This window comes from Juglans microcarpa x Juglans regia, chromosome 8D (assembly GCF_004785595.1).
Source record: "Juglans microcarpa x Juglans regia isolate MS1-56 chromosome 8D, Jm3101_v1.0, whole genome shotgun sequence".
NCBI classification, from domain to species: Eukaryota; Viridiplantae; Streptophyta; class Magnoliopsida; order Fagales; family Juglandaceae; genus Juglans; species Juglans microcarpa x Juglans regia.
This window is the reverse complement of record NC_054608.1, coordinates 19,903,244-19,975,332: the sequence shown is the minus strand read 5'-3', so window position 1 is coordinate 19,975,332 and position 72,089 is coordinate 19,903,244. Positions and strand designations below refer to the sequence as shown.

Below are 72,089 nucleotides of genomic sequence, written 5' to 3'. Positions count from 1 at the left end.
CACCTGTACTCCAAGCTGAGAAAAGATAGCAATCCATGCTATCCAGCTCTCTAACTTTTGACACTTTCAAAAAAGAATCCTTCATATAGGCTTTATCTTCCTAATCAGCTCTGAAGCTTCCCCATATAAGCCTTCCATTCTTGCATTGCATATCCTAACCCATAAGCACCAACTATTAAAACAAGGAAGGAGACCAAAAATAATTCCCAGTTCTGAATTGCTATTGGCTCTTTGAAACCAAAAGCACATCCTCTGGAACCACGAGTGCTTCTCCCAGAATCTCACCCTAACAACTGCAGAGAAATATTTCCATATCATTGTTGCAGGCTTCCCTGAACACATTACAAGTTCCAAGGTTTCCATAGAAGGATAGCACAACAGTCACACTTAGGGGCTAACAGAATGTGCGAACTTTGAATAATTGCATCAAATGGCAAACTATTATCCCTATCCATACTAAAACCAAAATCTGCTTAGGCAAAAGATTACACCAAATCCATCTATGCCAAGGCAAAATTTTTCCCATCTTCATCTTATGAGGTTCCAGGCTGTCTTGAGTGAAAAAGAACCTTTCCTATTGGCTGCACAAATTAAAATATCTGGAGCACTTCTCAGATCAATCAAAGTATGACAAGTCTGAGAAGACAACTCAAAGCACAACGAGCTTTGTTAGGCTCCGAGATTCCAGACATTTGAGATAAACATCTCAGCAACAGTTAACTCAGCATTTTGAACCTCAGCTTGCTCTGCCAGAATACCTTTGGTAGACTATTTGTCATACCAGAAGTTCACGTTCCCTTCCCTAACAAGCCAAGTAGTGCCACCAGCAACTTCTTTAATCAATGACAAGACCGGTTTCCATAAGCTGGAATCTTTCCAAGAGGCTGAAATAAGAGAAGGATACACGACTCCCAAATATTTCTTTTGGAAGAACTCAGACCACAAAGATGATCCATGCAAGAATTCCAAGCAAGCTTCATGTGCAAATATTTATTTACTTCCATTCCAAGCCCACTATATCATTCTCTAGTTCTTGGTGACAACTATGTATACATCAAAAGTAATTGAAAAGGACACGCCCAGAAATGTGAATCAGGGCAAGTCACATTAATGGAGAATGTCAATGGAATATACAGTAATCAAAAGGTAAAGTCCTAGATAAATTATCCATCTCTGGCAAAGCCCTGAAGCTGTTTTATGGAGAATCATTTACATTCTCTCTTATTCTATTCTTATAATTGTCACCATCTAGGACACATCCATACATACCTCAGATGTTACATTCTTATATGATTTCATTACTGGCTGGTAGACAACTCACAAGCTAACAATTTTATGAATTTTATGGCTGACAGACCATAAAGTATTAGTCTCAAAGGTATTAGCCACAATGACAAACCTTTTTCACCTGAAGGAGCAGTTTGGTGACAATAGCATATAAAAACAACACAAAAAAGAGAAGGGAAGTATTCCACTTAGGTACAAAAGGGGGAAAAATACAAGAATCGAGAGCTAGATTTTGAAATAATTCAACAAAGCAAGAAAACTTTTAATAAGGAACTCATGGAGAGCAGGGTGGGGGTGGAGAAGAGAGAAAACGGGTTCATGAACGACCATTCTGTTGTTTGAGACTATCTAAACCAGGAGTTCAGTTCTGCATTCATGGAAATTAGCAAAAATGTTTCATGATCGGAGCTTGTAACGGCTCCCAAAATGTTACAAATGATATTCACAGATGGCCATGAACTAAAGAAGGTTAATGATGCATTCAAAGGTTTAACAAATAGAAGATCATCATTGGTGAAGGAAAGAGCAAAACATTATTCAAGGTTCATGAGGCATCAGCAGATCAGGCTCCTTGATTTTTGCAACAATAAAAATGGAGCACATGAAATATCTCTCATGTATATTACAATTCTGATTGGAAAAACAGCCTAATGACCAGCTACTTTGCTTTCTGCATGTTTTACAGGCCTAGTATGGCTTTTGTCTACTTCTGATATGTATGAGAGGGGCACATAACAGTTGTGGCATGATGTTAAGGTTATTATAAGGATATAGTATTCTTGGATGCTATCAATGCCATGACAGAAATTAGTTAGGTGAATTAGACAAACTGAAACTGCATTACAAGCAAGACTGAGGGATGGATCCATTATCTAACTCGTCCAAAATCACAATATAATTCAAAACAAGGAAACAACATAATTGTGAAGCATCAACCAAAACCTGGCTTCAGCACTGAATCCAACAAACAAGAAATGATGACTCAGCATATGCTGTTTTACAAACAGTGGCACCAACTACAAGCACCTTTAAACTACAAGCATTCAACTTCAATTTCTGAGACGGGGGGTTAATACGATTAGTTGTTAAATTTGATTCATCCTTGGCAAAGCAATCACCAAACAAGATATCAAATCTAATAGCTCTTGCTACCTTCTCGACTCCAATCTTAATCACCCTTAGTTTAATCAATCACATTGATCATAAATCATTGGTTCAATTGCAAACGATGCATGCCTATATGATTTCATGTTATCACAAATCCCACCCCGGAAAAAATTTATATAGAATAGTATTAAGCCGTCCACGATACTTCAATTGTGCAGATCAAGTCTGTAAGGTTGAGAGATAGGGAGAGAGAATACATGAGGAAACCCCATTTGCTGTAGTAACACCTATCAAACCACCAAAATGAACCGGGTCTAATGATCAAAGAGAATGGAAAAGCCCTTGACAAAATTTACAGTAAGATCCACACCAAGATCCAGTTCCTTTAATCAACCAATTGGCAGAGAAAGGTCTCAGGCCCAGTTAAAAACCATATGTTTATGTCAATGAGGTAATCAGAACCTGCAATAGATCTCTTAGGTATGCAGTCATGTTTAAATTACTTTATTAAGAAATGTAATCTGATAAAATATTTTATATGGATGGAATTTCTAGTTAAGCTGCTATCAAAAGCTTCAAAGGTGGAGCAATGGCTTGCTAGGTCAACTAAACTTAAATAGGGTAAGTCAACTAGGGTGAAGAATGAGCTCAGTACTGAAAGTTTTTTAATTTTGTTGATCTGATTGAATTTCAAAAGCCAAACCTCCAGCTCTGAAAGGCGTGGTTCACTCGACCTAGACAATTGCAACTATTTTCTGCATGGACTAACTTGGGACCATATTACCACTTCTTTAAATGTACTGGCGAATGTTTTACCAAATCACAACTGGTTTCTTGAAAAGCAAAACTTCAACAGTTAGATTCGTTACACATAAACTGATGATGTGAAACCTGTGCCTAAGATCCAACTTCCCTTCTTTAAGTTCTCACTGGCTTATATTTAGAGCAAAGAAGAGTTGATAAAAGTCAAAATACACCAACCATCCTGAATCCCGTCATTATCTTGCGAATACTAGATCTGGGTTCAGGTTAAAGGAGTTGGTTGTAGCACCTCATTCTATTGGTAGCATGTGCAGTTTGAATTACCCAGATATCATTAATCAAACAAATGAAAAAGCAGGTAGTTTCTAACAATCTTAATACATTTGAGGCGGCATTTGAAACATCCTCCCACTGAATTATTGAGGAAACAACACTGAAATTGCTTAACCTAGGAGATTTGAAATAATGATATGAAGTGACACATGGAGTAGAATGTAAAACGAAAAGGACGCGAATACCTGCGCATCGTACATAACAAGGCCGGCATAAACAAGCGTTAGGCCAAAAATTGAATCGGAGAGACCCCTGTGATCAAATAACATTGTAAAAATAGGGAAGACGCATCCACATATTGAATTGGGCAGTATAAAGTGAACTTGCAACACGTTAAAAACCGAGATAAAGAAACACGAATGCCGCGTACCTTTCCAAGCCAATTGTTGTTGCGGTAGCCACTACTGCCTATCCATAAGATGTGAAAAATATATCGACTTAAAAAGTAAATCCCCAATGGCTATACCCAGATGCATGAAAAACAAACAAACAAATAATTGGAGGATGAAAGGGAGAGGGAGTACAGAAGAATGAGTAGAAGGGAAGCCTCCAGCCTGAATGGTAGCCTTGAAGTCCAAGTCTTTGCCATAGAACAATACAGAAGTGAAGGGCTTGGAGAGCTGCCCAATCGCCCCAGAAACAACAGCCGCAACTAGAACCTACGGCAGGAATTCGGACCTTGTTATGGGGGAGTTGCCAAATTAAGTAACACCAATAAAAAGTGGGTGGGAAAGAAGAATTTCGGACCTTGTTATGGGGGAGTTGCCAAATTTGGTCGATTAATTCAGCTCCGAGACAAGTCGGCTTTAGAGAAGAGGATTTGGGCCGTCTTACTCTTGGGCGAAGAAGAAGAAGAAATGGTTGTTTCTTGTTAGAAGAAACAACATTATGGTTGCTTGCCGATGATAACGACGGATGAGATGAAGCCCAAGAAAATGCGGAAAAGCTCCAACAACACTGCAACAACATGGTAAACCACGCAGAATGGAATACAAAGAAATGAAGATATACAAGGGCACCTGCTTTTCTTTAGAAGGCGGTTGGTTTTTCACAGAGAATGGTACGCAGGACTACAGTCAATTGCGCCATCATCGTGTCAACCATTTCCACTGTCCACCCAATTCTATTGGAGCGAGCAGTAGTTGTAGTGGATGGCATAAACTTGGTGTCGTTTAATAGGGGATTGTTTGGATGTTAAATAGTTTCATCTCATTTTATTTTTTATTTTTTTATTTTTTTGAAAATCAACATAGTAGTCAATTTTATTGAACTGAAATATGGCATTCAGCCAATACAAGAGGTTCAATACATTCAGCAATATAATCAATATCTATTAACTCATGTTCTAATGTCACTGCAACTTGAGCAAGTCGATGTGCAACACCATTCAAGTTACTCTTAACATACTAAATTTTCCAATGAGCAGTACTCAGAAGCTTGAGGATATCTGAGATAATACACTACAGACTTCCAGTAGAAGAATCAAACCTCTGAACTGCATGAACAACTTGATAAGAATCTCTTTCAAAGATGACAGAATCAAGTCCTAACTCTTGACAAACTAACATAGCAGAGAGTAAGCCTCTTGCTTTTGCCAGCACAGGATCTATGCAATAAAAATTTGGTTGCATTAAACTTGCCGAAACGGAACCATTAGCATCCCTTATCATCACACCAACACCAATCTTGTTGAGAGCAATTCTTATAGCCACATCCCAATTAACTTTCACCCAATGTGATGGTGGTGGTTCTCAACGAGTAACAGACAAAGGATTCTGAATGACTGACCTTACTGGCTTTAATCTTGCATTGCAATATTCTTCAACAGCCTTAACTGCATTTCCATGAAGCATATTAGGAGATTGAAAAGGTCCATCATGGATTAATGTGCTTCTTCTAAACCAAAGCAAACGAGTTATGGTGGCAAATAGCACAAGATCTTGCATTGGTAATCTGTTAACCAGATATTAAAAAACATAGAAGAAACTAGTTGCTTGAAAGTTAGCCTTATGAATAGGCTTAGAGCACATAATCCTTATATCTTTTGCAGAGGGACAAGTCCATAAGATATGGGCTGGTGTTTCATCTTCCAACATGCAAATAGGACAACAAGAATCAATAATCACTTTTCTCTTACACAAATTAACTCGAGTGGGCAGTGAATCTGTGCATGCACTCCAAATGAACTGTTTAACAACATTAGTTGTTTGTAAAGCCCAATTTTTTTTCCATAGCATCCTATGTGCTCCATTAGTAGAAGATTCACCAATAATTCTTGCTTGGAGTTGCTTATGCAAGTGATAAGCACTTCTTAGTGAAAAATGGCAGACAAAGTTCCTTTCCATATCAACTTATCAACAGAAGGCATAATAGTGACATGTAATTTCAATATCTCCTTCACATCTTCCTCTTGAAAAACTATTTTGGATAAGATTCATATTCCACCACCTCGTGTTGGTATCAATAAGATCAGCAACCACAACATTCTCATGAAGTACAGACACAGGAGATAGAATTCTGCATGTGAAGTCTCTCTGCAACCATTGCCCTTCCATATTCTAACATGGGTACCATCACCCACTCTCCACATACTACCTTCCTCAATCAGAGGAATAGAATGAAACATACTTCTCCATAAATAAGAAGGCCTTGGTCCTAAAGCAGCATGTGAAAAATCTGTATTATGGAAGTATTTAGTTTTAAGAATCCTGCTAGGTAAAGAGTCAGGAAACATTTTCAACCTCCATATATGTTTTGCTAAAAGGGTTATATTGAAGCTATGTAGGTCTTTGAACCCCAAACCTCCACAAGATTTCCCTGCACACAAGGATTCCCAGCTTGACCTGTAAATTTTAGACTGATTTTCCTTATAACCCACTAGAATCTTGCAAAAGTTGAATGTAGTTTCTTACAAAGTACTCTTGGTAGTAGAAAAACACTCATACTATAGGTGGGCAGTGCCTACAATACTGCCTTAATAAGGATCTCATGTCCTGCTTTTGAAAGCCCTTGTTTTTTGTTTCCCCACAATAGAATGAAGACCCAAATACCTGTCCAGATTAGTAAAGGTCTGTAACCCAGCTACCTCCATAATGTGTTTATTTGTTGCTGCTCTTGTGTTTCTGCTGAAGAATAATGAAGCCTTGTCTTTGTTAAGCTTTTGGCTAGATGCAGCTTCATATACACTAAGAATATGATTCAAGTGGACCCACTCCTGCATATTAGCTTTACAAAATAAGAGGTTGTCATCTGCAAAGAACAAATGATTTAATTTGATCTCATTAGGTACACTAGTTAAGACCTTTTGTTGTTCTGCAACATACAATTGACAACTCAAGGCTTCAGCATAAAAAATAAAAAGATATGGGGATCAAGGACAGCCTTGCTTGAGGCCACTTCCTGGTTTGAAGCATCGGTGTTTCAATTTTTTTTCTCTCATTTCTCAAAGCCCCATAAAACATTATAACTTAAACCATTTCACTATTATTCACAAATTATTTTACTATTATTTACAAATTTTTCATCTTATCTCATTCTCCAAGCATCCCTAAGTCAAGACTACGTAGAAGTTGCACGTGTGTCGCATCAAAGTGATTTTGTAGGGTTTGCAGGGATTTTTATACTTTATTTTAGAACATTTGGCTAGTAGGGCCAGCACATTGTCTATTTTGAGATCTCATAAATGATATTTATCATTTTAGGGTGTGGAAGTTTTACGTATTTTTTTTTTAAAAATCTTGGTAAATTTGAGACTTACATAAAATATATATATATATATATATATAGATATTAAATGATGGACCTATTTTTTTCAAAGGAAAAATGCGATACTTGAACATTTTTTGTTTTTTTTTTATAGGAAGATAAAACTTTTCTTCATGAACAACCATAATTACATCAAAGTCTCAGACCAAATAATTTGTGAAACACACTCTATGAATAAACCCCACCAAATTACTAAGTCATCTAGATGTATGTCATACTTTGCCAAAGTGTGAGCTGCTTCATTAGCCATCTGTCCCTTATGTTAAATAGAACATTTCGGGAACATCTTCATCATATTCTTCACCTCATAAATATGCTTACCCCATAAAGATCTTGATTCACCTGCTTCAGTCAATTCATTTACTATAAGTAGTGAATCACTTTCAATAATAAGTTCATAAGTACCCATGGGAATACAGATTTGTAGCCCTCTCAATATAGCAAGAAGCTCAATTTTCATCAGGTCATTCACTCCATTTTCCTTCATACTTGCAGTCATGATCACTTCACAAGAAGTATTTCTTAAAATAACACCCATGCCTGCTATATTTAGAGTTTCAAAAACAGCCTCATCTACATTTAACTTCAATGCATTTTGAGGAGGAGCCTGCCAACAGCAAATTGAAAGCTTTCTGGTTTGTTTCTTAACTCTAGCTTCTTTGTAATCCTTAGCCAAAATCAAAACATGCTCAATTACTTGATCTTTTGTTAAGATTTTATTTTAAAAAATCTTTTGGTTTCTTCTATTCCACATGCTCCAAGCAATAAGAAAGAATTTATCAAGATCTTAATGTTTACTTAGACTCAACACCTTCAAAGCAATCTACATAACATCCAACTTAACATCATCTGCCATTAAGTCAGGAAAGAAGGTCTCTAAAATTTATTCTCTCTAAAATTTTAATTGTATCTTATCCTATGTTATCACAAAATTTTAAAAATTTAAAGAAAAAAAGTCTAGGCAAGAAGGTCTCTACTTCTCGACAGACACTAGGGGTGTACAAAAAGATTGAAAAATCGGTTGAACTGGATCAGATCCACCGATTTCATCCGGTTTGTAAGTGATTCGGTGCGGTACCAGTTCTTAAGAACCAAAATCGGTCCTAAACCGGTGCAGTACCCGTTTTCATATTTTGAAAACCGTTTAAACCGAACCGGACTGGTGTATATATTTATAATTTTTTTTATATTATATTATATATATTATATGCTAAATTTCAAATTAATATAACATGAAATTCTAATCTTATTATTTAAGTCTATTAATCTTATAACATAGAATTAATATAACATAAAATGTGATATAACATAAAATTAATCTTATAATTTTTAATATAATATATAATATAAAATTAATATAACATAAATTTTAATTTTAAATATAAACATTAATATTAAATTATTATTAATATAGACTTACTTTTGATATATATATATATATCAAGGATAAATACATTTTTGGCATAGTAAACTATAATATATATATATATATTCTTTTTGTAAATACATTTTTACACATTTGATCATATATACTTGTATAAAACATTTAGAACTTATATAAACTATAGTTAAATTTAATATTATACTAGTATATGTTAATTATTATTAAAATAATATACTTATACTATAATATAAATAGATTAATAGTTTAATATATGTAAATCTCATATTATTACTAACATAGATAATTTGTAAAATAAAAAAAAATAGACCTGACCGTACCGAAACTGGAAAAACTAAAAGTTTCAGTTTCGGTAGTAAACCGGTAGAATATCGACTCTTAAATCTTCAAAACCAGTTTATACTGGTTTGATTCTAAAAAATGTATAAAATCGGACTAAACTGAACCGGTTACACTCCTAATAGACACCATGTGGTGGCCATGACTCTTACGACCAACCATGACCACCACCTGGTCCAAGGGATTGATACTTGGTCACCACAAATGCGCAATCAATTTTTATATTTAATTTTTTTCTATTGTTACTTCATTTTTTAATTTTTCTTTTATTTTTAAATATTTATAAATATTTATTTGTTTGGTCGACATGTGATGTTGACAATATATTTTTAAAAATTTTCTTCAAGTTATTTTAAGGCAAACTTGCATTTCAAAGAGTTTGGTATGAAGTCCAATAGTAACCTTGTTACAATACCACGCCAATGCAATAAAAAAGAAAACAAAATGTGGAATAGAGCCATATTAATGATGTGGTCCAACTTGCTAGCATCGAAGATCAGGTACCAAGAAAGTGGTCTCCGTTAACACGGTTGATTTAATACCTTAGAATGTTAGCGAAGTTTTATTTTATTTTATTTTTTAAAGTAATACGTATCATTTCATTATGTATTCAACACATTACATAATTTTTCTTTTACAATTAAATGATCTATCTGATATGGTCCTTCTGTCCAACAACGTTCTTCTTCTACATATAAAGCCATTTTTACTAAAATATGTGCCACTTCATTCCCTTCTTGATGTATGAAAGCCAAAGACCATCTCTCACTCATTCTCAGCATTGTCTTTAAATTCTGAATCACTTGTCCCCATTCCAACTCATCCTCCATTTCAAAGTTTACTGCATCAATCACATTCTTCGCATCACCTTCCAATACGACATCCCAAAAGCCCAACTCTCTGCATAGCTCCATCGACCTCCAAAGTGCATAACACTCTGCCAGAAAAGGAGATACTACATACCTCCTAGAAGATCACATTGCAGTATAATGTCTCCCAAGTTATTTCTAACTATAATCTCCATCCTTGTCGTCTAATGTTCTATGTCCAGAGCAACATCAAAGTTGACCTTGCAAGTGTTTCCCACTTGCTTTTCCCATTTCTATTTACAGCTAGGTGAAAACTTTCCTATCTCCTTTTCACAATATATGTTATTTTCATCATGAAAGTCTTCCAATCCTATAATGGCTCCCTGCATTAGTTCCCCAGGACTCATGAACTTATTTTCAAAGATGACTTTATTCCTCACACTCCAAATTTTCTTCATAATAGCCACTGTCTTCTCCAGCTTGTCCTTCGTGAGACCATTAACCATCTTCATCCACAGTTGCTAAAAGTCTTTCCCATCAGATTGCCACTTCTCTATTGGACTCATCTTTTCAGCCCATAAATCTGATGCAGCTGGATAACACCATAGGGCATGTGGCACAGTTTCCTCCTCTCTTAGACATAGTGGACACAAAGAGTCATCTATTATTTTTGAGTTAATTACACTTTACCCCCTCGAATTTTCACTCAATTCACAATATACCTTTGAAACTACTACTAATTGCATTAAAGTGGACCCTCGAACTTTCAAAACTTCTCAATCCCCCCATTCTCTCTACCAGCAGCGTTAAATCTAACAGAAATTCACTGCAAATATGTAATTTCATCTAATTTATTATCATTGGCTATATAAAATATAAAGTAATATATGGTATCGATTAATAATAAATCATTAATCATTAACCATATATAAAATTATTGTATGCCTAAGTTGCAAGCAAGTATGAATAATTTATGTACACAATGAAATTATTTGATATTTATTAACCATATATAAATTAATAAAAAATTTATTTAGTGATTAATGATTTATTATTAATTAATAGCCTATATTATTTTATATTTTATATAGTCAATGATAATAAATTGGATTAAAATTACATCTTTGCATTGAATGTTATGCACATGAGCAGCACGTGCAGTGAATTTCCATTAGATTTAACACTGTTGGCAGATGGAAGGGGGTTGAGAAGTTTTAAAAGTTCGAGAGTCTACTTTAATGCAATTAGTAGTTTCGGAGGTACATTATGAATTGAGTGAAAGTTCGAATGGGCAAAGTGTAATTAACCCATTATTTTTCTATTGTATACATTAACTCTTGTTGGCAAGGTATTGCTAACATCTTTCCAAAAGAAATGTTTACACCCTCCAGACACATCAAGATCCCATATTTGCTTCCACTACTTTGATGTCTTACCTTCCTTAGAAGACTCACCCTTTCTCTCATTAAGCCTTTGTAGGTCACTGTAATAAGCACTCCTTACTAAAAAAGTTTCAGTTATGTTGAAGCCCCAAACCTGTTTATTAGCATTCCCCAATCGACTAATTGGGATAGACACTATTACATCTGCTTCATCATTATTAAAAATGCTTCTAACTAGTTGTTCCTTCCATCTTGTTCCTTCTTCATCAATCAGTTCATACTTTAGAATCAGCATTAAGAATTTTTATGGGTGATCGTACACAGAAAGTTGTGGGTGTTGGCAGCCATTTCTGTCCCTAAGTTTTTATCTATCTTCCATTCCCTACTCTCCACCTTGTTCCATTCAGCACTAACTCCCTCACTGACCAAATGCTCCTCCATATTAGAGAAGGGGCATTTCCAATCTTGGCCTCAATAAAGTGCAAATTCTTAAAATACTTCTCGTTGAAGGTCCTGGCCACTAATGAGTTTGGTTCCTTCAACAATCTCCAACCTTACTTTGCCACCCTCTATCCTTTTGATTATGTCTCCACCAGAACCTTGAAAACATAGTTTCCAAATCCCTACATAACTTCTTTGGGAGCATTAAAACACTCATTGAATATGTTGGAATAGCCTATAGCACTACCTTTATTAATACTTCCTTCCCTGCTCTAGAAAGAAAATTATTCTTCCAATTATGTATCATTTTTCATACCTTCTCTTTTATGCTGCTAAAAGTCTTATATTTTGCCTTCCCTACAATTGTAGGTAAGCCCAAATATGTCTATAGTTCTCACCTATTCCTGTCCCAGCTTCATTCACAATCAGATTCTTATTGGCCCTACTTGCATTAGAGCGGAATAGGATTGAGGTCTTTTGTTTATTAAGAGTCTGTCCTGAGGCCCTTTCATACTTCCTCAAAATTACTTGGACCTACTTCCACTCCTCATATTTTGCTTTATAGAAAATCACACAGTCATCTGCAAACATTAAGTGATTAATTCTTGTGCCTCCTCTAGCAACTGCAACTCCCCTTATATCACCCCTATTTTCTTCTACCTTAAACAACTGGTTCAATCCTTCTACACAAATTATACAAAGGTAAGAAGAAAGAGGATCTCCTTACCTCAATCCCCTTGAGGGAGTAATCATCTTTCCTAGCCTTCCATTTAGCAAAATAGAATACTTCACTGAACAATCTCACTCCATAATCAAACTGATTAGTTTCTATCCTAAGCCTACTCTTCTCAACATTGCTTCTAAAAATGGTCATTCAATTCTATTATAGGCCTTGGGCATATCTAACTTTATGGCCATACTACTACTACCACCCTTCTGTCTCCTCTTCATGTTATGTAGCAACTCATAGACAATTATAATATTATCAGATATAAGCCTTCCTGGGATGAAGGCACTCTGATTTGCAAAGATAATCTCATTTAAAGCCCCTTTAATTCTGTTTGCTAAAACTTTAGAAATCAGCTTGTATATTACATTACAAAGGCTGATAGGTTTAAATTCCTTAACAGAAACTAGAGATTTTACCTTAGGTATTAAGGCTAGGTACGTATGGTTGAGCCCAGCTTGCATTTTCCCTAGGGAAGCTGTTATTTTGTCTGGCTACAAAGAACACCATAGTATGAATGGGTGTATTGTTGTAAATTATAGTTGGGAAAACATTAGAGAGCTTTGTTACCTCATTCTCAGCATGATTATGAGAAGCTTGAGTTATTGACAAAGCAGTAACATAGTACATAGATTAGTACATAGATTGAAAGGACTAGAGGGTTCCTATAGTTGATGTGTTTCGCATCCCGATCAACAGGCTCAGAGGACCTGCAATACAAGAAACGTTAAGATTTGGTATATGTGTGACACCTTCGATGCCTAAGTCAGTCCTTTTATTTCTTTAGAGAATTTGACAATGCGTAAGTCTAAATTTCTTACTTGAGATTAGGCTTTTATATTCCCTCTTTAGGTGGCACCTTTGTTTCCTTTGTGCTAGGGGGTGTCCGCCCATTGTACTGGATACCATGTCATTGCATTTAATGTGGCGTGGCTTCCCTGGGTTGTATCCATTGTGACAGGTGGTGAAGTTTGGCCTTCGTTTGTGCACCATGTCAAGGATAGAGCCACCAGCCGAGATCTCTTGTTTGTATTTCATATCTGAGCATTTAATAAGGTGTGGCTTCCCTTTGGATTTTTCGGATAGAGGCATGCTAATGTGGATGTTGTCCCATCCTCCCACGCCGATCCTTTTTCGCGCTGATCTTAGGCCTTCTTTTCCTTAATCATTTGCTAGGCTAGTTATATTTTGACCTTTGGGCTTCCTTGTGGTGGACCGGGCCCAGCCCAGTAGGGGAAGAATATATCCCTTCAAGTTAGTCTGTGAATTCTTACCATACCCATGAGGTGAGAATTTTCCTTTTTACATTGCGACACTTCAGTGACTCGTAACGTGTAAAGGCTCGGTTTGTGTTCACTGTCTATACCATTACACTTTCCCAAGCCTAGGGTAACATGTGATGGCTCGGTCCCTATCTTTCATCGTGTAGCAGGGATCACAAGATTTGGTCCTGATGTTCCCTCTCCAATGACACTTGTCACCTTCTTACTCTGAGTCGTCCAATCGACATTGACCTCTATTTAAAACCCAAGTTCCAACCTTCATCTCTTCTTTTCTACCATGCCTTCCTCATTTTCCCTTTTCTTCAAAAATCCCCAACTTCTCTTTCTCCGTGCCTTTTCCTTCTTCATAAAGCCCTAACACTTCTTTCTCAGTTCCTTTTTTCTAGCGTCAATGGAGCCCAAAAACACCTCCCATTTCTCATCTCAGGGCTCACGCTCGTCACGCCCTGAGAGTCTTCCAGTAATCCTAGGGCTTCTGACCATCCCAGAGCTTAGGAAAACTTTTAGTATTTTGAAGGGTACCATTGGTTTGTAGCCAATTTCTTGTCAGATCCGAACATGGTGCCTGACTCCATTGTTTTGAAAGTCTCAGGGGCTCGTCGTGGGGCCATCAACTTGGAGGGGTTCGCTAAGAAGGTTGTACTGTACACCTCCATGTTTTTGAATGGTTTGCAGCTTCCTTTCTGTCGTCCAATTCGAGATGTCTTGGACTACCTCGCGTTGGCCCCGTTGCAACTTCATCCCAATGTGTGGAGGATACTAATGTCATGTTGCATCATTTGGCACATGGTCCTAGGTGCTAAGGGTGAAGACTATCCTGATTTGATGGCCAAGGAGTTCTTTTACACATGAGGTGTGGCACCATGAAGATAACCTCTACAGCTTCCATTCTCGTGGCAAGTATAGGGTTACCTGCTGGAACCCCACTTTTTCCATGTTAAGGACTGGTTCAAGAGATTCAAGAGTTCCCTGGTCAAGTCATGTGAGGATTCATTCCTGACGACAATGAGTTTTCTTTGAACTTTTTTTTTACCTGGAAAAGGCTTGCTTGGGGCCTATTCTTAGGTGAGGGTCACCAGGAGGAGGTTTAGACTGACGCCTTGTTGACCAGAGCCAATATTAACCAATTTTTGGTGATGTCGAACTGACCAAATTTTAATGGTTGCCACTTCTTGAGAGATCCATTCACTTCTTGGGGCCAGAAGAGGCCTTGTAGTCCACCGATGGTGAGGAAGGGGAAGAAACCTCGCACTGAGGGTGAGGTGGCTTATCAGTCGTTGGGAACCAACAACATCACTGAATCAAGCAGGAGGTGCCAGTTCTATTTGGGGGCCCTGGCCAATCATCCTTGGGGGTTGGGGAATCAACTTGACATGAACTGCTTATCCCAAATAGCATAGACGCCATCCTAGAGCAAGAAGAGTTTAACTTTTTAACAGCAACGAGTTTTGATCGTCCTTTGCGTGATCCTCACTTTACCACGTGGCCCTTATTGGTTCCATCCTCTACCCCGCCAGGTGATCAGCGGCCAACCAAAGCCCTTAGTTAGGATGACAAAGAGCTTGAGATGGTTTTTTTTTTCAGCCTACCTTGAACCTACTCCGAGGGGTTCTCGCGAACCCTTTGTGCCATCCAAGGATGCTATGGAGACCCTTACTTCTCTTGATGACGATGTCAAGGCACGCACGGCTGCCTCCGAGTCGACCATTGACTCGACTGTTGTCTTATCTTCAAGGAACGGAGACATGGGTGACCACTCTCCTTACTCTATTCCCTCAATGAGTCTACAACATCTGGTGGCATGACACTCACTCTCCCTTTTAACCCGAAGGGTTTGTCTCAAGATAACCCCTTGGTCATGGATCTCAATGAGGACAGAGTTTCTATACCTTCCTTACTTTTCAGGACCTCGCCCAAGCTAGAGGTTGCTTCATAGGTGGTTTTGGAGGAGCCCATGCCACCGACTTCCCGGTTGGTGGTGTGGATGCATCAAGCAAGTTGCTAACCGATGCGGAGGCTATGGAGATCCCATTTAGGCAAGTGATGGAATTGGTGGGGGGGAGGGTATCACTGAAACATCCGAGCAGCAGCAGGTGGCCGATGCGAGTGTCATGGGGACATCCAGGTAGGAGTAGGTGGCCGATGCAGGTGTCGCGAGGACATCCAGGCAAAAGCAGGTGGTTGAGACGTGTGTTGCGGGGTGTCACAGGGACATCCAGCCTGGGGCTGGTTGTAATGACCGGTTGGAAATTTAGTAGATGAATTTCTTTAGACCTTAGGAGCATCTTGATATTCTGGAAAGCTTTCACGAATTGAACAACCGCTTCAGTTTTAACCTGTCAGTATAGTTAGTTTTCTACCCATTTTGGTGGCAAGAGTGTCGTTGTATTTATTTGAGGTAGTTAAGGAGTATGAGATTAAGAAACAGTTTACACCATTAGTCTTAGATGAATACTTAGGGTTTTACGGTGCAATAATACGTTTTTAATTTTTTGGATCATAAGTGTTCCAAAATGCATTTTGGTTTAATTAAGGCACATAAGAGTCAAATTTTGTGAAACGAATTGCACCTCTAGACTCATAGGAATATTTAGGATTTTATGGTACAATAATAATTTTCGTAATTTTTTGGGTGAATAGTAATACCTAGGATAGCGCCACGTGGCACTCAATTCAAGCAATTGTCAAATCGCTATGTGGAAGGTCCAGATCCACATAGAATAACTAGGATTGCTTCTTGGATGGACACTTGGCATATTCCTAGCTATTTAGTCGAATAGTACTAGGACATTTGTCACTTAATGAGTTAAGTGTGATGGATTGGAAGCAAATCAAGCCATGTGATCATGCCACTTATGCAAACACTATTTCATCCAATCAAAAATTTTTTTACCAGCCAAAATAGGGTTTTAACCCTATTGAAACCCCAAACCATAGAATTTCAATTGAAACCCTAAAACTCTCATGATGGCTAAACCCTAAACCACAACTTCAACCCTTTGTGGCTGGGGTGATTAAGGCTTCGTTTGTTTTCGTAGACGAGATGAGAAGAGTTGAGATAAAAGTTAAAAGTTGAATAAAATATTATTAAAATATATTTTTTTAATATTATTTTTATTTTGAGATTTAAAAAAGTTGAATTGTTTATTTTATTTTGTGTGAAAATTTGAAAAAGTTGTAATGATTAGATGAGATAAAATGAGAAGGTAATGAAAATAAACGAGGCCTAAGTGTTTAATCACTTGGATTAATCACTTTTCCATGTTATTAATCACTCAATTTTTCACTCATGCACCCTTGACCACTCTATTACATCTTGGAAATCACATTGGACCAAGAAAATTTAGATTTGGGCTTGAACCCACTAAAACCCCAAAGTGAAACCTATGAAACCCCAAAATTGAGCCCATCGGTAAGGCTCACCTTTGGCCCACTAAAAGCCACCACCATCTGAGGCTTCTTTAAGGAAGTTTCTTCCCCTCCCAAGGCCTATAAAAGGGTTGAAACCGCCACTCACTTCAGCCCACAATAGTCATTTGATTGAAGACATAAAAGCTACAAGATCATAGACATTCACTCGACTAGGATTTTTCTGCTGCTAGTAGTTGTGCAGCCCTTTGTCCCCCCATCTTTTGCTTCCAACCTCTCATCCAGAAGTCATTCAGCCACCTATGTCAGCCCTACACTTTGTATAAGTCGTCCCTTGCCTCCCACACTTTAGATTTGCATTCACAATCCATTTTCTAGAGAGAACCCGAGAGAGAGTCTTTAAGTAGTTTTCCTAGTTGTTCTTTCTTGATTTCTTTGAAGCTTTTTTAAGTCAATTATCTCAAACTTTCCTCATATATTTTGTTTCCATTCTCATATAGTTTCCATTGATATATTTTGTGTAATTGTTCATGGAGGTTTGATTAGTAAAAACTTGGTTTGAGCATGGAAAGGTCATATTGGAGGACAATCTGGATGTTTGTGTGAAACTTTGATTTTTTATGAGAGTTTTGGTGAAATATTGGTTATATATTTTTATGGTAAAAATTTAGCATGTTAATATGAAACTTAGGTTTGGATTTGTTGCATGTTAATAGTATTTATAGAGAGTTTTACATGATTTTGGAAAGTTGAGAACTAGAAGGGTCAAAATAGTTTCAGTTTTGGGAAAGTTATAATTTTTTATTGTAGAAACATGATCCTATGGTCTTGATATTCACATAATTTGTTCTTAGGACTTTGATATATGTGCTAGGAAGTCATTTTTGTAGAATATTAGTTTTGATCTTGATGGAATAAATTTTTATGCATGAAAAGGTTTTGGTTATGACACAAACTTGAGGCTCACGAGTTTACTTTGTGCTTTTATGAATTTTTGCTATGTGATCCTAAGTTTATTGCTTAGATCAAGTTTAAAACTTGAATATGAAGTATATGATTTTATTTATTGAAGGTTTATTTCATGAAAATTTTGGATTTAATGATTTGATCTAAGTCAAGAATATGTAATACTCAGTTTTAGACTCAATAAGCATGTCAATGGTTTGATGATGCTTTTTTGTATTTTTTATTGTTTGTTCAAGCATGTTATTATTTATGTTTGATTTATAAACATGGAAAGAGTGTATATAGACTTTGGAGTCCTTGGAGTTGATTTGAAAATTGTTAGACCAAGAATATCAAGGACTTGTTCTATTTGACCAAAACTTAGTATTTTGGCATGTTTATTGACATAAGGAGTTTATGATTTTTATGGTATGTATATTTTTGTTGTCTTAGCATGATTTTAAAGTATAGGATGTGATTTTTAAGTATTGCATAAATTGGTTCAAGCATGAAAGTTGAAGTTTTAGTGAATTGCAACAAAAATCAAGAGTTTGCCCTTTGAGGTGAATCGGCTTAAGCATAGTTCTTATGGTTGTGTTGTGTTTTAAATTTTCCTGATTAGATATTTGATTTTAGGATAAAATATACATGAGGTAAGATTTGAAGTTAGGATGTAAAATCATTAATTTATGAGCAAAATGATCATTTCCCACAAGTAGATGGGTAAAATAGAAATTTTACCATAGGTTAATGAATTTTATATTTCAGTGAGAACTTTCTAACCCTTAGATATATCTCCTTTTAGTTCACATTAATTCACGCCGTCGCGCTTAATCACTATAAGTTAGTCTCTAAGTTACTTTTAGGATATTTATGTATGTATGGTGGTAAGAAACCATCATTTATGTTTATTATGCTGATTAGAAACGTCCTGTTATACCATGCTATAATTTATTTCTAAGTAAATGCTTATCTGTTATAGTTATTATTCCCTGCTATGATTTATTTCCAAGTACATATTTATCTATTACACATTATGTTATATTATGCTATGACTAATTTCTAGCGCATATCATGTATATGATATGTTATGCCATGCCATGCAAATTGTTACACATGTCACGTCATGTTATACCATGTCATCTATCATACGATCATTTATTTTGTGTCATGTCATGTCACACGCATAGAGTATGTCTCAAAAATAGTATTTTCAAGTCAATAGTCTTTTATTTTTATCACGACCACATGTGTTAGGATTGGGTATTATCTTAGTGGGACTTCATTGTTCATGATGGAGTGCTTAAATTGGTGCAAAATTCTTCGGGTTGATAAGGTAAAGATTAACAGGCTCCAAATGGGACCTAAATAGTAAAGTTAGGCACAAATGTTGATGGTGCCAACCACATTTTCATTTCAGTATATTGATGTACTCACAGTTGGCGTAAATGTCTGCGATGTGATGCGGTACCGACATGAGCACACCACTTTAAAGGACTTGTGTAGCATCCACAGCTCATGTTTAATTAACCATGTTTATTGTTAAACAAGATTCCAAGTTCATATTCAGTTCAAGTCAGTTCATGTTCAATTCACGTCAGTTCAGTCCATGTTAGTTTCCAAGTTAGGTCAGCACATGTCATGCTATTTGCCAAGTCATGTCACTCTCATTCATGTTCACATCAGCATTATTTACTATCTTGCATACATCTGTATACTGCTATTTAAGTTGGTTGTTAACTTGCTGAGATTTATAATCAAAACTCACTCAGTAGTCCCAAATTCCTCCCAAACATGTATGTTGCCAACTTTTCACTGCATTTGATTTTAAGCTTATGTTCTAAATGCACTTCTTGGAAAATCTGAAAGTTAACACCCAACTATTCATCAAATTATATGTAGTTATCATGCTAGTAAATTAGATTTAATTAACAAATGAGTATACTAACTTCTACATGATGGATAACACCAAACTACCATACATTCCTAAAATCGAGTACTCAATAATGATGTATCTAACTTATCTTTGACATATAACATTTGAAATCCTTAAAATCATGTATACCCTTCTCATCATGATGATATCATATTTCTAAATGCTTTCAAGACCTATTATAGGAAATTTAGTCAAAATATCACAATCAAACTCTTAATCTAGTAGAAGCCGAAACATGCTTGAGGATTAACTCAAGATATCAATTTAAGATCTAATATGGCATGTGATCTTTCTCTAAATATCAACTCTTAACTATCATTACAAGACCTTATCTAAGCTTATAACTTCATATCTAAGCATGTCATGATCATATTCTAAGATTAACACAAGCTTATTCCATCAAACATCAAATCTTAACCAAGTATGCTTTTGATCGGTTTATCAATACTAAAATCCGATCAAAACTCAGCTTTATAACTTGAATCAAGACTTAACATGTTGATTTATCCTCTAACAAAAATTCATAACAGAATCACTTACCAAATTCAAAGTTTTGGGTTCACTCACAACCAATTCTCTTGTAAGGGTGCTCAGTTTCTCGCCTACTTAATGTTTATGGAGGTTCTCTCACTAAAGCTCAAATAATCTTGAAAGTGGCATGAATGGAAGTGGGGAATGAAGAGTGCTATTTATAGGATTCATAAGGAGAAGAAAACCATACAAGAAGCAAAGTATAACACGGTTCATCCGAAAAATCACACATAAGTTCATCATGGTGTAATCGGCTAGGGAGTTATGATGATGCTCTCTTTTGTTTTCTTATGTGCAGTTAGGGAAATCTCTTGTCTACCTAAGGATGTAGGCTAACTGAGTGTGTGGAGCGTAGGGGTGTAAGTTTTCTTAAGTTTGAACAAATTCCCATGAGAATAGCTAAGTCATGATTTGATTCCCTTCAAGTTTCAAAACCATTGCCTAAAACCAATTGTTTCTCTTAGCTAGTTCAGGTCTAAGGGCTTAGTAGGTGCATAAGTGTTTTTTTCTTGTGGAAAGAAGAGATGAGGGTGAGAGACACTTCGCTTCTTGGTGAAAGAGGTGGAAGGGAGGTGAGTGAAGTGTTGGTGGCCGAGAAGAGCCATTTGGCTTCTTCCATCCTCTATTCAATTTTCCTTCCAAATCTTGTGGCCAAGTAAGGGGTTATGTGTCAAGTAATGACTAAATGCCTTGTAACTTCAATCTTTTCTTGGAGACAAAGGTGATGGTGTGTGAATAGAAGAGAGCTTGTAGGCATGTCCATGACGATGCTCGACTAGATGCTAGGTGATTTTGTTTCCTCTTTTGCATGTGTATAATGATGCATCTTAGGCCTTTATGCTAAGTTTGGTTCTCCCATCAATGACTCTATATTAGGGCTCATCTTTCATCAAATACTTCCATTCATATTGACTCAAACCGATGGCTTCATTTGAGAGACACCCGATTGCACTCAATGGCATTTTTTAGTGAAGTGCATGGGTTTGACATGTTGCTAGAGGTCATGACATGAGTTGGTCCTTCTTCCTTGATTAGGGTAACATGTGTTGAGTTCTAATTTGAGAGGGTGACGGCTTGGTGGCAGATGGAAGGAAGAGAAATCAAGTTTTGATGCCAAGTGTGCTACTCAGCTAAGAATGGTGTTAGGAAGGGTTTGAGTTGGTTTTGTCTTCTAGGCTAAAGGTTGTCAAATATAATTTAAGTTTTTGTGTCATGATAGTGTAAGAAACTTTTCAACCAAGTTCGAGTTGAGGGTGCCACTTGTTTCGGTCAAGCTATTCATTTCCATGCATAGGTGTTGTGAGTGTAAGAGTGAAGCTTAAGTTTGATCTCCAAGTTGGGCTCAATCTTTTGCCCCAAGTTTCCTCCTAAGTAGGCCTTGTTTTTGGGCCTTGTGTTGGGATTTCCTTAATGGGCCTTGGTCCATTTGGTTGGGCCTAGTTTTGGGCTTCAAATTGGGCCTCACCTTGGGCTCTTTTAGTCACTAAGTTGGGCCTCAACTTTGGACTTTGTTTTGGGCCTTACCTTGGGCTTTACTTTGGGCCCATTCTAGACTTTTTCCTCAAGAGTTTGATCCTTTTAACTTTTCCATGCCTAAGCCCATTTCATATCTAGCTATGATCCACAACATGTTGTGGGTTCATCTTCAAGCCCATTAAGATGACAAATCCTCTTCATGCCACTTTCCTATTGGTTCCTTGACATATATTTTCCATTAAATTTTTATTGCACCAATGATCTCCAAAACAAATCCTAACTAGAAAGATGGTGAAGGTCACTTGGCCAATTCATGGTTCTAGATGTCAAAAATCCAATAAAATTCATATCCTCACCTAACTATGTCTCTAAATCATCATGGCCAAAGTCTCATTATTCTCATAGTTTCTTGGTATGATTTGGCGGGGTGTTACATGAACAGGTGAGCATATTATAATGAGAAGGTAATAGTGCCCAGATAATAACAAACATATAACAATGAGCAAATAGATATATTTTTTTTTCTAATCGAGCAAATAGATATTGAATATATAGAAATGAACATTCATTGAATAGAATGGATACCAACAAATATAGAAATTATTATCAAACTTATTTTCATATTAAAATTATAATGAGTTGTGATCCAATAAAAATACGATACCAATAAATGCAACAATTATTAACATGCTCATTTCATCCCGACTTATACCAAAAACCAAATATGCATAAATGAGCCATGATCACAAAAAGAGAATGTCGAAGAATACAACATTATCAGCATACTAATTTTCATCTTCATCTAGCATTATCCCAAATTTTCAAATTTATTATTATTTATTGTTAACTGTAAATTGCACGCGTGGTTCCTCTCCAAGTGAGTTATGCACCCCGTATTGTCTCTTATGGCCACAAGGTATGCATCCACCAAGGACTACACCAACCATTGGATGCATTGAACTATTCAAAATCATATATGGTACCAATCTCAGGATTCAAACATCTTTGGTTAGGTATTTTAATCATAAAAATTGATCAACATTGTGTTCACAATTCCATTAGCTTGTTATAAGGACAAGTCTAAAACAATACCATTTGAACAAGTAATAATTAATTAAGCATACTAATTTAATCATTTCAATTAATTATATAAATAGTAGACAAATGTTGAAATGACAGCTAATAATTAATTAAGAATCAAATTAATAAAAATATTAATTAAACAATTAATTATGATTCCAAAATAATTATTAATAAATAAATGATTAATCATGGGTGCCAAGATAAAACTAATAATAGATGGTTAATCAAATAACAATTAATTGTTAGCATGATATAATAATAAAAAGTTAGTCGAGAAAATAGGTGCCAAAATAACAAATAAATAGTTAGGCCTCGTTTGGATATAGAAATGGTTTCATCTCATCTCATCCTTACAACTTTTTCAAATTTTCACACAAAATATAATAAACAATTCAATTTTTTCAAATCACAAAACAATAATAATATAAAAAATAATATTTTAACAATATTTTATTTAACTTTCAACTTTCATCTAAAACTATTTCATCTCATCTTACTATCCAAACGGGACCTTAGTCGTAGGTACAAAATAACAATTAATAAATGAACAAAGGCTTCATAAACAACAAATGCTTCATAAGTTTGTTTAAGAACTGACACAATTCCTTACTTATACCAGTATAAATTTTCTCTTTCTTCTCTTTCCCTCTCTTATTTTTCTCTCTTTTTCTTCATTTCTTTGTCATCATTTTTCTTCTCTCCCTTTCTTTGTCTTATATTTATTCTCAGACCTCTCTTTCTCCTTCTTTGTCTTATATTTCTTTTCCACCTCTCTTTCTCCCTTGACATTTCCCTCCCTTTCGTTACTTATCTTTCTTTCTTTTACGCAGATCTTCCTTTCTAACTTTTACTAAATTCCTTAGGTCCTTTCTACACAACAAGAGTGCATCCTTTTATAGGCAAGGCATCAACGTTTGTCTTGCTATATACTCATATTTAAAAGTAAAAATAAGAAAAAAAGAATTGACAAAAATCTCTCATGTCCAGTCCATATACCTCATAGCAAAAAGAGGCTCCTATTGCTCCCTGGGGCTTAGCACAGGCAAGTCTCAAGCAAGTACTTATTTTGAATATCCATTTTTCATTTTCATATCTCTCAAGAGTACACATTCTTTTATTCCTCAAATAACTAATATTAGGTACAAGTACCAAATAGATAAGCCTCATATAAGTTTTTTATAAAAAAGTGGGTCACACTAATAAAGAATGATTTTTTTACACTTTTTTCAAGATGAGGCCTACCTTTTTACAAGAATTTGCATAAGATTTGTCTATTCAAAACTTATACGAATCATTTCTCTTCTACAAATACATCTCATGCCTAGAACGAGTTGAAGGAGGAGGGGGATCAGGGGGAACATGAAGGAGCTACACATAAATCTAGTTACTTATTGTAGTTAAGGGATCGTCTTTCTCACATCAGAGGAATGTCATGCAAGAGTTGCCTTGCCATGTACTCATATTCATGATGCCGCACTATTGCACACCAAGCCTATTCTTGGCTTTATGCCTAAGTAAATACGTGAGCCACAATTTTTTTAATAAAACAAAAGTTAATATAAATTAATATAATTTTATAAGATAAATTTAAAAATAAGGTACGTCTTTCTCTTGGTATGAGGTTTGAAACCCAGCTTTGTTTCCCTTGAGCTTGCATGTTGCCGGCTCATCCATTGCTGATGATTTTTTCGAAAGTAGGTTCAAATGACTTAATTGCAATTGCTTTGTCATAAATAGATGTTGTGAGTTCCTCTCCTTCCCCCACTTCTCCTGAGGCTAGAATCGGGAGTTGACATCAAGAAGGGGGCAGTTGGAAGTAGTGACAAGTTAATCGAAAGTAGCGAGTCTTTGTTGCCAGTCTTTCTTCTCTGGGTTAAGTCTAAGTCTTTTTCTTCCCTTCGTCTTGCGAGTGAAAGGACACTGCCAACACTGCTATTATGCAACTTTGCAATCTGCTTTTCAGTGGCTGTAGGCTTAACAACCTGAAGTTCAGGCTTCCCAGCAGGCATTGTTAACCCAATCTCCTCTCCAAGAGCGCATCTACTACTCTAGTACTTACCAAAGGAAGGAAGAGAGGCAGGCCACTCTCTTATAACAGGAAAGCACATAGGCTTTTACTTTCAAGCACTAATCCTTTTGCAATTAAGTCTTCAACTTGTCTTTTCATTTCAGCACGCTGCAGAGAGGCATTTGGTATGCAGCCAAGTTTGGTAAGGCAGATCCAGGAACAAAATCTATCGCATGTTGTACACTTCTTAGTGGTGGCAAACCTTTGCGTAACTCTTAGTAGATTTAAGAGTAGCTCGCTTTTCCTTCCTCAGTTTAATAAGATAAGATAAGCTCTTTCCTCTGCTTACAGTTGAATGAAGAAGTAGCTTCTTTCTAGAAAGCCTTTCTCTCTCTAGATTTCTTTTTTTCTCTAATCTTAGTGTGAATCTTTTACCGGAAGTCGAGTTCTTGAACTTGAATTGGCACAATTAAACGAGACCAAATTAGGAATATAGAGACTTGACCAGTCTTTGTATCAATAGCCATGAGATGATCTTGGAAATGTGTTCAGTTCTTTAGCTCCCGTTCCTTTAAAAAGTATTCCCCGATGGAAGTCGCGCTTTCAAATAAATAGTCCATTGACCTCCGTACCTCTTTTGTTTGAACAAGCCTTGTTACTACATCTTGTTACTAAAGAAAGAATGCCATACTATCGAATTATAGGCAAGATGAAGCAAGCAAGGGAAGAGTTCCGACAAAGCAATTGATCCAGTTATGACCGATAAATAGAGTACGGGACATGACCCATTCTAACAGGGGACGTAGAACATATTTATTTACAGGAATCGCTAGACCAAGACGGCAATGGTTGTCTAAAGAAGCCTAAAAGGATTCGAGAGGGCCAATGAGGCCTGGGGTAGGTTCGGCCTACTTGTTTCCAGTTGCTGACATTGAGCGTGATTGGAATCGAGACTGGGAGTGGTGACTTCTATCAGCTTGAGCCCCCTTTCACAAGCCTTTGCTCTTGCATCTTCTATGACTCCCAAGCTCCTTTGTTGGAAATCCTCAGCTATTTGGTTATGCACTAGATTCTCTGTGCATGTACATATGCTCCCATCCAACACATCTAGCGGTTGACACCCTTGATGCAGTATTACCTTCATGAGGGTTTCCACTATTTCCTCAAGGCTTAAGAAATCGGGTTGCTCTGCCTTAGTAGAGAGAATGGTGACCAGAGTGAGGAGCTGGACATGCAGGGTTCTCTCCTATGCAGGCAGACTCTAGCTAGTAAATTCGATTTTCTTTGCTATTCAAGTTTACTAGTCCTCAATGTAACGAGATTCAACTGGATGGTCATGCTTCTTCGAGAACGGTTTTTCCCTCAATTTGAGATCAGCTGGTTCCGTGAGCCCAAAGATGCCGGTAGTCCTACGTGGTGCTGGGTTACACATTAAAGAATTCACTACAAGCACACTCGGATCCCCTCCTCTCTCTACGCTCTATCACTTACTCGCTTATTCACCAAAGAGGGATGGCTCATGGAGGATGTGCATAGATACTCGTGCTATAAATAAAATCACACTTAAGTATCGATTCCCTTACTAATGAGAACTATCGACTTCACTAGCAATCAGATAAGAAGCTATGATCAACCAACTGCTCGCTAAATCCAGGCAAATGGGAAGTGAACGGAACTCACTAGAATGCAAGATAAGTTGCTCATAGGCGGGCACCCCGTATGTGCCTAGTCTACAACTCTTGGGGAAGGATCTCAGCCTTAACCGAGCTACAACTAGAGCATGCGAGCTTGTTCCATTCTACACCCATTCAAGATTGGAGCCACTGAACATCAACCCATCCTGCCAAAGAAAAGAAAGTAAATCTTGTCGTCAGTTTAAAGCTTTCTGAGGAGAAATGGCGCTAACAAAGTAGTTCATTCAATGTTAGATCGTGACTTATGATTTTTAGATCTCAACTGCTAGTGTGAGACAAAATGAAAAAGGAGCCTTCTTTTTATTCAATTGATTGCGAATCAACAACTGTGACACTATACAAGCAAGGCAATCAACCGGATTGAGGAAGAGAACTCACTTTGTTGAGTTCGGTCTGGTTCGAGTTCTGAAGGATATAAAATATCTAGATTAAAGATTGTAGCATTTTTAGGGGTTTGATTCAAGCTCAGAGGAAGGCGAAGGGGAGGAGAAAGCCTCTATCCAATTTTGACCGCCTAGTTAAGACTTCCGGTAAAGAGGAGGAAGACATTAACATGGCATTGGACTCAACATTTCTCGAGTCCATGCCAAATAGTTTTTAGGGTTCTTTTCTTGGAGTACCCTTTAAAGATATAGGAGAGACACCCTTGGTGCCCGAAGATAGTGTTGAGGCGCACAAGATTGGAGGGGAAACGTCTTCCCAGTTCACCTGTGACATTTTTGTGGGTGATGTAGGTGGAGAGTCGGTTCCCCACATTTTATTCCTTTTACTATTTCTGGCGAGGAAACTCTCGACCTCCCAGTTGACCCTCAGGGTTTGTCTCATGAAGATCCTTCAAGTGTTGACCATACCTGGGGTCGAGTTTCTATACCTTCCCCACCTTTTAGTACTTGGCTATTGAGGGGATAGATTCTTTCACCAGTGGATCTAGAACGGACTACAGCCCAAGTTTTGTCATCAAGTGATGTCGAGCAACTCGAGGAAAGGGGGTATGCAGTTTTGGCTGGTGCAACCCTTTTGTCACAACCTCCTTCGACCTTTTCACCATGTCGATTTGGGAGCGTAGGTGGCTCAAGGTCTTCTTTTTTGGGCGAGGAGCCCAATTTTTTAAGTTTGCCTAGACCTCGTCCCTCACAGTCTACCCTATGAGCCAATGACACCAAGGATGAATCTGCTCGTGAAACTGCACACAAGCTTGAGAACTTCCTACCTCTATAAGTCTACTTATTCCTGCTAGTGCTTTTCCTCTCCTTCTCGCTTTATAACCTGCCAGTTTTTGTATACTAGGAGGTTGATTTGCATGCTACCTGGATTGTGGATCACCAGGCTCAATTAGAGGAGGAGGTCCAATCCTTACGTACTTTTGTAAACAAGTCCCGCCAAGTTGTTTTAGAGGTTAGGGCGGAGAGGAATGAGTTGGAGGAGGCCTACTCCCACTTAAGTCCTACTCCTATACACTGGAGGACGATGTCGTCGTGCTTTGGGATGACATGGTTGATCTCCAACAAGACTTGGAGAGATTTTAGGAGATTTTAAGGCCAGAATATTGGAAAAGAAGTGTGATACCAAGTGAGAACGGATCAATTGCCTAGAGAAGGAGTTAGAAGAGGCAAAGCAGCATTGCGATGAATAATCAAACATGGTGGCTCAAGCAGACGAATCTCGCCGGAAGCTTAGTATGGATTTTGACTGCCTTAAGGGTGAGATGGGTCGACTTAATGTTTAGTATGCTGCGGCCAACAAAGATCTCAAGGAGAACAACCAAAAGTATATACAACTCAGGGCTTCTCTAGGGAGAATGATTCAATGAGGGAAAATTTACGTCTAGTGATCAACGAGTTGCCGAATTGGAATTCGAGTTAATGTCTTCTCATGAAAAGGTTGCCTGCCTTCTTCCGCAACTTATGATGTTTAGGTGTGTTCACAATAGAGCTTGGTCCTTTAGTTATAAACTTGGTTTCAAAAGTCGAAGGATCATCTGTTGGGGCATCCTCATATGGACTTAAGGTGCCTGAACTTGAAGACCATCAGTCCAGACCATGCCTCCTTCCAATTTATTTATTTTTTGGGTAGGGATGTGATGTTCGATGCCTTTCTCATCCAACTTGGAACCTTTAGTTTCTTCCTTTTCCTTGTAATTGCTTTATTCTTTTTGAACAGTTTTGTTGACATCTTTCTACACTTGTAGTTGCATTATCTCCCCTAATCTAGACTTTGCTCGATTTTGTTTAGATTCTTTTTGATGCATCTGCTTGGATCATGTTAGTTGTGGTGAAAGGAACTAGTCTTACCTATATGAATGGATGAATGGATTCTTTATTTGATCATTGAGTGCTAGTGTGAGGGTACTCAGCTTTCATGCTAGGGGAGAGATGTGCTCAACCTCGACAATAGGCAAAGAGTGAGACACTCAAAGGAGTGTCATCATTCTTTAATCGCCAAATGCGAGTGCGAGGGCACTCGGCTTTGTCGGCGAGAAGTGATGCACTCAAGGGAGTTTCATTATCCTTTAATCACCAAATGTAAGTGCTAGGGCACTCGACTTTTGTGAGTTAACGTTTAGAAATGAGACAACTTCATGTCATAAGAAACTATATCTGGAAAGGAGATAATTTTATTCGCAGTTTAGAATTTACACAATAAATTTTTAACAAAATATTTCCTCAGGTGCTCAGCATTCCAGGGATAAGGTAGCTCATTTCCCTCTACATCCTTAAGGCGATATGATCATGGTCGATGGCTAGCTGTAACCACATATGATCCTTCCCATCGAGGACTGAGTTTCCCTTCTCCTTTAGTTGTTGCCCCCGCTTCCTTTAAGGTTAAGTCCCCAACTTTGAATGATCTAGGCTTAACCTTTATGTTAAAGTAGTGTTAAGCTTTCCTTTTATTAGTCGTCGTCTGTGTTTCAACTTCTTCCATTCTTTCCTTCAATAGGTCAAGATGTTATTTCAGCTTTTTATCATTAGATTCTTTGTCATAATGTCGGACTCTATGGTTTGGCATTCCATGTTGGTATTACTGCTTCACTTCCATAGGTCAAGGCAAAAAGGGTTTCTCCCATTCTGTGGTAATTATATACACCATAAGACCCCTAGCAGTTCTTCCACCCAAGTTCCTTTTTTGTCTACCAATGTCTTCTTCAAAGTTTCAAACAAGGTTTTGTTGGTTGCCTCAACTTGTCCGTTAGCTTGGAGGTGACCCGAATAGGTTTATTTAACCTTGATTCCTAACTCGGTGCAAAAATCACGATAGTGATTAGAATTGAACTATCACCCATTATTTGAAATTATGCTTCAAGGAATGCCAAATCGACATACGACGGCTTTTTATAACTATTTGGTGACTCCATTAGTCGTGATCGTCACCAAGGTTTCTACTTCCACCCATTTTATGAAATAATTTACGATAACAATGACAAACTTCACCCCACCTTTGCCTAGGGGCATGGGGCCAACAATGTTGACTCTCCATTATGCAAAGGGCCAAGGTGATGTGATCAACATTAGCTTTTCTGGCGGGTAATGAAGTACCGGTACATATAGTTGACATCTTGCAAATTTTATAACAAACTCTTTTGCATCCTTGAGAGCATGCGGCCAGTAATAACCAACTCTCATGAATTTCCCCGTGAGGGCTCTCCCGCCAGAGTGATTTCTTCACATGTACCTTTGTGTATTGCTGCCATCATGTATTGTGCTTTATCTAACAAGATGCATCTTAAGAGAGGCGTGGATAAGCCTCATTTATATAATACCCCATCTATAAGAGTGAAGTGTGTTGCTTTGCTCTTCACCTTTCTCACCTCCCACTTTTCATTGGGGAACTTTCCAGTAGTTAGGTATTTTATCACGTCAAGTGCCCATTCTGAAGCTCCCGATCTTACTTTACAGATTTCGACTTCAATGGCAGGGGTCTCTAATGTTTTGGTTGTTACTTCCCAGGGTAGGCTTTGTGACGCCCCCAAACCCTGCTTGGGATGGAATGGAGACTTGAAATGTCAGGACATGCAACACAAGGTTACATACTCTCATTTATGACAGTTAATATGCAATACATCCTAGTATGCAACTAGCAATATGCAATAATCGTAGCGAAAATAAGGGTGATAAAAATAATTAATGCCAGAATGAACTAAACACCCCAATGATTTATAAACTATAAATAGGTACTTCCTCACTTAGGAGGTCCACTTGAGTTCAACATAACGTGGGAGATAGAATCTCCATAAAACAAAATTTACATAATCAGACTAACTCTCACATCCGCTCTAGAGTATATAGAGCCATTGCTACAAAAGTTAAAATCAAGTCTAGCCTCCTCTCCAGATCAAGCTTCTCCTCAACCATCTGAAGCCAATGGTTTATCTTATTTGTCAAATGCTAGTCCTGACACAACTTCTATCATTTTAGGGAGAATGGTAGTAGGTCCACAAGAGTGAGATTTACTTGAGTCTTACCAAGTTAAACAATTAATTTGCACATAGATAAGATATGCATGATTAATAATAAACATGAGATGCATGTTATGCAGAAAAATCCATATTTGTCTCCATCTAGATTCCTCAACATTTCTCAAAAAAAATTTAATATACATTTTCTTTCAGAGAACATTTTTCACTTTCTCATTTCAAAAACTTAACATTTCAAAATAGAACATTTCATACCTCATTGCTTTAAAAAACAAAACATTTCATTGTTTTTAAAACCATCATTAACATAACATAACATATGGTATCATCACATCTCTCCATTATGCATTGTGAGTACTTGCCGATGACCAAAATACAGCTCATGTTGACACTATGTCTTTGCCTGCAAACATCGTAATCCAATGCATTGGTCATAATATTTTATCATAACATAACATCATAATGTATGCACCCACAAGCATTAGGTGCCATATACGATTCTGCTCTAGTATTCTTTAAAAAGAATCAATTTGAAACCCGTTGAAGGTTCTTTGTCAATTCAAGGGTTATTACTCCATTTTACTCACTCCAAAATAGACAAATGAGTTCCACTAGGATAATTTCTTATCCTAGCCTTTGGAGTCGTGACAAAATTTATTTTCATGCAATATTTGAACAAAATGTAGTTCATGACATGTGCATATGTAATAAGTTTCATGAAAAATTACATTTATATACAATATGCTAAAATGGTGAAAATCTCACATGTCACGTAGCAAGTAATCAAATACTCAATAATATATCATATGATGTTTCATACTCAAAATTACATTTATAATATGAATGTGACTCTTATATAAGAATCACAAATAAATTATCTAAGAGTAAATTAGAAGCTAACTTACAAACTTTCCGAAAGTTTAGAGAATTGGTGCGGTTATAATTAAAATTATTCTAAGTTAGGATTTGTACATTTAAGGAAGATATTCATAATAAAAAGGGTTCACCAATCAATATTTACAAAATTATCCCTATACTTTGCAAAATTGTCACTAAAGCCTTAAATTTCTACTATTTGCATTTTGGCCCTAAGATTCACCAAACTTCACAAACCCCATATTTTCTATGTTCTAAATCCATATATGACTTTAGAAATTCAAAAATCACACTACTATGTCAAAATATCCAACCTGTGGCATGTAACTTGGTGACCATTTTGTGATTTTAAACCTATAGCTTTTATGCATGCATGTGTGATCCAATTCCATTAAGCATAAATCCATAAAATTGATCTTGGAACATGTTTACAACTTAAAATAATACTACACATGTTCACCCCAACACTTAGACATTGAATAACACCAAATCATTAAAAAAATCTTCAAACCGTGTGTATGCATGATGTTTCTAATATCTCTTTATCAATGTAAGTTTTAAAGCCTAAAGAAATCATGCATTTCAATGCCTAACATGATGATAATTAGTTCCTAAAGGTTTATAAGGCCATCCATGAAGAAATAGAACATGATATACCAAGATGATTCTCATACAAGTGCAAACTGCATACTTAGATGATCAACACAAGATATGGATTTATAAACCTATCATGACATGCTATTTTCCTCAAATTTAAACCTTCAATAAATCTCCCAAGACATTAGGAAAATATATAAAATTATATCAAGACACGCCATGGTTAAAATTTCATCCCAAAACAATTTATTCAATCAAAACTCTAAATTTGAACTGATACGCAACACCTTGAGTAAAACCTTTTATAAATCAATAAAATCATCATTCTTGTGCCATACATCAAGGCCTAACATATTAATCTAACACCCAACAAGAGTTAAGACAAGAATACTTATAAAAGTCGTTGTCCTTGAGCTCTCAAAATTTAACTCACTCCAAGACCTCACTCAAGTTGCTCGGTTTGCACTCTTTCTCACACTTTGAATGCTTTGCTCTCAAGAACACCAAAGGAAAGCTAGAGAGAGTTATGTGAAGAAGTGTGGTGTAACACCCCGTATTTCAGTGTATTTTTACTGAAGGATTATTTTTATTGTTCAAAAATTTATCCTCTTATTTTAAAATTGGTTGGATTTTTAGTAAGTTTATTTCTATGATTTTTATTTGGTGAAAATTATTTTTTTGTGCTTTCCAAATATTTATTTATTATTATGCATTTAAATTGCTTTTAATATTTAAATTAATTACCGTGGGATTTAATTATTTTAATTTGACTTTACCATTACGTTTAAATTATTTTATTTAACTTGTGGTTTTAAAATCGTCTCCGTTGGATCTTTTTTGTGACCCAAGTTATAAGGATTGGACCTCATTTCTTTTCCCTCTTTTTTTTCTTTCCTTCCTTTTTCTTTTCTTTCTTTTCTTTTTCTTCCTTATTTTCCTCTCCTTCCCGCGCGATCTCTCTCTCTCCTCTCCTCCGCCCGTTTCCTTCGTCTCCTCCCAGCGCCGCCGTCGCGCCGCCGTGCGCGACACCGCCCAGCCGACCAGCTCCCCCTCCCTCCGGCGACCTCACCTCCCAAACCTCAGCCCTACCTCGCCGCCGGTAGCCCACACGTCCCCCACGAAGCCGCGGGCCACCTTCACGCCAGCGCCGCCGTGAGCCGGCGGTGGCCCTCACCGCCCAGCCCATTAGCTTCCCCAGCCGCCGGCGACCTCACCCCACCAACCTCACCTCCATCCGTGCCGCCGTTAACCACCAGTAGCTCTTCGAAGCCGCGGCACTCCTTCCGCCGTTGCGCCGCCGTCGCACCACCATTGGCCACCATCTTCCTACCACTTCATCCCCGACCTCTTGGCAACCCATTGGACCCAACCCCACCTCCGATCCGTCACCGGTGAAGCTCCACCAACTACATTTCCGATTTGGGCATTTTGGTCTTCTACCGCCCATTCCGCCGCCACCCACGGCAAACCACCACCACCATTGGCTTCACCGACCTCCCTAGGTCCTACCCTATCAATCTTGGGTCTTCGTTTGTCCTCGTTGAAAAGTGGGTATCTGTGACCCACGGCCACAGTGTATTTTACACTGTGGTGTTGCTCAGAAATCACCACTTGCAACTTCGAGATCCTCCGAAAATTATTATATTGCACTGTAAGTATTTTCCTTAAAGAACTTTCGTGATTTAAATATATTTTTGCACTAACGCATATTATCTGTGAATTGGGTTGTTTTGCCGGACTGAGTCCGAGGAGTTTCGGGGTCGGATGGATTGTGGACGGAGTTGTGTTTGTTTGCATTGTGAATTGTGGTTGTTGGTTATGACTTGTTCACGTACATCGCATATTGCATGCATGATCATGTTTGTAAAGAAAACTGGGTTTTCGTGTATTGCATACATGTTTATGTATTTATTGGATTTGGATTTTCATGTGAGTAAAAGGAAAAGAGACTGTAGGATGGTGGTAAGCAGGGATGGTGGTTGTGTCCCGCCTGTGATTCCCGCCTACAGTGCTCTGTTAAGTATTTATTGTGTGTAAAGGAACTGTAGGGATGGTGGTAAGCAGGGATGGTGGTAGAGTCCCGCCTGTGATTCCCGCCTACGGTGCACGCGTTAGGGATGGTGGTAAGCAGGGATGGTGGTTGTGTCCCGCCTGTGATTCCCGCCTACGGTGCACGGGGTAGGGATGGTGGTAAGCAGGGACGGTGGTAGAGTCCCGCCTGCGATTCCCGCCTACAGTGTCCGATAAATGGATTGTTTGTGTGAATTATTTTATGAGAAAATGTTTTACGGTTATTTTGGGCCAAAATGGGATTTTTGGCGTGTGTTGGAAATAATCATTTTTCTGGGAAAAAATGATATTTTATGGCTAAATGTATTTTGCTATATTGTTGGTTGCATTAATGTATTTTTATCCCGAGAGTTGTTTGGTTTATACTTACCTGTGGTACCATTTTATGGTATCGCAGATTTTGATGCAGATGATGATGACGAGCCTTAGCTTGGCTCCGTTGGAGGAGTGATCTGGGATTGCTCCTGTTTAGTGAGTTATGTGTTTTTATCAGTTTATGTATTTACCTTTTGTATTATATTTGGGATGACTGTATATTTATTTTTTTTAAGATAAATTGTTTAAATATTTGTATTTAAATTCTGGTACTTATTTGACTATCCGCTGCGTTATTTTATTTGTACACTGTTGCATGTACACACACTGGCACTTCGTTGGGATGTGTGACCGTGTTGTCACCATCCTGGCGTCTCGATCCCTGTGTATTTATATAAGGGGGATTGGGGGCGCCACATGTGGAGTTGTGGCAAGACGGACCACATCAAGAAAAACTGAAAAAATAGGAAAGTGATGAGGATGATGCGGTGAATGTAGTGGCAGAAGAAATTCATGATGCCTTACTTCCTACAGTGCACAATCCGATTGATGATTGGGTGTTGGATTCAGGGACTTGGTTTCATAGCACCTCACATTGGAAAATCATGCAGAATTATGTTGTTTGTGATTTTAGGAAGATGTGTGCGGCTAATGAAGAGGCACTAGATATAGTGAGAGTAGGTGATGTGTGCATCACACTTCCAAATAGGGGCGTGTGGACTTTACAACAAGTCAAACACATTCTATATTTGAAGAAAAAACCTGATCTCTATGAGACAACTTGATGACAGAGGTTATGCAGTAGCATTCTCTGGAAGAATTTGAAAAATCACTAAGGGTGTGCTGGTCTTAGCGCATGGTAAGAGATCTAACTCATTGTATTTAGTATTAGGGTCTAGTGATGTGCAGATAAATACAAGAGTGAAAAGGGGCAGGCTTGATCGCTCGAAACATGTGAGGAAGTCAAAGGGAGTCAGCTTTGTCGTTCCTCATGAAAGCTTGGGAAAGTTGGCTAAGGTTGCCAAGATCGGTTCGAGACCGGATACTCCTGGTACAGTGAGAGTTGTGAGTTGCCCTGTGAATGTGCTAACTAAGGGTGATGTACGTGGAAAACTAAAGTTGGGCTTGACTTCAGTGCGTCTTTTGGCTTGAAGACGGGAGCAGTGAGTTGTAGAGATGATAGGGTTTGGTTGGAGACAGTGACTGGCATGTGGAGACACAATCTCCTAGTAGAAAATTGTTGAGGTGTACGTGGAGACTGGTTTTGGAGCTGAAAATCGAGAAACAGAGTGTTTGCTTGATGTGCATTCGAGTGAAACTCAACCTGTGAGTTCGCTTGACATGCGCTCAATAGTGGGCTCGAGCGAAGCTCAACTTGTGAGTTTGCTGGAGTCACGTGCGACAGTGAACTCGAGCAAGACACAAACCCTAATATTCGCTTGAATCCCGCTCGTCACCCCTCTCGAGCCAATATTGATTTGGTCATTCGCTCGATGTGTGCTCGACACTTCGCTTGAGCGAATAACTCAAATTTTACCAGATTAGGGTTTCCAGCGACATTTGCTATATATATGTCATATTTGACTTGTTTTGTACCACTTTCAACATATTTTGAGAGAGAACAATTGTCTAGTGTGTGCATATTGTGTGAGAGAGCAAAAAGTCTTAGAGAGTGTAAGTTAAGTTGAGTGATTGTAATCTCCTCTAGTTAATAAGATTTCTATAGCTCTGTGGATTTAGATAACTTTCCGAACCACGTATATTGTGCATCGTGTACTTGATTGTGATTGTTTTTACTTTATTTACTATCGTTGGTGTGTATGTTTTCACAACGTTACACAACACTTGGTATCGGGCCCGCCTAGTGTGTGCTTTTCTGCTTGAGGAGGAAACACCCCTACTCGCAAATCCTCCTGCTATGGTTCAGATTTCTCCGAGTGGAGGTCCCCCAGCGGTGGTGAGCGAGGACTATCTTGCTATGGCCCCTACGTTGGTGGTCACTGCCGGGGCTGTCTTCCCACTTGCGCCATCGACTTGGTCCTTGCTTCATTCTCTCGACCTTCCCTTCTTTCTTGCTCCACTCTTCGGGCCGGGGGGTAGCGTTGTCCTCCTTTGCTGGGAGAAGCAATCTTCGGTGTTATGTGAGGTGGACTTGTGGTATGTGCAATAGCAGCGTGCTATACCCTGGTCATCCTCTCTTCGGGCAGCAAAAGTGTCGGCCTCTTAGATGGTGAATGTAGGCTGGTTGAACCGAGGTCCCGGTCCCCTTATCGGAACTTCCTCCTACCTCTTGTCTTAGGAACTCTTATTCAGCTTCTCATGGGCCTTAGCCTTAGCTGGGGCCTTCGTCCTCTTCTCTGCTTGCTCCAGCTCATTCCTTCTTGGCTCCGTTAGGGCCCAAAAAGTGTCATTTGCATTGATGAAGTTGTCAGCTTGATCCATGAACCCCCGCAACGTCACGGGAATTTTCATTGCCAGTTTGGCCATAAATTGGGATCGCGGCCAAACCCCACCTAGAAGCACCGCCAATGTTATCTTCTCGTCTTGGTCATTAGTAGTCATGCGCTCATTGTTGAACTGGGCTAGGTAGGACTTTAGGCTTTCGTCCTCCCCTGTTTGGTGGTGAGGAGGTAAGCTGCAGGGAGTCGCCTCCTCCGACTCGACATGAACTGAGTTAGAAACAATATGTCTAGCTCACCAAAAATGTGTACGGATCCAGGCGCCAGAGACCCAAACCATATACGTGTCGCCACTTCAGGGTCATCGGGAATGATCTTCATGCCACCTCGCCTAGGAAGTCATGCAGTGTCATATGAGCCCTGAAAGTTTCCAGGTGCTCAAGAGGGTCCCTTCCTCCGTCATACATTTCCATTGCTGGGACCCTGAACTTTGGTGGTAAGGGCACAACCATCACCTCCTCCATGTAGGGTAGACCAGTGCTTGTGAGCAGTTGGTCCACTGATGATGACGTACCCATCTTCCTTGCTATCTCCTCATATTTAACTTTAAGACTACGAAGCTCGTCTTGCATGTTCTTCTCCTCCTCCTCCCTATTTGGTCCACCCAATGTGTTTCGGGACCCCATATGTTCATTATCGATGGATTTAGCTTCCTCATCCTACATCTATTGAGGTTTTCTAAGTTCCTCGTTTTCTTTACGAAGTGTTTGCACCTTGTCAGTTAACTTCGTCACCCACTCCTCTATGTTTTTTAATCTTGCTTCCATGGCTTCTCCCGTGTCTCTTCTGAGTTGTCTAGAACGAGTTCTTGTAGGCATGTGAAATACAAGTAAGATCCACAAGTATCCCACAGACGGTGACACTATTAACGTCGTGTTTCGCACGCCTTTGGGTCAGGCTCTGACAAATCAGGTCTTCAAGAATGGGCTTGCAAAAGATATGGAGGAAGACAACTACGGGAGGGCGGCCTTGGGGCCGAAAGTCTCTGATGCCAAAGTTAATAAATTCTCCTGGATGTTTGTAAGTAAGCGAAAGAATTTAGGGATTAAAGAGAGTTTCTCATACTTGAGACTTGCTATTTATACCATAAGTCTGGGGGACAGATCGTGTCTGCCCCCATGAAGTCCGTGTTCTTCGTACTGTTCCTTTTGTCAAAGTTATTTAATGCGGCGTGGCTATGCGACAACGTCATTAATGTGACGTGTAGCTCGAATAGTGGTGCCATTAATGCAGCGTGGTTTTCTGATTCCCCTTTCCCAGTTGGCATCCTAGGTGGTTCGTTGATGCCCTTCCTGTCAGAGGATTGAGGGTTCCCCGTATATTATGCCCATTATACGGGTAAGCACTCAAGAGCTTGACACTACTCAAGGGGTTTCTAGGTCGATGAGTCTCATCTCCTGCAGGACGTTCCCTCATGCAGGTTGCGTCCAAAGGAGCCTTCCCATGGGCCAGGTTAGAGACTTTATTCGTTTTGGGTTGGGCTCTCAGTTCTAATTCTTTTAATTGTTATTTTCATGCCCGTTGGGACTTGGGGGGTGGGGAATCCCCTTACAAACCCCATTACTCATTTGATGGGTCTACATTATCTTTAATCATACTCTCATTAGTATGGCCATTTTACTTATCCTTTGAATAATTTTTTGTCCGAGAGTACTTCAACTCCATCCCTATATGTTGATTTCGACATCTGGTGCCATGCTTATACTTGAATGAAAATTGTTGCTTTAGGCAAAGTCCATCAATAAATATAGATGATCCAATTTTCCTATAGATCCAAGATGAAAGCTTTTAGCATATCTTCTAATACTTGGATGGCTTGCAGGGCCTCTTGCAAGCTTTTCCAAACTTTAAGGTGCAAAAATAGTTTTTGTTTGTTCTGATATTTGTTGAAAATTTAAATTATAGATTACTACAACGATAATCAATAATTTAACGAACATTATTCTTGTAACTAGAGAAAATGTGTCAAAAAAATTAGGTTAGCTTTTTATTTGAAACCTTTTACGACAAGCCTAGTCCTGAATTTCTCAATTGTTCCATTTGTATTAAGTTTTTTTAAAGGATCCATTTACAATCTATGGTTTAATAACTTCATGATAATTCAACTAATTTCTAGTTTTTATTGGAAACTAGTAATCTATCTCAACCTCTTTCCAAAACACAAAATTAGGTGATACTAAAGTTTCTTATAAAATATTCGGACTTTCCTCAATATTATAAACAAAATGGTCGGAATCAAAATCTTATTTGATTGTAGTAACTCTCTTAATCCTCTTAATTCACAATTTTCTTGATATTATTTAGTAGAATAACTAGTTTTTTAAAAAAAATATTTTGTTTAGATTATTGACCCCACTACTTTTAGATTTAAAAGGAGATTTTTCTTCACAAAAAATTGCATCACTTGATTCAAAAATTATTTGTTGAATTCATTTGAATCATACTTCTAGTCTATATCATTTTTAAATCTTTTAATTTTTCTATCAAATTGATTCTCAACTTTATGAGGAATTCTTTAAATTTCTCAAAAGCATCACTTTTGTTTTTTAATAAATAAATATAACCTTATTTTGAAAAATCAGCAATAAAGGTGATAAAATATCTATTTTCTCTACAAGTTAAATTTCCTTTAATTTTACAAAGATGGATGTGAATTAAATATAACAGTTTAATATCTATTTTCAACACATTTATGAGGCCGTTTTATATATTTTTTTTTTGCTTGACTACAAATTTTTACATTTTTGAAAATCTTTTGTTAATTTGAGAATTAATCTTAAACTACTCGTGATTGCAACATATCTACTATTAATATGACATAAACGTGCATGCAAAAAATTTAAAGAAAAAACTTATAAACAAGAACATCACATGCTTTATTCTTAATATTCAATTCAAACATTCTATCACAAGTATAACCATTGCCCATAAAAATTCCCTTTTTGGTAATTACGTATTAATTAGATTTCATAATTTGTTTCAAGCCAATCTTATTGAGTGAAAATAAGATATCAAATTCTTCCTCATAGAATTTGAGCAAAAAATAAAATAGAAAAAGTTCTTCTTCATTGAAAGTGTATATAACACATATTTGAGCATCAATATATGTCTAAAAGTGAATTTCAACTCGACCTCACCACTTTCAAAAACCTTAGTTTTACTTGAATCACCAAATATAATAGTTTTCTGTTCTTCAAAATGAATATAGTTTTTAGTTAATTTTTATCATAACAAACATGCCAATTGACATCGAATCAGTCCATCACACTTCAACAAATTGAACTATGTTAATGTATGTAATAATTGCCACTAGTGGCTCCTCAGTTACGTTTAACTTGAATAAAATATTCTCACTTTCGAAACTTGCAAATTTGAGCAAAGTGTCAGCTTTTTCTATAGACAAAAAAATCTTGATTTTGTGAAAGGAGTCCTTAATTCATAGGTTGTGTTTGGATGTTGAATTGAGTTGAGTTGAGTTGAGTTTAGATGATAAAATATTGTTAAAATATTATTTTTTAATATTATTATTATTTTGAGATTTGAAAAAGTTGAATTATTTATTATATTTTGTATTGAAATTTAAAAAAATTGTAATTATGAGTTGAGATGAGTTGATATGATTTTAATTACCAAACGAAACCTTATTCCTTTAACTTGGGAAGAGTGATTACTCGCCCACGCAGGGCAGACAACCCCCTTAATTAAGGTTGCCAACAAAATCTTTTTTTGTTTGTGATGTATAGATTTTTGAAACTTGCTTTACGAAAGTGATAGCTTGTTAATAATGTCACAAACAATTAGTTCAATCTTGATAATCATTAGATTTAATTTCTATTATAATCATTAGAAAAATTTCTTCTTCATTGAAAGTGTATATAACACATATTTGAGCATCAATATATGTCTAAAAGTGAATTTCAACTCGACCTCACCACTTCCAAGAATTTTAGTTTTACTTGAATCACCAAATATAATAGTTTTCTATTCTTCAAAATAAGTATAGTTTTTAGTTAATTTTTATCATAGCAAACATGCCAATTGACATCGAATCTGTCCATCACACTTCAACAAATTGAACTATGTTAATATATGTAGCAATTGCCACTAGTGGCTCCTCAGTTACGTTTAACTTGAATAAAATATTCTCACTTTCGAAATTTGTAAATTTGAGCAAAGTGTCAGCTTTTTCTATAGACAAAAAAATATTGATTTTGTGAAAGGAGTCCTTAATTCTTATTCCTTTAACTTGAGAAGAGTGATTGCTCGCCCACGCAGGGCCGACAACCCTTTAATTAAGGTTGCGAATGAAATCTTTCTTTGCTTGCTGTGTATAGATTTTTGAAACATGTTTTACAAAAGTGATAGCTTGTTAAAGATGTCACAAATAATTAGATTTTGTTCAATCTTGATACCTTTGGATTTAATTTCTATTGTAATCATTTGAAAATCTTGCGCTGACAACCGACTTTCTAAAAACAGTAAGTGCAAAAGCCTGATATAGGAAGGTGGAGTTAATAAATCTGCTAGTATTTTTTAGTGCTATATATTATACTTGAGCATACCACACTGTTATTTTTATTTTTATTTGAATAGACCACACTTTTTTCTTAATTTGTAAATATAACAATTTTCATTTTCTTTGATTTTTTTTTAAATAATTAAAAGGTTTATCGTAAAATCACCTCATTCTAATCAATAACAATAAAACATAGAATACAAGTAGGTAACGAATCCTTCCGCCTCTCAATCCAATTATGTTCGGATACCACTCGGGAAGAGCAATGTACATGATGGAGGCAGTGGAACCATCGACAGTGTAGTTTCTACTTTCTAGGGTTTGTTTGTTCTTAGCGGCTTGATATATTTGATTGGATGGCGAATCCACTCTACGGCTACAATCCTTCGTCCTACGGAGCAGCAACAGCTGCTGCTGCCGCCGCCACCACAACCTCCGGTCTCTCCTCCGTTTACACGTCCCGTTCTCTTACCGACGCCTACCTCTCCGACCCCACCACGCTCCGCTATTTAGGGTCGGATCTCTCCTCCAAGTACTCCCTTTCCGATCAGCGGCTTCGGACATCCTCCTCCTCCACCGCAACCGCCTCCATGTACGAAGCCCTCCGCTACTCCAGCACGCCAAGTGCTGCGGCGCATTTGGTCTCTCAGGGTTCATGGCCCGCCGCTGATGTCGCCGCCGCCGACTCCCTCCTTGCTGGCCTCAAACGCCCCTCTGAAGGTGAGCCCTCTCTCTCTCTCTCTCTCTCTCTCTCTCTCTCTCTCTCCCCTATCTTCTGTTTGGTTACTAAGTGAAAAATGTAGGGAATAGAAGACGGAAAAGTGAATGCTAGTGATAATATGACATTTATTGATTCTTTTAATTTACCGGCTGACTTTAGGCGGGGGGCTCATTGTTGTAAAATTATGATAAATCTCATCTATTTAGGGCTTCAATTTTCGGGAAGGCTCTAGTTGAGGAGCTTCGAACTTGAATGTTTTCTACATTTCCTATCCATTCATGATGATAGAGCCGCTGTGGAGGGATCTTATTCTATTGCTTATCGCTGTATTCTATACTGGGAATGTAACAAAAAATTGTTTCTTAATCTATCGAGAGCCATTTTCATATTCACATTTTTGTCTTCCCACGTGCGTGGGTGTGTCTTATTTATGTAATTGTGTTCTGTTTTTAATGCAGACTTTGCTTTAGATTGTGAAAAGTTGCACATACATTATAAGACAACAATGAGAGAAAATAATATTTGCCTATATATGTTGTACTTAGTACTTACCAGTAAAACTTAAGGCAAGCTCAGCCATTAAGCAGTGTTGGTTTTGTAACTTATAAAGCCAAATTTAATGAGAAATTTATATTATGTCATATGTTGTCTGCAGAATGGTCTCACTTATACTTCTGAGCAATTTGCCACTCAGAATGATAAATTTAGAAAGGAGATAAACTCTGAAGATGAGGAAAGGCTTTCTATTTGAATTCTTGCTATTAGTAATTTGAGAAGCTATACCGTGTTAGTAATCTCAAAATCAAGCTATAAATAATGAATACATTGTAGGAACCTAGAAGTCAAGCCAAGAGGTGACTGCGATCTAACAAAAATCACCATAGCATTTAGTTAAACAACATTCTAAGACTGAGAAAGAGGGAAAGAGGGAAAGAGGAGTCTTCTCTATAAGTTGTGGTTTGGTTATGCAGCTTTCTTTATAATTCATTTTACATATTCAAGGGTAAATTGTTGTAATAATAAATACCCGTAAAAAGTTTTTGTAATAATAATATCATGATAACAACAACGATGATAATACTAAAAATAATGTTAGTAACAATCTTGATAACATTTTCTATCTTTTTGTTTTTTGTTTGATATATTTAAAGGGTGACCTCTTTGTAGAAAAGTGAGTCACGGAATGTGTTCAAGGAGGCTTGCAGTACTTAGCACAATACAGGCTTGCCTCAAAGTTCAAATTCTTAAAGAAAAGGATTTTATGATATGGGAATCTAGATGGATGAAAGAGTTTATTGGTATTTTACTTTAATATGTTATGTGTAGCAAGTTTGAAAATTTGGCTGATTGTTTGCTGTTTTATATAAAAAATATGCTAATTAAGTTTATTTTAATAATTTCATTGTTAGTAAATTATTTTAGTTGCCTATGATTTCATCTTACCCTTATTTGATCTTGTATTAAAGTTATCTTATGATTATATGACTTAAATAAGTGTATGATTCGGCTTGATATATTTTTTCAGTTCTGTATTGAACTACATATAGAAATCACTATTTTTTGATAATTTTACTATTTTGTATCCAAGTCCTTATGTTATTGCTACAAAATTTATTCCATGTAAGCTTACAATTAAATGTATATTCGTAGTCCCAACTTATCTTTTAAGACATAATTATATAGTAACATATATGTTTCTGTGGTTTTCTTTTTTATACATGCCTACTATCTACTATAGTGCTCTACCATCAGACTCTTTTGGGTGCCCATTCTGCAATTGGGCAAACTGAAGCTTGGTATTCTACAAACTCTTTAGCCAAGCGCCCTAGATTCGACAATGCAAGCAATTTGCCTATATATCCTCAGAGGCCAGGAGAAAAGGATTGTGCCCACTATATGCTCACAAGAACCTGTAAATTTGGAGAGAGCTGCAAGTTTGACCATCCTATTTGGGTTCCTGAGGGTGGAATCTCAGATTGGAAAGAGGTGACAATTTATTGTTATATTCTATGCCTATGGCGATGATATTTTAGTAGAACATGAATCTAAATACTATCATATAATAGTAGTAGTACTTATGCGTTTTAAATTCTATGCCATCGTATACTTATGCTTCAATGGTATGAGTAAAATAATGTTTATAAAAAAATCTACATCATATCAATACCTATATGGTTGGTACTTGAATGGATGATAGACATTACCTTCTTTATAAGAAATTGAGATTTTGTTAAAAGTGCAAATTGATGCAACCCCAATACACAGAGTATGCAAGAGATATTAGTATCCATCTTAGGGGATTTAAGGAAAGCACACTTGCATAAAATCTACAAAGGGAGGCAAGTGATGATTGTGATGATATGTCATGCAAACATAGAGGCATTTGGACAGGAAAATTTCTAGCTCTAACACTGTCCTCTCTTAATCATCAAAGTGTTGAGCATTATGATCTTCCCAGAGACACCACACTAAGTATAATGGAATCATTTGCTGAACTTCTAAGTGACAAGAATTACTTTCTTGCCCTTTCTAGCAAGCCATAGGCTCCACCACCCTTTCGAGGCAAGACAACTAAAGAGTAAAGATTGAATTTCTGTTTACATGATCATAAGCCTTCTCTAGATCCAACTTGTGGTGTAAATTAGGAACCCTTGATATGATCATTGTAACCATCCAAGGAAGGCCCAAGCCACATCTGGGCCCATACTCCAAAATAACCAATCAAGGTTACAATTGGAGCCCCTTGTAATAATTATAAAAAGGCTTGAATTTCTCATTTCCAAGCAATGTGAGGTTCACTAGCTTTCGTATCCTAGATTGTGTGATTGTGGATAAGAAAGGTTGTGAATTGGATTCCACATTGTTTGGGATGGAGATTTTCAAACCCTTTATAATGATTCCAACAAAATTGTTTTTTGATAAGTACGATTCCAACAAAATTGTAACCTTGATTAGTCCTTTTGTAGAATGGGCCTAGATGCGGCTTGGGCGTTCCTTGGATTGTTAGAAATGGTATTAGAGCCAAACTCAACCAAAATTGTGGGACTTGTGTCGTGCCACCAACGATGAATTTGGTGTTGGGTATTTAAGGTGGGAAGATTGTAATATCCCAACCCTTAGGGGTTGGCTCAATTAGTAAAGGCCTTGGGTTTGGGGGTATGCTCCCCCTAGGTCTAAGGTTCAAATCCCCTTAGGTGCAAGCAGTCTCTGGGGGATTTTTCTCTTGAATTACCTGATGTGTACTTGTGAGAAACTCCTTACTGAGGGTCTGTGCACCCCTGGGATTTGTTGAGACACTGTTCTCGGACACCCAGTGCCAGTAAAAAAAGATTATAATATGTCGGATTGTGTGATTGTGGATAAGGAAGGTGATGAATGGGATCTACATTGCTTGGAAGAGAGAAATTTTAGCCCTTTATAATGATTCCAAGGGGTTCCAATTATAACCTTGATTAGTCCTTTGGAGAATGAGCCTAGATGCGGCTTGGACATTCCTTGTATTACAAATACTATCATGGCATTTGGTTAGTTGTGAGGATCAAATTTAAGATTTTCCCCTTATTGTAGCAGTCCCTTTCCTTATAGGGTTAGGAATATCATGTTTATAACGTTTCATTGAGCTAGGTTATAAGGGATGGCAATCACAAAGACCTCGGTTCCTTTCCCATGGCCACAGTTGGAATCATGTTTAGCATAAAGGCATTACTCAATAAACTAGGTGCACTCGGGTGAGCCATTCCCTGTGGACCATACAAGATGGCTTTCCCTGTTTGTAATTATAAGGAAATTCCCTTGTAGAATGTCAACATGCCTGAGTGATGCACATATTGGATTTATGAATGCAGCAACATTCAAAGTCTATCTTTAGAAATCTTAGCAGGGAACTAAGGATCAAGCAAGTATGCATGAAGTGACATTTTGTGGCCTAAATCCATGACAGTTGCATTAGGTATATCACTGGTGTAATGCACCACATTAGTTAAGTCTCACATTGAATGTGTGAATCATGCTAAAAGGTGTATAAGGGACAACTCCCACATATTCTTTACTGGGTGGAATTGGGCTTTATAACGATTTTACGGAGTTCTAATTGTTTTCACTTTTACTAACTAGTCTTTTGGAGTAAGTACAGATATGGCTAGCATTTTCCTTTGGTCATTACAACTGATATGCAGTCTTCTAGTCAAAATAGTGAAAACAAATCGAGATCAAAGCTCATTGCACATAGCTTTAATATGACTGCCGCTTTGGATATTTATGGTTAGCTTCAAGTTTAACCAAATGTAACTCGTTGTAATCTTACATTACTTGGTAACTTTTCTTTGGATTAATATTTATCCGAGCCGACTGCTGGATTAAATGTCTTTCATACACTTTTTTTGATAAGTACAAAGGAAGATATCTAAATGAACATAACTATAAAAAAAAAAAAAAAAGGTCTAAATTAACATATTTCATACACTGCACAACTCTATTATAATAAAACACTATTTGCTATCCAGTCCAAAACTCATATGGTTAGTAAACTTCAAAATATAAAAATCTATACTATTTAACATAATAATCATAACTTATATATATTTTATTATTAAAAGGATAAGTTGCTTTTCATCTGTGATTATCTCTTTTGGCAAGATGATAAACTTAAAGATCATGTTGTCCATTGGTGGATTTGGCAAAATAGTGAACCAGCGGAAGATTAATGAGTGGTGTGACATTATCTTGGAATTATACGCGAAATGTGAACCTAACCTAAGTATAAATTCCTATACTTCCCGCTGTGACCTATTGAGTTGCTCTATTATACATTTGGAGTAATGATCAGTATTCTACACTAGATGTGGTGGGTAAAGTCTCTAATGGAGATGAAAAATGATGAGGCTTTTGGTGCAGTGCGGTTTAACTAAAGGTTGAACTCAATTTAATGATTTGCCTGGTCGCTGCTGTGTGCTTTCTATGGTGTCATGTTCTTTTGTACTTTTTTGATAAGAAGAAATTTTATTAATAAAATCTAGGCAAAGTCAAGAGTACACAGGAAGTATACAAGATATATACCTAGTTAAGCAGAGGGCATGTTCTTTTGTTACCCCTTATTATACCCTCTAATATGATATTGAACTTCAATACAGCATTCCCATGCTCCAACATGTGAAGATTTTGTGAATCTAAAGAATAGACATACACCCACATATTGTATTGGAGTCCATGTAACATAGGGTTTCATTTTCCCACTAGTCTTTGTTTTCTGATTTTTGCTTGTTGGAAAGGCCTTCAGGGCAACCCCCATTTTGCTGCTGTATGGAGAATGGTTCCTTTATATCTCATGTGGTACATTTGGCTTGAAAGTAATGACTGAGTTTTAACGATTGGGAGCGCTCTTTAGATGAGCTCAGAAGTTTCTCCTTTTCACAGCTTATTTCTTTGTGCTTCTGTTATTGTACTTAATGGAACTAGCTTTCATGACTTTCTTGTATGGCTCCTAACTTGTAACTAGGTGTTCTCTTTTGTATACTCCCTATGTAATTGGGCAATGCCTATTTACTTGATTCAGTATACATTTTATTTTACTTATAAAAAAGGGTAGGGGGGGCCAACTAGAGAGGGCTTCCCTACTTGTGGGTGACCATAGTAGCATCCTACCCTCTGGAAACTAGATAGGAGGAGCCTAGACGGCGGGAAGTCATAGGCACTCCCTCTAGTCAAGTTTTAGCCATATTAACTACCACTTCACTAGATAATTCAATGAACCTTGAGGCGGCTAATACCAATAGTCTAAGATGAATCCATATTCAGATTCAAACCCAGGATCTAGTACATGCTGAACTACTTGGGAGTAACCCAAGGATCATTGAGCTACCACTCTTGGTGGTTCACTTTCCCACTAGTCAATTGTTTGATAAGATGACCATTTTTTCAAGAGATCATGCTCGTGATGATCTATAATTTGTATGAACTTTTTGTTTTTTCAAACCCTTGCTATTTTTTTAACCAAAAATTAATATTCCCTTCTAGAAAGTTATGGAATTGTACTTCATGGAGATTTTTATTGTGTTTGATAAATCGGTTAAAGCATTTGCAATACACATTTTCTTTATAAAAGATGGTCTTAGCAATTCAGATTTTTCTTTATAAGCAATGGATACCTCATCTGCAATTTTCTGCGCATTTGTTTATTTCATTTTGGATTAAATACTAAAATAGTCCCTGTGGTTTGGTTTTTGGACAGATTGACGCTTATATTCTAATTTGAAACCTCTTACTCCTTGTACTTTCAGCTTCGATAATTTAGATCCTTCCATTACTGAACTGTCAATACTTTGTTAAACATGCCACATCATCCCTAATGATGGACTGACACCTATAAAAAATTAATATATCATTGCAAGAAATAAAATTTAAAAACTCATTTTAAGGGAAATAAAACTAATCTTGGGTCGCACCCAAGTGCAGCCTGAAGATGTTATTCCATCATTTGGAATGAAGAGGCATGTTTAACAGTGTATTGATGGTTTAGTAACAGAAGGATCAAAATAATCAATGTTGAAAGTACAAGGAGTAAGAACTTCAAAATTAGAGGATGGACCAATTTGTCCAAAGCCAAAACACATTAGAATTTAACCCTTTTAGGTTGATGAGAATCTACTTCTGTATATTCTTTGCTGGATGTCTTTTCTTGTAATTGTTTTGTTTTCTTGATTATATGCTTAAGCTTGTTTGCTGATTGATACTAAAAGAGGGAGAGAGCGCTTAATATGATTTATTTTACATTTAGGTTCCAACTCATGCTACAAGTGAGTCCCTTCCTGAGAGACAAGGGGAGCCAGATTGTCCTGTGAGTAGTTCATCAAACATTTTTCTTCACACTCTTTTGTTTGTATTTATTGAGCATGTAAAGTCACTATTTCATTGCATGATTGGCGTTTTTCATATGTTTCAGTACTTTCTGAAAACTCAAAGATGTAAGTTTGGTTTAAGGTGCAAGTTTAATCATCCAAAAGATCAATTTGTGAATGCGGTAGGTGCTACTCCCTGAAATTTTCTAGATATGGCTAGGTGTATTCATTTCTTTTTTTACCATGATATAAAAACTTTACTCTGGTTTCAGGGTGCTTCGGAAAATGACGGCACAGCCTTACCTGAGAGGCCATCTGAGCCATTGTGTGCGGTTAGATATCTAATTATTCTTATCTCCTTGAACATTATTTCATTTATGTTGTTTATTGGTTTTCATGCTTGCTGTTTGAATCATAAAACAGTTCTACTTGAAGACTGGAAATTGTAAATTTGGTGCAACCTGCAAGTTCCATCACCCAAAAGATATTCAGATACCATTGACTGGACAACAGAATGGTAATGGTGAGCAGACTGAATTAATGATTAGTACAGAAGGAGCAATTGGAGATGCAAAACTTTATAGTCCTCTTGCATACACCCCAGCATCAATATGTAACTCCAAGGGACTTCCTGTAAGACTGGTAATGCACATTTTAATATTTTTGGATTGTTGTATTCCTTCTATCCTGATTTATATGCATCTTTGGTCTAAATAAACGAATTTACGTAATTACATTAATATCCATATAAATTTTGATCAAAATTTTCATTAATTCTTTTCCACTTATCATATTTCTGGATAGGTTTAATGCCATTCATCCGCCCTTCTCTTCCCCTTTGCTGGTTGCTATTGTTAACCTTGCTCTTTAGCCCATTCTATCCTACCCAATATTAATGCCAAACCTATTTAAGAAGTTGGTTGACATGGGACAAATTTAGAGAATCTTTTTGTGTGCACTCTCGAAGGGCTTTAAAATTGGAAGCTTATTGTTTTTAGGATCTTACATGGTGAGAGAAAGACAATAGGGTTTGTAAAAATCATTAAGTTTGGGAAAATAGCAAAAGGCGTTGTTTGGGAACTAAAATTTCCCAAAAAGATCATATTATTTTTAAAAAATTTACCTTCATATCTTTTTCAACCTATAATTTGTTTTTTTTTTCTTTTTCTTTTTTTTTTTCTGTTTTTCGTTTTTTTTTTGTTTTTTATTTTTTTATTTTTATTTTTTTTACGATGGAGTAGAAAAACCATAGAGCTCATAAAACAATTCATCAATGGTGGCAAAGTTTAAGGCTTGTTAACTTAGTAAAACACAAAAAGGGTTTTAGTACTTTTCCCAACCGATCTGAGCCATGCATCATGTTCTTGTGTGGCTAAACTGAGCTGATGTGTAGGTAGGATCTCACTCTAACTATTAGGGCAGGTTGGGTATGGGTGGTTAGCAAATAAAGTAAATGGGCAATGAAGAGGCAAATAGGCATTATAGGACCAGAGGGTTGTAATCAATTCGAGCTGAGTCGATCTTTTGGGTTATCGAGTCTAGCTGGCTTCAAATAACTTGAGTTTGAGTTCGAGCTCAAGCTCGAGTTGGGAGCTTGTCGAGCCGAGCTCGAGTTGATCAAACATGAACTCAAGCTGAGTTGGGTTTTTTATTGATCTTTGTCTGTACTCTTTAACGAGCTCGAGCCGAGCCTAGTTGAGTTATTACTCAATTTTTGTTTGTACTGTTTTGACAATTTTTTATTTATTTTTGAATGAATTGAATAATTAAAAATACCAAATTACAAAAGAAAAAATAATTAAATTTAATGAAATTTTTACAACTAATGTATAAACCTTATATTGAGTTATAAGATTATAACATTTTTATTAATACATTTCTTATATGGTTCCTACATTGTAGTATATGAAACTTTAAGTCCTACATACTAACTATTATACATGTTATAAAATAGCTACTATAATTAATCATTGAACTACTTAATTAACTAACGTATAATTATGGACTATATTCAATATATAGGCATAAATAACTAGGCATAAGTAACTGGGTTACATGCTACATATTTAGTTATAAAGATTACTATACTTATATTATTACATTTAATTTATATGGAATCATATATATATCTATATAAGAATTTTAATATATAGAAATAAATTATACATGTGTATAATACATATATATATATATTCAACAATTTATGGATGAGCTCTAATCGAGTCAAGTTAACGAGTCGAATCGGGAACAAACGAGCGGACTTTAACGAGTTTTAACCGAGTTGAGTCTAGTTTAGTCGACTATGTTTCATTTACTAATTGAGTGGGTTTTTGCTTTCATGATTAAGCTTCTTTTTTTATGAGTCGAGCTCGGTTCGAGTTATCTGAGCGAGTATCAAGTGAGCAATTGTACGGACTGGTTCATTTATAGCCTTATAGGACCCAAACCATCTATTAGTTGCCCTAATTTACCTAACTCGTCTGTTTGCTCCCCTGCTTCCGCTTGTACTTTTTGGGGCTTTACTCCATTTTGTTTTCTTGTCTTCTACTTATTGGGAATCTTGGCTCTGAAAACGCTGGGTCATAGTGTTCTTTTTATTTTATTGGTTTAGTTGATTCATGATGTAGTAAAACCAGGGTTTTCCTTGCTAATGCATCTCTTACTTCCAACAGGGTGAGCTGGATTGTCCATTCTATTTGAAAACTGGCAGGTGACTATTTGCCTATTTATGTCTTATTGGTATAAAAAATCAGTATAGAGTGACAGTTTTTAATTTTCTTAAAATAGTTGCAAGTATGGTGCCACTTGCCGGTACAACCATCCTGATCGGAATGGTATGTCTACAATGCTGAAATTTATTTACTCAGATTTCAAATGCATATATACTGTCATTTTATGTACTTTTTCTATGGAGCTTTATTGCTGAGATTTTGGTACAGCAATTAATCCACCTGCTGCCGTATTAGGCCATCCGATTGTAGCCTCCCCAGCAACCAATCTGAATATTGGTGTTGTTAATCCAGCTGCTTCTATCTATCAGACTATTGATCCTCGTCTGGCTCAACCAATGGTAAATTGGAAATTGTTGCTATTGTATGTTTTTTCCTCTTTAATTTGGTTTGCTACATAAAAAAAGGGTAAATTGGAAATTGTTTGCTATTGTATGTTTTTTCCTCTTTAATTTAATCTTGTTTGAATTTATTTCTGTTTTAGGTATTCATCGATTGCATAATTTTTAGACCATATGTTTTCCTTTCTTCTTGGCAAAATTAATTTAGGGTCCATAGAAGCCAATATACTACTTTTTAGGTATAAAAACTTTTTGATAATCCATTTAAAGATTTTTCTTTACTGTATATTCTTGCATTCTCCGCCAAAGTAAATAAACCTCATATGACTGCTAAGAAAAGAGGAACTTGACCCATTTTCACTGTGAGACCCTGGTTTTCAAGTTGATCATGTTGAGATGCTTGTATAGGATCACCTTAAAATCTGAATCTTTCATTGATCATTCTGTCAAATTATTGATGAGAAGTTGCTCACGTGGACTATGCTTAAATTTTGTCTTAGAGAGATATTAAAAAGTTGTAGCCTAGGGTGGTCAGTCCCTCCAACCCATGCACACAGCGGGGGTGCACCAATCCCATGTAGGTGAGGGAGGATCCCCTCCCACCTTGCACCTCTAGTGTGGTGTCATGCTTTTTAATTTTTTCTCTCTCTGCACATCATATTCGACCGGTGCCCACCTAAGAAATTTGTGCTTATGGAGTCACTTGTCATAACACGCACATATATATTTTAAGTAAAATAAAATTTTATTGAATCAAGTAAATTGGTGTAGTCCAAGTATATAGGAAGTATAGAAAAGAGAACATGAGTTACAAGTGAGGTGCTAGAAATGGATACAAGAAAGTAATGAAAACTAGCCTCGTTGAAAACAATAGCAGAAGCCCATAGAAATAAGCCCATAGAAATAAAAAATGAAAAGGAATATCTAAGTTCTTCCCAAGAGCATTCCCAGTCTTTTAACTTTGGCCATTCCTTTCATACCAAATGCACCACATTAGGCATAAAGGAATCATTTTCCACATGACAGTAGTTTGGAGGTTATCATGAAGCCCTCTCCAACAAGCAAGAAGATCCACCACCCTCCTAGGCATCACCTTTACAATTCCAATCCTGTTGAAAATTTCATCCTGTAAAACCCTTGCCAACTCACAATGTGGTAATAAATGATCCACAGGTTCAACACTTTTTTAACACCCATAGCACCAATCCATAACAATGAGTCTATGCTTTCTCAGATTGTTCATGGCCAGAATTTTACCATGGGAAGTTGGTAAGGGCCTTGGTCTTTGGTTGAATGCTCCCCTCCAGGTATAAGGTTCAAATTCTCTTGTATACAATTTCTAGGGGCTATCGAACTGAGGGAGTTTCCCTTTGAATTAGCTGAGGTGCACTTGTAGGAAACTCATGTTGAGGGCTTGTGCACCCCCGGGATTAGTCGAGATTTTGTTCTCGAACATCCAACAACAATAAAAAAGAAAAAGAATTTTACCATGGTAAGCAGTCCAACCAAAAAGCAGCCTTGGGAGGAACCTTACTCCTCCAAATGCACTTCAAAGGAAAATGATTATGGTTCCGAGTTGACATAGCCTTGTACAAGGATCGGACCGCGAGCATCTAGTTCCCACATTGAAACCAAAGCACCTTGTCCACCTCTCACACTACCAACGCTTGAAGTGCACAAGCTGAAAAGTTCAAACAAGATCCGCAATTGATTCTAATCTTGTAACACCCCTTCCTAGGTTAGGAATATTATGAACATTCATAATATAATGCCCGGTGAAGAGATTCGAAGTCATAAAAAATACCTCATTTATTGAAGAACGTCTAACTAAATTGAACATAACTTTCTTTGAATCATGAAACTGAATTACCTTCCTGTAAATTATTCCATGAACCTTTTCTCTCCGTACACATATCTTCCCTCCCAAAAAACCCTAGCCTCCATCGTTCCTTCAACCTACTACTGCCGTCCCACTCTCACCGTCGGTATTTCTAACCCTAGCCTTCATCCCCGTGATCTCACCACCGTCTCTCTCTCACATAGAGATAACTCCTATGTCAACGTTGACACTCACCCACCCACTCTAGTCCAACGAGTGATTGCACACAACCAGCATAGACAAGATCGCCGGCCCCCGACGACTTTGCCGAGAGTCTCCAGCATTGGCAGGCCTCCATCGTCACGGTTTTTTGCTAGATCCGACTTTGGTTTGTGTTCCGTCATCGGCCATTCCTCAGGTGGCTGATTTGTGTTCCCGGCACCTCCACCGACACAGACAAGACCAGCGACTCCAGCAAGGGACTTCTAATGCCGGTACCATCTCCGACAACCGAGTTTTTTGAGCAGTCTGGTTTTTTCGCCACGCAGATCAGGTTCTTTTTGGGGCCTTACTCCAACAATGGGAAGTTTGATTCGGTGAAAGGTGTTTATACAGTTTTGGAATAATCATGGGCATTCTTAAGCACCATTTAATAGAATCAAAGGTGTTTATATTGTCTATGGAGGGTGGAAATTATTGTCGTATCATAGAAAGGGGCAGGAAGGCAACCAAGGAGATGGTGCTCAGTCATGCTAGTGCTTATTGGTTGGCCAGTACAGTGGAAGATTGTGTTTTATCGGAGGGAACGAAAGACTTCTTCAAGACTTATAGGGATGGAATCAAAGCTTTGTTTGCTCATAGGAGGTTGAACGCTTATGGGCATTTTTTGGAAGTAACTAACTATGGTGGTGGTAAGGGGGGTCGTGGTCTCTTAGTGATCCCAGAAAGAGTGGAAGGAAAGGGTTGGAAGAGCTTTTCTATGGAGTTAAAACAGAGTTTGGCTAAGAAGGCTCTAGTCATTGCACCACAAATGAACAAAGAGGTAGAGAAGGGGAAGGAGATTGTGAGGCAGTACAAGTTGTATGTAGAGGTGGTGGTGTGGTGCAGGGAAGAGGGCGGCAGCGCATGGAGTTCAGAGTCATCCCCGATGGTTGAACAAAAACACAATAAAGGAGGCATGTCAAGGGAACTTTCGGAGGGAGTTGGTTTGAAGAGGGAACGGGCAAGACGCCAATTACCTGAAATGGATAGCTGTCAAGAAAACGAGTTGCAGAGGTATCTGCATAGTCTGAAAAAGGAGGTAACGGGCGTGATGGAGGATTTGAAATTGTTTAGAAAGGAGATAAAGTCTTGGATTTTTAAGATAATCAAAGGTTTGGGCCTTGGCTTGGGCCAATGTATGAGGCCTCTAAAAATAGGTAAAAGGAAGTCCTTTGGCCCAGACAAAGGGAAGGCCAAACTTGGGCTGGGTCACATAAGCCCACTTCGCCTTCCAAAACCGAAATGGAGGCCGAAGCTCCATTTGCCCTTGTTTGAGAAGGGCTCCACTTCTGGGCCAGTTTCACCGTCCAACGGAAGTCCTGGGCTAGAGGAGACCCTCATCTCGGCACCGATAACCTCCATCGCCCATCTCAGTGACCCCTATGCGGGCATTCCTTCGTTGGTGACAACAACTCCTATGCAAAAATGCACGCAAGCGCTTCTATGGAGCACTTGGAGGAGGTTTCTGACTTGTCCCCAATCATTTTGGCGGAGAAGGCGACAGGTTGGATATTTGAGAAGTCCACGATAGGAGCAGAGTTTGTGGAAGGTTTGGAGCACGGTGGGAAGACACAGATAACAACGATGGGACCCTTGGATCTGGTTCCATCACTTGATCATGGTGTAACGCCGATGTCTAAAGTAGGGTCCATCGAAGTTGCATACACAAGGTCGCTAGAGGTGAAGGGACTTGCTGCCAACCCAGAATCTCCAATGGAGAGTACCATTGGTGTTGTTGAGGAGACATAGGATTTGAACAAAGGTTTATCGTTGGTATCGTTTGGAACTAGATCGGGCGCTACATTAGGGGAAGACGTTGTCCCCTTGACATCTCTTCCTCCATTAAACAATATAGATGGTTCATCTTCAGATTGGGTTTTGCAAAAGGTTAGTGAGATTCAACATATTGTGGGAATCTCACATGGAGGATGCGAAGACCAGTTTAAAGCTCTAATCACTGAGATTGAGGTAAGCCACTCGCTTGATACCAAATCAAGCTTTAAGAAAAGCAGGGAGTTTGGCCTTTTTGTGCAATCAACTATGTCACAAAGGGGGGAAGCTCAAATCGAGGGCATTGAGGGTGATATATGTTGGGTAGTCTTTTGGATAGAGGGTATTTCGGATGGAGGTTGGGCTACGAGAAACATTGGGTTGGGGTTGGGGGGTGTGATTTATTCTAACTCGGGCTTGATGTATGTTGGGTAGTTTTTTTTGGGCTTTTAGGGCAATAGGAGCTCTCTAGTATGGGTTAGGGATTTTCTTGTATACATCCAATGTACTTGGTTACTCCTATTGATATATGTATATATAATACTTATAAAAAAAAAAAAAAAAAGAATCATGAAACTGAAAACATAAAGTAAAAACATAAACTAACCTTACATGTGACCTTTTATTTAAATAAAATAAACAAAAGTAATTCTTGTGTAAATAACACTTATTCATTTCTAAGTCTTTGTGCTAGATTTATTCTTGGCCCTCCAGTTCTGCGTCCTCACAGTCATCATTTGTGATAGTTAAACATAGAAGAAAACAAAGAAACAAACAAATATGAGTCGAAGACTCAGTAAATAGCACATCATCCGTAAATATAGGTGTCACAGTCATCATCCGTAAATATAACTTAGCTTAGCAAGCTTAATTTTGAAAACTTGAAAAACTTTATATATATCGTCACAAATTCACATTACATATCTATTCATCATCAACATGAGCGGAATCATACATAATCATGGCAATATATGTAACGTGAATGCATTAATGACTAACTCCGAGCATTTCCTAACAATCATACGTGACTTGTCCATTTTGTCTCACTTATTTAGTGGTCATCCAAATATGTGTACATCGGTCCAATTGTCGTTGATCGTATATAACGTATCATAACCTGTAGTGAAACACGTTTGGGTCCGTATTATCACTTAATATCTAGTGAACCACGTTTGGGTCCGTGGCACCGCATAACGTGTCATATCATGTAGTGAAACAAGCTTGAGGAAGAAGAGAGAATTTGTAGAATGATTTTTGACGTGAGTCGGTCTCCCATTAGGAAACTATTCAAACCAGGAGATAAACACTAAGGCATACGGATGTGAGGGGTGGAAGAATCCCACAAAAACACAGACTCTATCTCAAAACAGATCCAATAATAATAATGACATTACTAATAATAATAATGATAATAATAGTAAAAATAATAAAAATTCTAAATTCTAAATCTTAGTTTAGGACCCATATGTTACAACTCTCAAGCAAATAAAATAAAAACTCCCAATTCAGATAATCATAAGCCTTCTCTATATCCAAACTGCTTAAAATGCCTGGCGCTTCGGCTTTGATTCTACTCTCCAAACATCAATGGTGATGAGCAATGAGTCTAGAATTTGTCTCCCGTTGACAAAGGCATTTTGGGCTCTTGAAATAATTTGACCATACTTATGTGGTTGGCAAGAACCTTGGATATGATCTTCTATACCCCCTTGGATATGATCTGCTATACACCCCCCCCCCCCCCAACGTTCACATGGCTAATGGGAGTCCTTCACATCCATGGCCCCACCCTCTTTGGAATGAGTGTAATGAAAGTCTCATGAAGGCTTTTCTCAATTTTCTTGGATGAATAACATTCATGAAAACTCCCATGAGATTCTTTTAACACCCCTTCCCCGTAGCTTAGGATTGTTACGTGCATTCATACTTTACGCCCAGTAAAGAGATTCAACATCATAAAAATACCTCATTTATTGGATCATAAAACTATGCTTGGCGTGCAAAGTTTCAAAAAATGAAAACAAGAACATAATAACGTAAACATAAACTAGTCCTATGTGGCAAGGTTCAAGACTCTGGAAAAAATAAATCTACTCTTGGCCCTCCTTCTTAGGCCATGTTTGGGAAGTGAGATGAGTTGAGAACATCTCATCTCAAAACTTATCATAATTTCCTTCCCAAAATTTCTCAAACACAAGATACTTTTCAATTTCAAATTTTCAACATTTTCATGTAATAATTACTTAATCATTACGACTTTCCGAAACTTCCAAATAAAACACAAAACAATACAACTTTTTCAAATTTCAAAACAAAAATAATATTAAAACATTATATTCAAATAATTTTGAAACTTTATAATATTTTTATTCAAGATTAGCAATACAACAGGCTAGGATTTCTTTTATAGCTCTATCATGTATTCGGATCAATCGAGATGTGTCAAAGTGAGTTCAAAAACTTTTGGGGGGATAGCAATTCTGGTTAATTATTGACTTAAAGGTACGTATGTAAAAATTCTCTCTGTTCTCATGTCTGAATGTAACTCCATCTCCAGCGCTTCTCGCCAAAGTTATTCTCCCTTTTTAGTTTAGTCTCCTTTCTATGCTTTTTCTACTCCTTTTCCCTTCTAATTTCACTACGCTTCTTGTTGGAAATCTTCTTCCATCCCTTTTCTTCCTCTCCTTATTTTTCTTTCTATTTTTAGTCATTTTTCTCTTTAGAGTTGCTCTGATGGAGGGTGATAGGTGATTAACGGTGGAATAAAAAACCTTCGTCTTTTAGAAAGAGGGCGGCAACAACATTTGCGTTACCGAAAGTAGTAGAAGGCTGGTTATGTTTATTTCCTTAAATGGGACATCGGCTTTATAGGTGGCAAAGATGGTGGAGGAATGCCAAGACTTTTTCTGGTGTGAAGGTTTCTTTAGAAAATTGATGGGTAATGGAGTTCTCACCATTCAACAACAAGTTAACTCCAGGGGTTGTTTTTTGCAACTGGTTGAGTTCGGGAATGGTAGGAGGAGGGGTTTATTGGTTATCCTTGAAGGTTGAAGGGCAAAGGATGGGAAGATTTCGCGTTTTTACCTTAGATTGGTCGTTAGCTTCAAAGCCTTTTTTTTTTTAGAATGCAAACAGAGTGCAGGTTTTAGACGAGGAGGGGAGTCTGGTAGTGGGATGAATCTGGGGAGGTTCTTCCCTTCCAAAGGTGCCTCGTATGCTTCGGTTTTGAGGTCCCAACATTTTCTCTAACATGGCGTGGCTTCGCTATGGTGGTTGACTAGAATCGGAATACAAGTAAGGAGTTAGGGGGTGAAGGTGACAATGGCCGTAGGCTTGCTGGACTCCATGTTATTTTTCATTTTATGCAGTCTATTCATGTGTGTGTCAAATGACAACCTACATTCATACATAAGGCCTTGTTTGGCAGCCAAGAGTACCTCAAGTACTCTCAAACACTCTCACTACTATTCTTTACTTTATTATTACTTTTCACCCACTTTTTCTACTATACATTACTTTTCACCTATTTTTTACTATTATTCAATATTTTATTATTACTTTTTTATTACTTTTTCACTACTATTCACAAACATTCTCAACACTTCTCAGGTATTCTCACTACCCAAACCTAGCACTCAAAACATTCCATTTCAGTTTATAATCACAATATTTCTTGCGATAAACGGAGATTTATACCGTAAATTGGGGTTGAGCTAGGCAGCAGTGCAACAGGCTAGAGACGACATTGATGAGCTCGGCCAGCTTGTTGCTTGTTGGTCCTTCACGATTGGCCTTCTGTTAAGGGCTCTCAGTGGTGCAAGGAAGAGGCAGTGTCTGGCGTGGGACTAAGGGAGGTGGAACTAAGTGGTGGCAGGGGCTGTTTGGAGGGGGCTTTGGTTGTAATAGGTCTGCTCGAAGGTGGCTCAACTCGGGAGGAGGCTCACAACGGTGGTTGAGGCCGTGGCACTGGCTATGAGGAGGGGTTGGGTTACAATGGTCGATCTCGGTTTAGTTGTTGGCCGTGGGGCCTAGGTGGTGCGGCCGTGGCTGAGGAGATTGGGAAGGGAGATGGAGAGGGGTGGTCGTGGCGTGGTGTGGTGGCGGAGGTGGCTAATGGTGGCGTGCTTGGTTGTTGGCAATGGCAAAGGCCGTGAGGGGGGAGAAATCGGGATGAGAGGGTGACAGAGGCTTCGGGCTGAGTTGGGGTGAACGACAGTGACTGGAGGGTGCGACGAGGCTTGGTTTTCAGGGGTTTTCTGGACTGCGATGGCTCGAGAGGAGATACAGCAGCAGCGCTGGGTTGTCTAGAGAGGGAAAAAGAGATATCGCCCTGGGAGAGGGGGTGGGGGTGAGATGCAGAGGGATTGGGAGGGGAAGAAGCTCAGAGGGAGGAGGGGTTATCGCTGGCAAGATGCGACGGTGCCGTTGACAGCTGCGGCGTTGGTGGGCTTGCAGGAAGGCGCTGGGGGTTTTGGTTGGGGGGGGGGGGGACGGCGCATGGAGTGAGGGGAGAGAGAAGAGATGAAAGAGAAGGGAAATTAGGGTTCTTGTTCAATTAATCTAGGCCCTATATCTTGGGGTTCATAACCTATATCCAACGGTGGTGGAGATAAATCCAATTGAAATAAAAGACTGATAGAAATAAAGAGTAGAAATAATTGCAAGAGAAATACATCGAGTCTTAAAACCGACTATTATTCTTGATCTAAAATAAAAATCTTCATCATAAAATAAAATGATGAGTTTTAGTAAATATTTCTAAGAGAAATAAATCCATCCAAATAAGTTTGAGTTTTTAACATAAAATAAAATGATGAATATTAAATAATATTCGTAAAGAAATAAAATCATTTAAATAAATTGACTTTTCTAGAACATTATTATTTTTTGGGGTCCAAAATTAAAGAGGCTTACTTTCAAAATTAAGTTTGGTTTAATAATACTAAAAATACCCCATTTAGAATAAGTTTTGGACTCAAAAATGATTAGAAGATTTTAAAACATTTGGCTCAATTTAAAAATCATCTGCTAAATTTAAAAACAAGGATTCGAGATTTAAAATGTATTGACGAGAGTCATGACCAATCGAGAGGAAAATGAGCGGTTGGTCACAGAACCAGACAACAGAAGAAAGAAGGAAATAAATGGTGAGAGCATAAAAGACACTTGAAAAAAAAAAAAGAAGAGAATTACCGACAAGAAGCTCCAGAAATCAATACAAAATATTGATATATAAAGCACAGGAAAACAAATCAAGAGACGATTTGAAAGGATGATGAATGAAGCGAAAACTAAAAACAGGAAGCTATCACCGGCGAAAAGTGCGGGAATAGACATCAGGAAAGAGGCCAATTCATATTTGATGCAACCCAAGATTCAAACACATCAAGATGTAGCTCTTGATGTCATGAAATCAGGGTAGACAAGTCAATTCTTAGTCAATATCTGCACCAAACATAGATTTTCTTTCATCTTGAATTAAATATAATCTGTTAATGTATATGTGTCAACACATATATGCTTTCATTTTCATTTCTTATTTTTCATGCTGCCTGCAAAACATAAGATAACTAAGTTTGGTTTTAAAAGGGAACATTTTTTCATCATATGAGCTACTCTTTCTATGGGGTTTTAGTGACCTTATGTTGGTCATGGAAAATTCTTATGCCGACATTTCTTATGAACCAATGCAGTACTTCACTTATAAAAAGTAATGAATATAAAACCTGATGCATGTTTCGTGTTTGTTCATGGCAGGTGGGAGGGGGCCCAAGGATCTATCCTCAACGACCTGGGCAAATTGAATGTGATGTGTGTATCTTTACCCTACTTGTCATAAAGTTTTGAATGCATGTGAGCTGAGCCCTGGCTTGTCAGACCTAGAATTTCTAACGGAATAAATTTAGGGGCTTGACTATTACAGACCCGTTAATCAATATACTTTTAGAATGACTAACTAGTCTTGCTAAATTTATACTGAGTTTATGGTTATTGCTATTATTTTCACTCTAGAAAAAGTGGCTTATATTTGAACCAAACTTTCTATGTGTTTCTATTTTATATCATGGGACTTCTTTATCCAGTATTTGTTTTCCTGCCTCTATCTAGGTTATGTTAACTTTGTCAAGTTTGTCTTTGTTTTTTTCAATAAACCAATATATCCTCAAATGATTCGATTTTTTTTGTTATGTTGTAGTACTATATGAAGACTGGGGAGTGTAAATTTGGGGAAAACTGCAAGTTTCATCACCCTATTGACCGGTCTGGACCACCACAGCAACTCACTGTTAAACTCACTCTTGCAGGATTACCTAGGAGAGAGGTAAGCAATGTATATGTTTGTTAGAATTTAAATGTAGCGGATCCACATTCTTTGTACAGGAAGGTCTCGTCAATCTCTGTAAGAAATAATTCACTAGTCAAGTAAACTGATTGTGGGGGGAGATACAGTTGAAAATGTTGGTTTTATTTTTGGCCATGCTTGTGGATGCTTCTGTACAAGAAGACTACTAATATGGTGGCATTATTTGACAGGGTGCTATTATCTGTCCATATTATTTGAAAACGGGCACGTGCAGATATGGTGTAAACTGTAAGTTTGACCACCCACCTCCTGGAGAGGTAATGTTAATGGCAACATCGCAGGGAACTGATGGTGAGGAAGAAAAAGAGGATTGGAAAGAGGGTGAATCGTTTCCAGAACAGTAACAGTGTGGTCGCTTGGAAGAATTTCAGGAGAAGGGCTTCTTACTGGCTTGATTTGCCTTTGTTCTTCGTATATTGCTTGAACTTAAGTCGTCAAAGCCACTTCTATGACAATCACTCTTTTGTGTGATTTGGTTACGAGGAACCCAAACAACCTTCGTTTATACTTCAATGTACTTTTCATCTTAGGCCGTTTGCTAATGCTACTTCCATTGTTGTGTTTTAGTAGGTGTTTAAATATTTTATTATTTAAGGTTCAACGTTTCATAGGTGCAAACAATTATTTGGAGTCACACTCCCTAGTGAAAAGTCAATGATTTAATTAGTTCCGTGTAGGGAAACTTCCGAGAGTGCGGTGCACAGGACTGGAGTTTACCCTGTAGGAGGGGTCTGAAGGGCCCTTGTCTTGGAGAGGTTCCCAACATAAAAGGAAAAAAATATACTTTATTATTTTGGGATTGCTTTTGACTGATCCGAGAGTGGATGCGAGGGAGAAGGGGTGGGGCGTCCCAATAAATATTCTGTCATAGCTAGTCCAGTAAAAAGAAATGCAAGTGGAAAATGGTGCTAGAAAAATGATCAGTGCCCATAGTCCATGATATGCAAAGGAAATAACTGTTATAGAAGGCAGTTCTCAGTACAATCTCATTAGAGGATTGCTGTAAAATGGCCAATAGCCATAGTGAATAATGATGCCTGGACTTGACTGCTTCAGAGCCTTTGATGGAGCTTCTCACATTCACATCCTTCATATTCTCTGCAAGGAAAGCAAGGACATATGCATATGTTTTCGGACGAAGAGGCATGTTGGCCTCACCTAATGCCACACATAAGCGGTGTGTGGATCATATGCATGATGAGGATTTTGTACGACTATAGTTGGCAATGGATCGACAAGTGCGCAGATTAGAGAGGCAATGTGAGATGGTTGTGGGCTGGCAGTTGTCAGCAGATTAGAGAGGCTTTAGCTTTTGGACAAAAAGTTAAATGGAGGAAAATAAGAGGAAAGGTAGTTAAATGATCGGAATGCGAACCAGCGACTACCTTGGGAACAAAAAACCAGGCTAACGGAGGGCTGCATTTGTTGGTTTGTGGATGCCGGGTGGTGTGTGGTGGCGACGGCATGTGGTAGTCACATGCGCTGACGACGACTGGTGGGAGCCATGCACCAATCATTTCTAGTGGCTAATGGTGGAAGGTGGCAGATTGAGGGGTGATGGTTTTGATGGTATGAGGTGTGATTTTCTAGGGTAAAGGGAGGTGTAAATCTAGCCTCCGAGCAAGAGAGAGGACCAGAGGAAGGGAGAGTTGGGAAAAGCCGAAACTTCTCCCTTCTTCATGTGTGGCTTTCTAGTATAAAGAAGCTTCGGGTGTTTTTATTTTTATTTTTATTTTTTTTATCTTCTTCTTGAGAGCTTCTGTTGCCTTTTTTTATGCTAATGTGAAAAGATGAGCGTTTGATTTTGGAAAGATGAACGCAGTGTCTTTCTTAAATAATTGTTTTGTGGATATGACTAGAATGCATACCATTCCAAAAAGACATACATTTTTTTTAAAAAAAGTGTATGCAATCAATACCTCGCAACATGCCTGAAAATCCACACTTTTTCACCAATTGCTAGCAATCAATTATCCTTTTTTGGTTTCATTGAGAACTCTTCCAAAAAAGAAAAAATTAAAATCGCTGCTTTATCAAATAGTTTTTGACACTTTAATATTGTGGCTTCTCTCATGTGAAGTATTCATTTATAAAATTATTTGTAATACTATATTGAAGCATTCTAAGAACAATTGTAATCTTTTCAAGGAAAAAAAAAAAAGCATTCTCCAAACATATTTTCTTGGGACAAAATAAGATAGGTGAATTCTGCAGAAAAAGTAAACAATAAGAATGACTTACATGAAACTTCTTTGAAAATAAAATAGTTCTAAAAAAAAAAGTCTGGTGGGCTCACAATTCTATCAACTGAAAATGGTAATTCAATGCGAACTGATTTTGAGCTACATTAGGCAAATCTTGGCTTCTTAGAGCTTTTGCCTATACGAGCCACGGCCAGTGCTCTAATGCTCTTAGAACCCTGGTATTAGATTAGCCAAATGTTAATGTTTGCAAATATTTATATCATTTGTCTAAAAAACATCGGTATTGGATTAGTCAAAATGCATAATTTAATAACTTTGGGCTATAGTGATCTCCTCCTACAGGTCATATTTGACCTTGCACTGTTCATAAACCAAAGGAATATTTTACTAAAAAAAAAAAACATCATTCTAGCACCTGGACTAATAAGCACATGTATTAAACCTATGTGATAAATCTGACCTTTTTTATTCAAGCACATGGACTAACAAGCACATGTATTTCGCCTATGTATTACCATAGTACACTGATGAACATTTAGAACAAATCATTTTTCATTTTAGGCAAAAAATAACAATAGTAGCAGCTGGCTAAAGATAGAAATGCAAAATATGACAAAAATAAATTATATAAAAAAATAATAATTTATTATTATATATATAGTATTTGAATAATCCAATGTGAGAATTAGTTTGGAGTGAAATAGCCAAATGTAAAATCATATGATATTATATAAATTATTGCATAAACCAATGCTGATGCTTAATTATTTTTTGAAATAAACCTTTGTATTCATTAGTAAAACTGTATCACTCAGTACATGATCTTTCCTTCTCTATAATGCTTCTGATACAAGTTGGTACCTCTTCTATCCAAACTAATTTAGTGTTTAAAAATAAAGCTTCCTTTGCTAACACATGTGCTGCCTCATTTGAGTTTCTATAGACAAACTCGACATTCCACCCATTTCTTGTATTCAACATCTTCTATAACACTTCTATAAAAAGATAGATCTTCTTGCACATCATTTACTGCATTGACAATAACTTGGGCATCTCCTTAAAAAATTACCTTGTTTAGATTCAATTCCCTGCGTACTTTCATGGCTTTCCATAGTGCATAACTTTTTGCAACAACAGGGTGATCTACATTGCTTCTTTGTCCACCCATAGCAACCAAGACTTCCCCCTCCTCATCTCTAATAATTACCCCTATCCCCACCTTCCTTCCTTTTTGATCCACAATTGCATCCCAATTGGCCTTAACAAAGTTCTCCCTTGGCTTCTTCCATTTCTTATTCCTCCTTTCTTCAACTCTACCTTGTCTTTCCCTTAATGTCTGTTGAGCCATTTGGAATTCTTTAAGACCTTCCCTTGCTATCCTGACCACTTGGCTTGGACTTTTGAATTTTCCTTCAAATATGAATTCGTTTCTTCTCAACCATAGGCTCCTCATTACAGTGGCTATCTCTTCCATTTATGAGTTACTCAACTTCTCCACTAGTCTCTCCCACAAAGCTAGCAAGTCAGCTTCATCCTTGTTCCACTTCTACACCACATTTTGGAATTCTGACCAAACATCACTTGCTGCAAGACACTGCCATAACACATGCATGGTTGTTTCCTCTTCCGTTTTACATAGGGGATAGTAAGGGTTTTCTGTAATTTTCTTTAGGGATAGGTTCCTCCTTGAGGCCAATAGCTTAGTACCTGCTCTCCATATAAGTAGTTTAACTTTCCCTGGGACCTTCAACTCCCATATACTTCTCCATCTTCTATCAACTTCTCTTCCCCCTGAAAATTCACCTTGAGTTGCTTTTTTTTTTCTATCAAACTCCACATGGTATGCACTTTTAAATGAGAATAGGCCTTTTACAGAAGGGCCCCACACAAGTTTATCTTCAATATCCATTCTACTTATTGGTATACTACAAATCTGGTTTGCTTTTTCCTTGTTAAAAATTCTTCTAATCAACTGCTTATTCCATTCTCCTCTGCACTACATCAGTTCATTGACTTTTGCATCTTTATCCAAATCAATATTGGGGATTGTATGCTAAAAGTTGAAGGAGTAGATAGCCATTTCTGTCCCCATATCTGAATGTTTTTGCCATTACCCACCCTCCATCCCAATCCCTCTCTCAATAGGTTCACTGCATTCCACACACTCCTCCATATAAGAGATGGTCTATGGCCCAATTTCACTTCCAACAAAGAAGTTGATCTGAAATACTTTTCTTTGTAGATCCTAGCTACCATACTACTCGAATTTTGAATGAATCTCCACCCCTGCTTGGCCAGCAAGGCCGTGTTAAAACTTTCTAGGTCCCTGAACCCAAGTCCACCTCTACCTTTTTGCTTCCCCATCTTCTCTCAACAACATCACTGCACATTGTTGCCTTTTTAATGGTTGCCCCACCAAAACTATGCAAGTATTATATTGAGCTCTTTACATAGGCTTTTTGGAAGTTTGAACACACTCATAGTATAAGTTGGTATTGTTTGGAGTACTGCCTTGATCAGAACTTCTTTCCCTATAGTTGACAGAAAGGTGTTTTTCCAATTATTGACTTTTTTCTAGACTCTTTTTTTAATGCATCTAAAGGTATTATACTTCGATTTCCCAATTACAGAAGGTAACCCCATGTACTTCTCATAGTTAGCTCTCATGACTACTCCCCCAATCTCCATTATCCTCCCTTTTTCATCATCCCTTGAGTTAGAGCTAAAAACAATAGTAGTGTTATCCTTGTTTAAAAGCCGACCTGAAGCTCCTTCATATTTCAGTAGCAAGCCTTGTATTCTTACTCATTCCTCCTCCCCGGCTCTTCCAAACAATATACAATTGTCAGCAAACAACAAGTGATTGACTCGAGATCCACCTCTTGCAACCGTCACTCCCTTTGTATCACCCTTTGAATCTAAATGGTTAAGCAAGGAGCTCAGTCCTTTAGCACAGAGAATGAATAAGTAGGGACACAAAGGGTCTCCCTGTCTCAAACCTCTCTAACGATATATCCTTGTTCCTGGTTTACCATTTATTAGAACAGAATAGCTCACTGTTTTGACACAGTTCATTATCAACTCAGTCCACTTCTTACAAAATTTCAGCTTCTCCATAACTGCCTCCAGGTAAGGCCATTCAATTCTGTCATAAGCTTTTGACATGTCAAGCTTAGTAGCCATATTTCCCACTTTACCTTTCTTCCTTGCCTTTATTGTATGTATCACCTCATAAGCCACCATAATGTTGTCAGTTATTAATCTCCCCGATATAAAAGCACTTTGATTGGGAGATATAATAACATTTAGCACATTTTTCAGTCTATTGGCTATAACTTTTGACATTATCTTGTATGCCACATTGCATAAACTTATGGGCCTATATTCACTTGCCAACCTCGGTTCCTTTACTTTAGGAATAAATGCAATATATGTATAATTAACAAAAGGGTTCAGAGAATTACCATTTAACCAAGACAGTACAACCTTGCTCACTTCCTCTCCAATTATATGCCAATGTCTTTGATAAAAACAGGCCCCGAAACCATTTGGTCTAGGTGATTTCAAAGGAGCCATCTAGTTTATTGCTTCCTCTACCTTTAATTTGGTGAAAGGCCTGGACAAGTTCTCATTCATCACGCTTGACACACAAGGCTCCATATTCTTTAAACATTCATCAATATCAGCATTGCTAGGCACAGAGGAGGTGAACAACTTTTCAAAGTAGACAATGAATGCCCCTTCCAACTCTTCTGGACTCGTGAGCCTTCTATCATATTCATCAATTAACAACTTTATTCTATTCTTCCTCCTCCCTTCCACCCACCCTTCTTTAAAAATTTCCTTCCGTTTTGAGATGGCCACTGCTCTATCCAACCTTTCTTTGGTAAATGACTCATCCTCATGCTTATTACTCTATGTAAACTTGTCTCCTTTCCATCCCAAATCAAACAATCCCCCTTCCTCCAACACTTCTTTGAATTGTGCCATTTGTTTTTCTTGTCTCTGCCTTCCACCCCACTTCTCATCATGTGCCAAGACTTCATTAAAATCACCCACCACACACCAACCATATTTCTCTAAACGTTTAAGTAAGCCCAATAGTTTCCAATATTCTTCCCTCAGACTAGTCTCAAGCTGCCCATAAAAGCCTGTTAGCAAACATTTTTCTTTTTTTCCCTATTCATTTGTAATCCAAGCACTAATGTGCCTGTGTAAGTAGTTTAGAACCTCCACTTTCATCGACCGATCCAACAACAACATTAAACCACCCTTCCTTCCATTTGGTTCAACCACGAAACATCCTTCACAAGTAAGTCTTCTTTTAATTCTATCACTTTTACCACTCCTCATCTTAGTCTCCATTTCTAACCTCCACACCCGTTCGATGGCGATTCTTTGGAGAGGGTCATGTGGTCTTTCTAAGCTCCACACCCATTCGATGGCGATTCTTTGGAGAGGGTCGGGTGGTCTTTCTGACCTCCACACCCATTCATTTGCACCGTGAGTGTGTCACTCAACTTTTGGTGGCTAACTTTGGAGATGGTTGTGTGGTCTTTCTGACCTCCACACCCATTCATTGGCGATTCTTTGGAGAGGATCGTGTAGTCTTTCTGACCTCCATGCTCATTTTATGGCGATTCTTTAGAGAGGGTTGTATGGTCTTTCTGACCTCCACTCCTGATCGATGGCGCAATAATTAACTAAAACATATATTCCCAAAAGAATAGAATATTGTCTCTGAAATAATATAGAAGTAAAAAGAGATAAACTTTCTAAGGATAAAACCTTTTTAGATGCTCAGCGTTCCACAGATGCTGCAACTCTCTTCCCTCACTATCTTTGAGTCGGTATGATCCTGGGCGGTTGGTAGCTGTTACTACGTAAGGCCCTTCCCACCAGGTCGCCGACTTTAAACAACCTTGGTTTGACCCATTTGTTGAAATATTACTATGCTCTTCTCTTGCTAAGGATGTTCTGGACTTCTGCTTCTTATCTGATTTCTTCGAGGAGATCTAGTTGTTAGCCAAGAGCTTGGTCATTCTCTGCTTGATCAAAGTGGCTGGTTCGGTATGTTGGTAAGCCGACTTCTGTGGGGGCAACTGCCTCACTCCCGTGTGCCAAGGTAAAAGGTGTCTCACCTGTCAAGGTCTTCACCAAGGTCCTGTAAGCCCATAAGACTCCTGGCACCTCTTCTGCCCATTTGCCCTTCTGATCGCCTACTTTCTTCTTCAAAATTTCGAGTAGGGGTTTGTTTGTTGATTCTGCTTGCCCGTTTGCCTATGGGTGGCCTAGTGAAGAGTATTTCACTTTTATCCCGAGTTCCTGGCACCACGCCCTATAATGCTCGAAATCGAATTGCTTCCCGTTGTCTGAGAATATTGCATTGAGGATCCCGAACCTACACATGATGTTCTTCCATAAAAATCTGGTTACGACCTTAGCTGTTATGGTAACTAGGGCTTCCACTTCCACCCACTTCATAAAGTAGTCAACTGCTACTATCATGTGCTTTACCCCCCTTTCTGGGTGGGAACAGTCCGACCAGGTTGTTTCCCCATTGGGTGAAGGGCCATGGGGAAGTGACGGATGATAATTTTCTGGTGGGCAGTGGGGAACTGAGGCATACTCCTAGCACTGGGCACATCTTCTAGCGAACTGTTCGGCGTCCCTAAGGGAGTTGGCCCAATAGTACCCTGTCCTTAGAGCTTTCCTTGCCAATGCTTTCCCGCCTGAATGGTTGTCGTAGATGCCCTCATGTATCTCTACGAGTATATATTGTGCTTCTTCAGGTGAGTTGCACCTTAGTAAGGGTGTTGCAAAGCCCTTTTTGTATAGGACATTCTTGATTTTGACAAACCGTGCTTCTTTCTTTTTAATCTTCCTTGCTGCCTCCTTCCCCTCAGGGAGCTTTCCTATCTCCAGATATTCCTCTACTTCACTGGCCCATTATGGCGTTCTGGGCCCTATCTATGCAACTGAGATTCTGATAGTTGGCACTTCAATCAGCCTCCTTTGTACTTCCCATGGAAACTATGCCTCGTCCCTAATTGAAGCTGCCTTTGCTAATTTTGCCGCCATAGAGTTGTCCACCCTTGGAATTTGCATTATGGAGAAGTGTTCGAATTGGTCGCGTAGTGCTAGTACCTGCTCGAGGTATTTTTTAAGCTTTCCCCATTAGTGGCGTAGGCCCCTGTGACCTGGTTAACCACTATTTGGGAGTCCACCTTAACCTCTACTTGTCTGGTGCCTAACGCCTTGGCAACGGATAATCCTGCTATTAAGGCTTCGTACTTCACCTCGTTATTAGTGACCTTGAAGGCGAGCGTCACCATAAAATGACGGTCATGTCTTGCTTCTGTGATGATATGTACTCCTATGCCGCCCCTGCTCGACATGCTGAGCCATCGACGTAGATTGTCTAGGGTTGCCCTAGCGGCGAGGTTGTGATTTCAGTAGGGAACCCATTGAACTCGGCCACAAAGTCTGCGAGGACTTGGCCCTTGACAGCTTTTCTGAGGGAGTAGCTGATTTCGAACTCACTGAACTTGATAGACCATGCGACCAAACGCCCGGAGGAGTCCGATTTTTGTAACACTCTTTTGAGAGGATTTTCCGTTAAGATCATTGTTGGGTGGGCCTGAAAGTTCGGTCGTAGTCTTCTGGCAGCCACTACTAGCGAGAATGCCATCATTTCCATCTGTGGGTATCTGACTTCGGCGCCTCGTAGGGCGCTACTTGTATAGTATACCGATGCCTGTGTCCTTTCTTCTTCTTTTACTAAGACAGCTAACACGACTTGGGGGGATACTGACAGGGACACGTACAAAACTTCCCCTTGATTAGGCTACTTCAATAGAGGCAAGCTGGCTAAATATTTCTTTAGCTCTTGAAAGGCTTGGTCACACTATTCGTTCCAAGGGTGTACCTTTTTTAGAACTCTAAAAAAGGGGAGATAGTTATCCATGGACCCGGACACAAACTTGTTTAAAGCCGCTACTCTCCCTGCTAGGCACTAAGTATCATTGATGGTTCAAGGTGGCGCCATTCTTAAGATTTTCTCTATCTTCTCAGTGTTGGCTTCTATTACTCTCTGTGAGACTATGAACCCTAGAAATTTGCCT

At 37.9% G+C, this 72,089-nt stretch overlaps 2 protein-coding genes and 1 long non-coding RNA gene across 5 annotated transcripts in view; 2 read left to right on the top strand and 1 right to left on the bottom strand.

The window, feature by feature from the left end:
• LOC121243097 overlaps positions 1 to 4,623 on the bottom strand; it is a 6,322-nt gene extending 1,699 nt beyond the window's left edge. The window contains exons 1-4 of the mRNA XM_041141157.1: positions 4,237 to 4,623; positions 4,014 to 4,148; positions 3,860 to 3,897; positions 3,675 to 3,741 (exon numbers count right to left, since the gene is read on the bottom strand). Of these exons, the coding sequence (XP_040997091.1) occupies positions 3,675 to 3,741; positions 3,860 to 3,897; positions 4,014 to 4,148; positions 4,237 to 4,458 (462 nt within the window). The 5' untranslated portion in view covers positions 4,459 to 4,623. The remainder of the gene's footprint in view (positions 1 to 3,674; positions 3,742 to 3,859; positions 3,898 to 4,013; positions 4,149 to 4,236) is intronic.
• A 12,114-nt stretch (positions 4,624 to 16,737) lies between these two features.
• On the top strand, positions 16,738 to 41,053 carry LOC121242124. The gene is made up of 3 exons (XR_005935894.1): positions 16,738 to 16,779; positions 16,841 to 16,843; positions 40,945 to 41,053. It is a non-coding gene; the product is annotated as an uncharacterized LOC121242124 (long non-coding RNA).
• A 1,063-nt stretch (positions 41,054 to 42,116) lies between these two features.
• Positions 42,117 to 63,327, top strand: LOC121242827 (zinc finger CCCH domain-containing protein 37). Of its 3 annotated transcripts, none has more exons than XM_041140787.1 (12): positions 42,117 to 42,643; positions 44,383 to 44,630; positions 49,417 to 49,476; positions 49,582 to 49,659; positions 49,750 to 49,809; positions 49,901 to 50,119; positions 52,150 to 52,187; positions 52,265 to 52,311; positions 52,444 to 52,547; positions 62,155 to 62,208; positions 62,594 to 62,719; positions 62,932 to 63,327. In XM_041140787.1, exons 1-12 carry the CDS (start codon positions 42,280 to 42,282, stop codon positions 63,103 to 63,105), a joined length of 1,572 nt encoding a protein of 523 aa, XP_040996721.1. In that variant the 5' UTR covers positions 42,117 to 42,279; the 3' UTR covers positions 63,106 to 63,327. The 3 variants fall into 3 exon arrangements, with proteins under 3 accessions (XP_040996721.1, XP_040996722.1, XP_040996720.1); XM_041140786.1 differs by having other exon boundaries at positions 42,118 to 42,643; positions 52,417 to 52,547; XM_041140788.1 differs by lacking the exon at positions 49,582 to 49,659 and having other exon boundaries at positions 52,417 to 52,547.
• Positions 63,328 to 72,089: the final 8,762 nt, after the last annotated feature.

Excerpts from the sequence above, each read along its gene's own strand:
- LOC121242827 (XM_041140786.1), top strand. The coding sequence starts at position 42,280 with ATGGCGAATCCACTCTACGGCTACAATCCTTCGTCCTACGGAGCAGCA. Across the intron at positions 42,644-44,382 it reads CCTCAAACGCCCCTCTGAAG|TGCTCTACCATCAGACTCTT; the intron begins GTGAGCCCTCTC and ends TATCTACTATAG. Across the intron at positions 62,209-62,593 it reads CTGGGCAAATTGAATGTGAT|TACTATATGAAGACTGGGGA; the intron begins GTGTGTATCTTT and ends GTTATGTTGTAG.